Genomic DNA, 68,347 nt, shown 5'->3' with positions numbered 1-68,347 from the left:
CCCACGGTGGCCTGGATTCCTGGATCTCGAAATCTTTAATTAGCCAAACTCAGCGCCTGTTGAGGAGGTGTGCCTGACGAATTCTCACCCTGTGATGTGTGCGTGGGCGGGCATTACCTGTTATGCTATCCCCATGGTTTCTGCACCCCCCCCCCCTTATCTCTCCACAGAGCAAACAGGCCCCAGGGCAGTGGCCTGGACCATCGATTTACTGCCTGAACCGATGCTACACTCATGACAGATGCCATTCTGATGATCTGCCCAAGGTCGCAGTGATCTCCCCACCCAAGAGCCTGACCCCTCTCTGGGAGCCTGTGGTCTGCTCTGGGGGCGAAGTCCTCAGGGAGGCTTCTCACTCTGTCCCCACCTTTGGTCAAACCTCATGGAACCCCCGGAGGACAGGAAGACACTGAGGTCCTGAGTGGGGAATACTTTGTCCATGGTCACATGGTGAGGCAGGGCCAGGTCAGGCCTCAGACCCAGAGTGTCCACTCTGGGCTTTTCCCACAGTGGGTCAGAATCTGCTGGCAGCTTTCCTCAGGCAGGGGCTATCCCCTGAGTCTACTCCGATACCTGATGCAAAGGAGTCTGGCAGGCAGCAGGCCTGAGAGACAGGAACTGTCAAAAATGGGCTGCCAGCCTCATGAAATGCCTGGAGGTCCACATGTCAGGCCAGTACTAATCTCTACCCTGGCCCTCCAGCCCTTAGCCTTGCCCTAACTGAAGTACAGATTCCTTGACCTCGACTTCAAGGCCCTTTCAGGCTTGTCTATAGCCACGGAACCTTCATTCTATTCTCACAGCCTGCCTTATACCATACCTCAGGGCCTTTGCCTATGCTGTGCACTCTGCTTGAGGTACTCTTTCTTGTTTCCACATCCTGGGGGCTCCTGCTGGAATTTCAGAACTGGCTCCCTCACCTCCTCCTCCAGGAAGCCTTCCTTGATGCCCCTCTCTCTCCTTTTTTGAGTCCCAGCGCTACGTGGCTTGGTTAAAAGCCACACTATGTGCTGGGGTTCCCCTGCAGGAGCCATAGGGTGGGGGATGTCTGTGTGGGTTTTGTCCCTTCCAGACTGGAAGCCACTTGAGGAGGGGTATTCCATGTCCTCTCTGGGATCTCAGGCCACCCTGAGACCCAGCAGTGACTGGTCGTGAGTAATAGGCAGGACCTGAAGGTCTAGGCCCAGGTCCTGCTTGAGGGGATGGGGAACCGGGAGCCAGGACCTCAGGCACTTTGGCCATGACCATGCCATGGGCTGTGGTCTCCCTGGAGGCATTGCCTGGCTACTAGGGAAGAATATTAAGGCAGAGAAGAGTGCTTTGTCCAGGCTGCTGACTCAGCACACTCTGAGGGCCTGTCCAAGCCTGCCCCCGGGCGGAAGGCCAGTCAAGGGCAACCCCAGCTGAGAGCCAGGGGGCACTCTGGAGTGACTCTGGAGACCAGGTGCTGGTATCCTTGGAGGGGTGCTGTTGGTGAGGCTCAGGGCAGGGGCATGAAGAAGACAGGCTTACCTTAGGGACTCTGGTCCAGGGGAAGAGGGCGTTAGAAGAGATGCTCAAATTGTCATGGTCCTTTGTGGACAGGCTGGAGGAGAGAAGGGTTCAGATGCCAGCATCAGAGGAAGGAGAGGTAGGTTGAGGGGTCCAAGGGTGCCAGGTATGGGGTACTCAGGACTGAGGTACCTAGGATCTGAACTCTGGCTTGGGGCTGCCTGGGGCCATTGCAGGGAGGCCCACTGGTCGGTTCTGTGTGGCTGCTGCCTCCAGAACACCAGGGCCTGTGGCCTGAGGCCCGAGTCCTGAGCCTAGCCTCCCCTACCCACCCTAGCCCTGAATGCTGAGTTTGAGACCCATGGTGCTCCAGCTTCAGGAGCAGACCTGAGACCATCAGGATCTGGAGTGGGGATGGGGGATTTGGGGCAGGATTCAGGGTTCCCAAGCAGAGCGGGTGCCATGACATCAAGACTAGGCTCTGGCTGACCTGCCTGGCAGGGCTGCCCCCTCCCTGGTCTCCACTCTGGCCTCAGATTTCCTGCTGGTCTATCTGGCCTTCAGGATGTCCTTATAGAGCCTGGGGACACTATGCCCAGGTACCTTCTGGGCATGGGGTAGGTGGCTCCCAGCGCCAGTGATGGGAGAGGGGCTAGCGAGTTGTCTGGGCGGTGGGCAGAGTTGGGCCTGGGGAGGATGGGAGCTGATCCCTTTGGGGTCCAGCAGAGCTAAGCCCTGAGCGCAGGGAAGGGAAGACTGATCCAGTGGTCCAGGCCCGTCTACAGCTGGCCAAGGTTCTGAGTTCCTGACCTGGGGCTCCAGGAAGTGGGGAGTCTCCTCAAAGGGTGGGCACCTAAGGGTGGGGGGTTCCCCAGCAGGGGAGGGGAGGCTTGAAAGAGAACATGGCCCTGAGGCCAGAGCTGTGCAGAGGGTGAGGCCTGTGTGGCCCAAAGAACTGGGCCGCAGGGCACCCATTTCCTGGAAGGCCCCTGAGGGCCCTTTGCAGCCAAGCGGGCAGGGTCCAGGTGTCCAGCCACCCAGCACCGCCTTAGGCCTCCTGGCTCCGGGGGGGTAGCCTCTGCGCCTGCCGTTCCCAGCGCCAGCTCTCAGCCCACAGAGGGACCTTTGTTCTGGCTGCCAGCAAAGCCCGCCGGGTGGCTGGGAACAGGGCCCACAGCCCTCGCCCTCTCCCGAGGCCTCCAGCCGTCGGGCAGTGCCATTCTAGGTTGGCTAGGAGGCCCCTGGCACACAGGGCACAGGAAGCTGTCTCCCAGTATTAATATCAGGGAGGGGCAATCAGTCCAGGGCCCATCCCCAGAGTGGGGTCTGGTGGCCTGGGACTCAGCCTCCTGGGGTCCTGACACCACTGGACTCTGAACTCAGGTCATCCAACTGAGCTTTACTTCACAGATGGTGAAACTGAGGCCCCAAGGGCTTGCCTGGGTCCGTATGTATATGTGGCAGGGGAGTGCTAGGTACTGGCTGAGGTGTCACCTCAGAATGTCCTGGAGAACTCAGGTATCCGAGCTCTGCCCCTCAATGGCAGGTTCCAGGGTGGCAGCAGGCAGAGCTGCATGAACATGTATGTCCTCAGGGAACTTCTGGGAGGTGTGCTACAGTTGCAGACTTCCTGTGGGAGTCTGGGCCGTGAGCCCAAGGAGCGGGGATAACCAGAGGGACTGTCTGCTCTGTAGACTTCTGACTGCGTCAGTGTGAGAGCCAGTGTTCCTGGTGGTGGTCCCTGAGCCATGGAGGCACCTCTGCAGACGGAGATGGTGGAGTTGGTACCCAACGGCAAACACTTGGAGGGGCTACTCCCTGTCGCCACCCTCACGGCTGGCAACCAGAGGTGAGCGAGGGACTCAGTCATGGCTTAGGGCAGGGCAGGGTGCAGGGCAAAGGACTGGAGCTGAGCTGCCTGGCTGGTCTGTGCCTGCAGGGTCGAGGGCCCCGGACGGAGCTGTGTTGAGGGTGAAGGCTTCCTACCAAAAAGTCCCAGCAAGGAGCCACACTTCACCGATGTGAGCAGGGGTGGCCGTCAGGGGCTCGGGGACACCCCTGGGAGCTTGAGGGCAGTAATGAGGTGCTATGGGGCAGCGATGGGAGGCCAAGGGATGGTGCGAGGGAATGCTGATTTACCCTCCACAACTTGCTAACTCACCCCAGCCCTCCCGTCTCACTCTGGTGCCTGCAGTTCGAGGGGAAGACATCGTTCGGGATGTCAGTGTTCAACCTCAGTAACGCCATCATGGGCAGTGGCATCCTGGGGCTCGCCTACGCCATGGCCAATACGGGCATCATCCTTTTCCTGTGAGTGCCCTCAGCAAACCTTCTAAAGATAGGAGCCCTAAACAGGCCACCAATCCTGACCTCCCAGGACCTGCCAGTTTCCTGTCACAAGACCCAGGCTGCAGTGGGTGGGCACTTACACTCAACCCAAACCACAGCTGAAAAAAAACAGCCATGGCCAGACAAATATACCTCATCTCCCAGTAAACCCGCTGAGATGACAACACGGGGCCAGCCTAACAGGACTGAGTCTGTCCTACCACATTTACACGTGATGGATAAACCCCATGGCCAGGCCTTCTGTGGGTACACGTGTCCTTACCTCAGAGCTCTGCCCTGCAGCCTAAATGGAAAACATGTTTCTTCCAAGATCTCAAGGGGAGGTGGTGCTCAGAGGGTCCCTTCTGGGTCATGGCCACCCTGGGTCAACCCAGGTGATGTTCACCACCCCTGGGGCCTGCCGAGCTTGCATCCACACATGTTGGGGGTCCAGACACCTGGGTCACAGACCCCGCACACCCAGGCCTCCTGGAGCTCATTGCCCCCTGCCTGCCAGAGGAGCCCCAGCGACCTCTTTTCATCCACCTTCCCCAGGTTCCTGTTGACGGCCGTCGCCTTGCTCTCCAGCTACTCCATCCACCTGCTACTCAAGTCCTCAGGGATCGTGGGTGAGCCCCAAACCTGGCCTGTAGCAGGGAGGGGTGGGCTGGAGAGAGCACTCCTGACTGTCCTGATTCCCTGTCCCCACAGGCATCCGTGCCTATGAGCAGCTGGGCTACCGTGCCTTTGGGACCCCAGGAAAGCTGGCGGCAGCCCTGGCCATTGCGCTGCAGAACATCGGAGGTGAGGCTGATGGGCAGGTGATGGACGGTGGACAGGCTGAAGGCTGGCTGGTTTGGCTGACCTGCCTCTCTCCCCCCAGCCATGTCCAGCTACCTGTACATCATCAAGTCCGAGCTGCCCCTTGTCATACAGACCTTCCTGAACCTGGAGGAGCGGACCTCGTGAGCCCCAGGGTGGGGCGGGGCTGGGTGAGGGTGGGAGGCCCTAGTCTAACCCTCTATGTCCACCACTAGCAGAGCCCAGGCTGGGCTAGTGGGAGAGACAAGACAGGATGGAGGTGGGGGGCAGAGAGCTGCCGGCAGAGCTACCATTCAGTGCACACTTGTTTATGAAGCGCCTTGGGGAAGACTCCCAGGAGGGCCATGTGGGGCAGGAGGTAGTCTGAGGCTGAGGAAGCCGGCCCCGCCTAGCCGTGGACCCAGCCTGTGAGCACAGAGGACCTGAGAACCTCAGGCTAAGCTCTAAGCTCCTGCTATTCCTGACCGTGGCTTGGGTGTTAGCCTCCCCACCACCTCTCCCCAACCAAGAAATTAAGCCTACAGTGTCCCAGTTGCCTATCATCAATTTAGCCAGTTCTCATGGCATGAGCATGTTTTGTGGGTAGGAGCAGAGAAGATAGCCAGGCCCTGCCCTTGGCAATACAGCCCCGGCAAGCAGAAAGGCTGCATGGCTGAAAGCAGCTCTGGGAGGAAGGAAACAGCCAGGATTCTGCCGCCAGGCCCTGGGAGCCTTTCCCAAGGAGTTGGCCTTTGGGTTTGCCCTTGAAGGAGGGTCTCGTTCCTCATCCCTTTAGCTCCCTGTGTCCACTGTCCACTGAGGGCGTGGGGCAGGATGATGCAGGATGCAGATGCTGGGGGGACCACAAGGAGCTCAGGTGGTTGGCAATTCCCTGAGACCCCCATGGAAAATGCCTCACCCCCCAGACACAGGTCCTTTCATCCCACCCACCCCCTGGGCCCCTTGGGGCCACTCCATGGGGAGGATGGACCCAGACCTGTGTGTCCTAGAAAAAACAACCACAGTGACTGTAATTGTAATGGTTACCAAGCAGGAGCCGAGTGTATTAGTCCTCACCTTGTCCAGGAGAGTGCTGGGAGTGGGCCCATTTTGCAGACGGGGAAAGGGAGGCTCAGAGCTGTGGACAAGTATTCTTCAGAGATCACTCAGTGGCACCACGGGTAACCCCGGCTGGGGGTCAGGCGGCCCCATCCCCCGAGGCTGAGTGGACTCTAATATCGGCTCCCCACTCCCGTCCCTGCAGGGACTGGTACATGAATGGAAACTACCTGGTGATCCTGGTCTCTGTCGTCGTCATTCTGCCTCTGGCACTGATGCGGCAGCTTGGTGAGTGTGGCGGGGCCAGGGCGTTGGAGGGATGCATGGGAGGGGACCTTCGGTCTCACCTCCCCCCTCCCCAACTTTACAGGCTACCTAGGCTACTCCAGTGGCTTCTCTCTCAGCTGCATGGTGTTCTTCCTAATTGCAGTGAGTTACGCTCCACGCTGGTCGAGGGAGCGGGGCAGGGAAGCCTGGGTCAGAAGGCAGCTCCTCCAGTCCTGATCTAGATGTGGCTTCACAGTGACTTCCCAGGCAGCCTAGCCTGGCCCTGATACCCTCATCCTTCCCTGCCCCCACCTAGGTCATCTACAAAAAGTTCCACGTGCCCTGCCCGCTGTCCCCCAGTTTAGCCAACATGACAGGCAACTTCAGCCTCGTGGAGGTCATCAAGGAAGAGGCAGGGCTGCAGGTGGAGACGGAGGCCACAGCCTTCTGCACCCCGAGCTACTTTACCCTCAACACACAGGTTGCAACAGACCAGGGAGGGGGCAGTGGGCCTGGTGAGAGTGTCAGGGGCTGTTCTGACACAGAATCCCTGTTTTGCCAGACGGCGTACACGATCCCCATCATGGCTTTCGCCTTTGTCTGCCACCCTGAGGTGCTGCCCATCTATACAGAGCTCAAGGAGTAGGTATCCGTGGCTGGGAGAGGGGGAGGGAGCTGCCTTGAGTTGGTTTGGGGAGAACGGATGCGGTCCTAAAGGGGGGAAAGAGTGACAGGAGCCAAGTCGTTTTATCCAAGGTCTCCATGGCTGCCACAAGGGGCGACCGGGGGCAAGAAGGAGGCTCCCTCAGCTACCAGATGGTGAGGGTGTGGTGCCAGAGAGAGACCCCAGGACACATGGGGGTTTCCCGATGTGGCCCAGCTTGGCACCAATCCCCTCCCCTGCTGCCCCATAGCCCCTCCAAGAGGAAGATGCAGCACATCTCCAACCTGTCCATCGCCGTCATGTATGTCATGTACTTCCTGGCCGCCCTCTTCGGCTACCTCACCTTCTACGGTATGGCTGGACCGTGGGGGCAGAGGCAGAGGCCAGGCTGGGGGGCAAGGGGCTGGCCAGTGGCCATGGCACCCTGCATACTATAGGCGTTCATTAGGTCTGTGATGCCTAGCTGTGCCCTGCAGCTGTGGAGGTGTGTGTTGCCACTCCTCAGTGTCAGGGTCAACCCAGGCTCAGAGCCCAACCCCCTCCCTGGACCTCCTGCTGACCACCCTCCCTGCCTGCCACAGACAGGGTGGAGTCGGAGCTGCTGCACACTTACAACAAGGTGGACCCGTTTGATGTGCTGATCCTGTGTGTGCGCGTGGCCGTGCTGACGGCAGTCACCCTCACAGTGCCAATTGTTCTGTTTCCGGTGAGCCAATGTGCAAGTAGCCAGGTGGCCAGACCACTGGCGGGGTGGGACTGATGGGGCTGACAGATTGATGACTCTCCCCACCCTGCTTCCCAGGTGCGCCGCGCCCTCCAGCAGATGCTGTTTCAGGACCGCGAGTTCAGCTGGTTGCGGCATGTGCTCATTGCTGTTGGCCTGCTCACTTGTATCAACCTGCTGGTCATCTTTGCCCCCAACATCCTGGGCATCTTCGGGGTCATCGGTAAGGGTCTGGCCCTGCTGTGAATGGAGGCAGGGTACTGCCCCAGAGAACTTCCCTTCTGCAAACGCTGGCAGATTCCTAAGCTCATACCCTACGTTTCAGTGATGGCTGCTGGCCGTGTGCACAGCTTGGCCTCCCATCTGAGATTTGTCCTTAAGGCTCCCCTAATCCATTTTGAGGGCTCAGAGCCACCGAGTCAGTTACCCTTGCTGGGGGTGCTGGAGGATGGAGTGGAGCCCAAGGGTCAAAGGGCCTTCACTAAGGATCTCATTGGCTCTTGTCCCCACCTCACATATGAGGAAGTTTAGAGTGATTAAGGGAGAGCCATATAGCTGTTAAGTGGAGAGCCTCGACTGGGCCCCAGGATCATGGGACTATAGGTTTAGGGTTCTGTCCAACTGTCCCAGTTGGGGCTCTGAGTGGGAAGATCAAACAATTCTGAGACGTCTTTGGGGTGACCCAACTCAGGAGACTGACTCCCCAACCCAGCTCTGCAAGGACCAACACACAGACCTGGGGGCTGAGTATCACTGATATCACTGACAGGACTCTTGGTTCTCTATATCTGAAAGCTGACTCAAAATGAATTATACAGAAAGTAATGTATTGGCTCAATTAATGGAAAAGCCTTCAGGAATAGCTATATCCAGGAGCCCAATATCCTCAAACTTCATCTCTGTCTCTTGGCCGGCCTTTTCTCTTTGCCAGCTTCATTCACTGACAGAGTTTTCTGACACCAAAGGCACTAGCCTTCTATCCTGGTAGACAAAGAACAAGGGGAGGGGCTGATGGGCTCTCCAGAATCAGACAGAGCTCTCGAGTGGAGTCTCAAGACGAGACTCCTTCATCAAGGAATGTTTGATCTCATTAAAGGGTCCACCCTGAGCCTTAGCCAATAGGTGGATGTGAGCCAGTGGTGGCCATGCCTTATTCTTTGCAGGTGCCACATCTGCCCCATGCCTCATCTTCATCTTCCCTGCCATCTTCTACTTTCGCATCATGCCCACAGAGAAGGAACCTGCAAGATCTACCCCCAAAATCCTGGTGCGAAGGGCCTGGGGGTTGGTGTGCTAGTGTGGGGATGAGGGGGCTGCCCTGACCTCAGACCTGACCCTGACTTCTGACCCCACAGGCCCTTTGTTTTGCTGCACTTGGCCTCTTGCTGATGACCATGAGCTTGAGCTTCATCATTATTGACTGGATCTCGGGGACCAGTCGGCATGGAGGAAACCACTAGGATGACCCCCATCCTGTTCTGTCTACTCGTCCTCCTACCCCTGCCCAGACTCTTCAGCCCCTGCTCCCATCCAGTGGCCAGTTGGAGGGGGAAGAGAAAGACGTGGTGAACACTATGGCATTGGGCCCTGCCCCATGTCCTCTCTTTCGAAGTTTTTGTTAGAGCCAGGACCAAGGCCCTTGGGCCACTACCCTGCTGAGCTCTTGGCCTACAGGGGCTTCCTGAGCTGGGAGCAGGGGGCGGCTGTACCCCTGCTCCCTTCCTGCTGCCTCAGGTCCCACCCAAGCCCCTTATTCTCTTTGCACAGGTGCATAGACTGAGGTCCAGCAGCTGCCCCCTAAGGTCACATAGCCTGTAGGGGCACAAAGAGCTGAATTAGGCCTGCAGTCATCCCCCCACCTTGCTCCTGGGCCATGGTCTGCACCCTGGGGCTTCATCTCCCTCAGTCTGCTTGCCTTTCCTCCTTCTGTCACCTAGGCCCCTTCCGTGGGCTCAGGCCCTTGGATAATCTGGTCCTCTTTCCCATCCCCTCCACCAGGAGCAGAACCCCCTCACCCTATGCTTGAGGGTGAGGCTGGTGTGGACACCCCAAGGGACCCCTTCCCTGGTCTTTCACCAGTCCTGGGGAGGCTGGGACTCCCCCCACCCCAAGCCCAGGCCATAGCTCACATTCCACTGCTGGGAGAAGAAAGAAGCTGGGGCCCAGAACATGTCTGCCCCGGGAGCCAGAGACCCAAGGGGCCAGTCTGGGGCAGGGGTGGAGAGGCTGGCAGCCCCCTTTTATAAATATTATACATAAGACCAGCTGTCCTTTATATTCTTGATCTCCATGGTCCCTGGGTTCCTGGAAAGTGGGGTGGGAGCCGGGACATGGATGGTGATGGAAGCCTGCCCCGCCTTTTTCCCTGGGATAAGGGTGGGGACAGGGTGAGTCCCCTACTCCACCCCGCCCCCTGCCTCCCAAACCAACCAGTGGTGTGCTGAGACCCAGCTCTGGGCCTGGGCCAGGCTCAGCACAGACCTGCTTTCTCACGGGGTGAGGTGGGGAGGAATTAATGAGGCCCCAGGAAATGGGACAGAGAGAGGCCTCCGGAAGGAGACAACGTGAGGTGCATCCCCAGCAGCTTCCAGGGAGGGTCTGAGCTGGGGGCGGCTGAGCTCTGCAGAAGCCCTGCAGAAGGGCCCCCTGCCCTCCCTAGCTGCCATGTCAACCCTCTGTCAATGCCTTAAATCTGGGGACAAAAGTCCAGGGGTCCTGTGCCCTGTCAGGCTAATCTTTTATTAATAGTAAAACCTACTACGAATAAAGGTGGGTTCGTGAGTGCCTGTATGTGAGGCCTGAGTTTTGAGTGGGGGAGTCCAAGGCAGGGCAAGAGCCGCAAGGATGCAGGGCAGCCCCAGGTGGCCTGGCCCGGGTGGGACTGGGAAGCTGCCCATTGCCTGAGGCAGGCCTGAATCAGCTGGGACCCAGCAGGATGGAGCTGCCCAGGCCTTGGCATCAAACCCTCATTAGGAGAGACCCTGCACCCGGCTAGGCGGCCAGGGAAAGGGCAGCAGGAAAAATCCAGTTTGAACTGGCAAGGCAGCTGCCGGCTTGAGAAACCCCTGAAGAAAGAACTTCCTCAAGCTGGTGGCTGCTAGGCCCATGGCAGTGCCAGCTGATCAGAGGGGGGCTTCCTGAGTCTGGTTCTCAACAGCCCCAGTCGCCTGACTCCAGCCTGGGGACTCACCCAGGAGCCCCATGGCCCCAGAAAAGAGCTGGACACTGGCCTAGAGGTGGCCGCAGCCCAGAGTGCCCCTGGCATGCAGGGCTGCCCTCTGGGGGTCTCTGGTGTCTACCTCGTCAGGTGAGGCCATGGCCCTGCCTGAGACCCTTGGCTCCTGTGAGTAGGAGGCAATAAAGGGCAGGGTCCATCCTGCTGACAGACCCCAGGGATCTTTTCTCAACCTCCCTCCATCCAAAGAAGGCTGCAGGTCAGAGCAGCAGCAGGACTGCCTGGAATCTCTTAAGACCCCAAGCCTGGCTTCAGGCCTCTCAGACCAGGGGGATGAGCTGACGGTCGCTCCACCCACCCCTCCCCGCTGCCACACACTTACACACTCACCCACATATACACAGCTGGGGTGGAGGAAGGCCCCTGGCCCCTGGAGGCCATCTCCAAGCAAGTTCTCCTCCAGACTGATTGCTGGGCAGCAGGCTCCAGGGGGAAGGGGGCAGGCAATGTGGCCACTACACTATATCGAAAAGTCAAGTATCCACAAGACTGTTTGAAAATGAGTATCTCTGGCTGTCAAGTTGCAGCCATTCAGCCTCCACGAGGATGGGTCTGCAGGCCCTTGGTCATCACTAAGCATTTTTGTATGTTTTGAAGAATTTCCCAGGTCTTTTTTCTTCTGGTTTGCTTTTTAAAATTTGCTCTGAAAAAAATTTTTTAAATCTGAAATGTTAACAAATTAGAGCAGGAATTCCCTGGCGGTCCAGTGATTAGGACTCTGTGCTCTCACTGCTGAGGGCCCGGGTTCAATTCCTGGTCGGGGAACTAAGATCCCACAAGCTGTGTGGTGCAGCCAAAAAAAAAAACAAACCCAAAATTAGAGCAGCACAGAGGTCATCAGTATTTCTTTTCACCACTTTTCTTATGACTGCTTGTAACAGAAAAATAAGATAATACAGACCAGGAAAAAGGGCCAAAGCATAGGCCTTGGTCTCCCTGACCAGCAGCTGCCCCTGCCTGCACCCTTCTCACCTGTGTGCACATGCACACATTCACCTATCAACTGAAAAGGAATTCGTTGTTCATTCATTTGACAAATATTTATTAAGATTTCCTATGCTCCAGGTGCTCTTCTAGCACCTGTATGTACAGCAATGAACAAAGTGAAGAGCCCTGCCTTCCTTGGACTTATAGGTGGGGGGTTGGATTCAGACCAGAAACATGAAACATAATCAGTAAGTTATATCATTTGTTAGCAGTAGCATAGGGAGTAAGAATGGCATGGTAAGGGCAACGAAGAATCAGGGTGAGAGGATGTCCCTGGCGGTCCAGTGGTTAAGACTCTGCGCTCCCAATGCAGGGGACACAAGTTTGATCCCTGGTCAGGGAACTAAGATCCCACATGCCACGTGGCGCACGTGGCATGTGGCATAAAAAAGAACAAGGGTTGGGAGGTGGGTCAGGGTGGGCCTCACTGAGGAAGGGCTGTTTGATCAGAACTTGGAGAGGGAGGAAGACATGTAGATGTCTGCAGGGAACATTCCAGCCAGAGGGATCAGCCAGTGCAAAGCCCTGAGGCAGAACGTGCCGGGCTTGGGAGAGGAGCAGCCAGGAAGCCATCGAGGCTGATGCTGAGAGAGGTGGGAGAGGGTAGAAGGGGCAATTGGGGGCTAATGAGGGGATGTTGTGGGACCATGCCAGCCACTATAGGACTTTGGATTTTTCTGTGGAAAAGGCAAGAGCCAATGCCAGATCCTGAACAGAGGAGGGGGCAGGATCTGACTCAGTAGCAACTCTAGGTTTTAAATGGATTATCCTGGCTGCTGCATTGAGACTAGACTCTGGGGTGGGACATGGGGAGCCAAGGGTGACACTGACACAAGGGCTACTACAGTTGCTCCAGACAGACATATCAGGTGTCTCAGCCCAGGTAGTGGCAGAGTTGGGGTGAGACGTTGGGCATATCCTGAAGGGTTCCCTGATGGCTTGGGTACGTATGAGGGGAAGGGCAGAGACAAGTCCAGAGTGACTCCAACTTGCCACTGTATCTGCTGAGGGAGGCGGGGGGAGGAGTAGGCTTGGGAGGGAGATCAATTTTGCCCATGAAAAGTTTAAAACACTGACTGGACATCAAAGGGAAAATGCCATGTTTGCTGCTAGGTGTGTGACTCAAGTTCAGTAGAGTGACCAGTGCTGGAGCTTTGGATCTGGGAGTTAAAGAGTGTGGATTGGTACTTAAAGCCAGGCTCCTGGATGTGATGGGGGCAGATGGGTTTGGAAGGAGGAGGGCAGCAGTAGGGACTGAGCCCTGGAACATTCCTCTGTTAGGAGGTAGGAGAGATGAGGTGGAACCAGCAGAAAAGCTGGAGGGAGCAGCCAGGAGGTGGGAGGAAACCCAGGAGAATGCGGGCTCCTGGGAAACAGAGGAGCAATAGCTGCTCAAGGAGGTGAGGGTGGAGCACAGACCACTGGGTCCAGCAACGTGTAGGTCACTAAGGACCCTGACCAGGGCTTTTTCTGTGGAGGGAGGGGCAAGCCTGCCTGGAGAGGGTAGAGGAAAGAGAGGTAGAAAAGAAAAGAAAAAGTGTAGACAATTTGTGTGAAGTGAGAGGAGCGGGGCCAACAGAGGCGTTTAAGGAAGACTGGGAAGAAGCAGCTACTGAGGGTAAGAGGTTTGAAGAAGCTGGCAGCGTGGTGAGTTGGAGGCAGGTGAAGGACTTCTGGGCCAGAGCCCTGGAAGTACTGAGCTGGAAGACAGTACACGGAGGTTGGGCAGTCGTATCAGGGAACATGCAGGGTGGCCACAGCCTGGCCTGGCCAAGCCAATTGCTGGTAGCTAGGAACATCATGGGTCCACGATGAAGCCAGGGACATCAAGGAGCATATGCAGGGACCCAGAAGACTCTTTCAGATCTCTGCCTTGACCTCAGTTTAAAGTCATCCAGCAACTAACGTTCAAACAACGTGGAACAGTTAATAATAGACTGCAAGCTACTTAGGAAGAAAAAGTAGCCCTGGGAAGAACCGGAAAGAACAAAACTGCTTTCAAAACCATACAAGGCTGCAAACCTGCCCTGCCACGCACAGCGGGACCTGGACAGGATTAGACTTAACCCGCACACCCCCCTCACCCCCGCCCCCGCCCCAGAAGATACATAGAAGGCGGCCTCTGCTGCCCCCTGGCGGTCAACGGCCAGAGTCTGGGCGGCGCAGTGATCCACCCAACACATTACAGGACCTGGTGGTGGGGATGGTCAGCTATGGCTGTGAAGCAGGGCCCTAAGGCTCCAAGGCTGTCCAGGAAGGCGTCCTGGCTGGCGCATGGGAAGAGGGCAGGCAGGAAGGCTCCGGGCGGGAGGGTGAGGAACTGCTAGCCCCACACTTGGCTGGGTCCTCAGGGAGCCAGGCCTGGGCCCCCCATGAGCTGCCTGACTTTGGAGGGGTTCCTGGTGCGGAGGAAGGGGCCGAGTCCCAGCCCCACCCTTGACCAAGCGTTCTGGGAGCCCCACCAAGCATCGCCCAGCTCCTCTCCTTATGCTGTCCACATCTATTCTGGGGTCAAGCTCAGCAAGGCACCCGGAGCCCCCAAATCGCACCGGCACGCGGCCCCAGGCTCTGCGCAGGCTATGGGCACTGAGCCACCCCAGCTTCAGGAAGCAGGGGTAGTGCCCACCGGGATAGTCAACCAAATCAGCGTTTAATCTCCGCTGTGAATTTGGGGGGTGGAGGCTAGAGAACATCCTGGAACGGAGGCGGTATAGATGCCAGGACCAGAAGAAGCAGGAAGGCATGTGTCATGGCACGTTCTGAGGATGGGCCGAGAGGGCGGCTAAGGCTGGAGGAAGGCCAGGAAGGATGGGGTCAGAGCAGGGCAAGGGCCATGGGGTGCCACGGACGGCTCTGAGCCAGAGGACACGGAACGGCTACTGCCCTATGGAGGGAGGGCCTCTCTGGCCACCGAGTGGTTAGATCGGCGGAGGCGGGGGCCAGGGCTGGAGGCAGAACGAAACGGGAAGGCAGGCCTGGTGGGGGTAATGGTGAGCGGCAGTCGGGAGGAGAGGAGAGGACTGCGGGGAGGTGCGGGCGCTAGGCCCGCCTCGGCTCCGACGTTGCGCCAAAGACCCGCTAGGAGGCGCCGCTGCCCCGCGAAGCCGTGCCCTGCCTCTAGCGCCACCCAAACCCCGCACTCCCGCCTAGAGAAGCCCCGGAAGAGGCGGGGCGGCGCACTCAGATGCCGCTTCCGGTTTCAGCTTGGCCCCGAGGCGGGGGAGGTAAACTTGGGGAGGGAGGTCACGAATAGGGAGCGGGGAGGATGCGAGGGGCCCGAGGGCAGGCAGTGTTAAGGGGTACTAGGGCAGGGGTGGGAACAGGGTGGCAGGAGGCCGAAAGCTGAGGGACAGGCTCTGGTCTTTGAGGCTCACCCCACATCTGAACCTCCGGCATTTTCCCTTGTGAAATACATTCCTGGAGCTCCTGGGAAGCTTGGCGCTGCCGGAGACCTGGGTGCAGGGCAAGGAAGGCTTCCCAGCAATGGAGAAACGGGAAGGGAACTCCAGCAGCGGAGTAGAGAGGTGCACAGAGCTGGGGAAACAGCTATAGGGGCCTGGGGAAACCTTTAAACAGATTTTCTTTAAATGTTTGAGCCATGTCTATTTGGAGAAGAGGCCAGGCCTGTGGAGAAGGCTGAAAGGGGACTAGTCAGCCCAAACCTGCTGGAAGGAAACTAGCTCAGTCCAGTTATATATGCCCTGCCTCCCACATGTCTCCAGCTAGCCTCTCCTAGAGGATGTGGGACAGCCCTGTCCCCATAGGTGTCACTCCATCACCCTCATCTCCTGCACCACATGGTGGTCACCCCGTGCCTCCTTCCCTGCCTTGTCTCTTGTCCACACACTCTCCATAGCAGTCAGAGGGAACTTTAAAATAGTAGATCATGTCATCCGCCCTTAAAAACCCTCCAATTTTTTTTTTTTTTTTTTAGGCTGCACAGCTTGTGGAATCTTAGTTCCCTGACCAGGGATTGAACCTGGGCCCCAGCAGTGAAAGTTCCAAGTCCTAACCACTGGACTGCCAGGGAATTCCCCAAAACCCTCCAATTGTTTCCATCACATTTGGAATAAAATTTAAACTCTTCCCTGCCCTTTGCCCTGATGATCTGGCCCCTCCTGACTTACCCACTGGCGCTGGCCCACAGCTGGGCCTGTGCTGTGACAGACAGTGCTGGCCCAGGGCATCTCAAAAGCTTTTCTCCAGCAGCCTGAAGCCATCCCCAACCAGGCTTATTCCTCTAACTCTGTCTAGTTGGCTTCAGTGGCAGCATTTGCCCCCTGCAGTACTGCAGAGCAATGTCCCATGCTTCCAGGGCTCAGTGACCAGCATCTCTCCCAGAACAGGTCCCCTTTCTCTTCTCCCTCTACTCCTGGTCACCATCTACAGGAAGCTCCTGAGCCCTGGTGGCTGGGCCTTGGAGGCATCTCATGGGCTGCTTGCTGTTGCTTTACCTTCATTAGGGCTGTTTTTGCTCCTTCATTAAATTAAATTCCAGGAAGCAGTGCTAATGAAGGCCCTAATGAACTGCAGAAGCTACCAGCCCCAGCCTTTGGACAGCATGGCAGGGAAGGCTAGGCAACAAGGTGAGCCGAGGAGTGGCTCCCAGGGATAGGGCTGATTATCATTTCCCAGGCCCTATAAGGACACTGGGTTACCCAGGGGAGGGGGCCTTTAGAGGCTGCGTAGGTAACAGACACAGTGGCAAGTTGGACAAGAGCTTTTCAAGGACATGGAGGGGGGCTCAGCTCAGTCTTGGACCAAAGCCTTGAAGGCTCCCTGGGTCTCCTGCTAAGTCACTGGGCAGTTCTCCCGCAGTCGTATCAGCAGCACCCTGAGTGCCAGGATCCGTTGGATTTTCAGGGCCAGACATGGGTCACTGGCTTGGAGATGCTGTTGTCCACTGCAGGCTCATATGAACTCCTACCTCAACATCTCTTGGGCACTTGGGAGCCCCCTGCCTGCCCTATGCCTCACTGATGCCTCATGGCTGTCCTCCCTCACACCGGTCCCTCTTGCTCTGGCTGTTCTGGCCAGGCTGGCCTTTCTGTTCCAGGAACACTCAGGCCCTTCCCGCCCCAAGGTCTTTGCACTTGCTGTCGCCTCTGCCTATCGCTCTCTTCTTTTGGCTTGTCACATGGTTGGTCCCTTCTCATCATTCACAGTTCCCCTCCTTGGACTGTTCCTCCTTTTTTTAAAAAAAAATTTATTTATTTATTTTTGGCTGCGTTGGGTCCTCGTCGCTTCGCGCGGGCCTTCTCTAGTTGCGGTGAGTGGGGGCTACTCTTCGTTGCGGTGTGTGGGCTTCCCACCGCAATGGCTTCTCTTGTTGCGGAGCACGGGCTCTAGGTGCGTGGGCTCAGTAGTTGTGGCTCGCGGACTCTAGAGCACAGGCTCAGTAGTTGTGGTGCACGGGCTTAGTTGCTCCACGGCATGTGGGATCTTCCCGGACCAGGGCTCGAACCCGTGTCCCCTGCATTGGCAGGCGGATTCTTTTTATTTATTTATTTATTTATTTATTTATTTATTTATGGCTGTGTTGGGTCTTCGTTTCTGTGCAAGGGCTTTCTCCAGTTGTGGCAAGTGGGGGCCACTCCTCATCGCGGTGCGTGGGCCTCTCACTATCGCGGCCTCCCCTGTTGCGGAGCACAGGCTCCAGATGCACAGGCTCAGTAACTCACGGGGCCAGCTGCTCCCTGGCATGTGGGATCTTCCCAGACCAGGGCCTGAACCCGTGTGTCCTGCATTGGCAGGCGGATTCTCAACCACTGCGCCACCAGGGAAGCCCCTGGCAGGCGGATTCTTAACCACTGCGCCACCAGGGAAGCCCCTGGACTGTTCCTCCTGCATACACCTCCCAGTGGCTCTCGTGTCACCCTGTTGAGTTACTCCAGAACAGTGGAGTTCATTTCCCTGTTTACGTGTTTGGTGTGCTCCTGAAGGGCAGGGTCCCAGCTCCCTTCCTCACCCTAAGGTTCTCAGCACAATGGCACACAGTAGTTTCACAGCAAACAGTAGTTGAACAGAGGACTCCTCCTTTCAGAGCCTCCTGCCTGTGTCAGGTGGAATCCCCTAGCCCCCAGAAACTTGAGCGTGGAGTGCTGGGCCCTGAGTTCTCCAGGCCAAAGCCAATTGAAGGAGGTGGATGACTGTGAAAGGGGACCCTGGACCCCAAGGCCTGCCAGGCTTGGGACTGTTTCCCTGGGGGTGAGAGAAGCCTGGGAACAGCGGTTTGGAAGGAAGGGGCAGAGAGGGCAAGGTGGCTGACTCCAATCTCAGAAGTGCTGCTGGGCTCAGAAGCAGGAAAGCGGAAGTGCACGGGATGTACTAGGAGGTGGAGCCTGGCTCAGGGTTGCAGGGAGGGAGCCAGCTCTGACCACTGAGATCTACAAACAGAAGTTGCTGAGGCCCTATCTGCAAAGCTGTGATTTAGTGGTACAGGGTCTATCTGGGGTCTCCCTACCATCTGAGAGCCATGGAGGTGGAGTGGCCAGGGTCCTGGACTTGACATCCCTGTGGGGTCCTGCCTGTTCTTGGACTCTGATGGGGGCAGACACACCCAGCCTGAAGCTGCCTTTGGGGAAGTTCTGGCAGCTTCCCCTTCCTGGAGTCTGTGGGCCGGGGTGTCGCCGCCCACTGAGGGGGTCTCCGTTCCTCACCCTGTTCAGCCTGGTGCACGACAGGAGCTCAGCACAAGCTGGACCTGCTCTGTGGCCTGTGGTGAGCCTCAAAGTTATCGTAGCTGTCCAGGTGAGCCAGTAGCTGCCACTTCTCCATTCCAGCTGGGATGCCATCCTTAGTTCTGCTGAATGTCATTTTACTGTCCTTTACGGTCTAGTTCAGGTGCTGCTGGACCAGCATGCACAGACGCAAGTCATGCCTCCTCTGGTGCCCATGAAGCCCTGGCTGGGCAACCATCCTCCGCCCCCAGAACAATGTCTCTTGAAAGGATGAAAGGACTCCTGGGTTCCCAAGTGTAAAGGAAGCAGCATGCCTGTGATGTCCCTCACTGGATGACCGTGGTTGCGTCCTGACCCCTTCTGGGTCTCAGTGGCCTCAGCTTCAAAGCCAGGTGTTTCTCTAGCTCTGACCGTTGATTTTCTCCCCAGCCCGTTCCCGAACCCACCCTCCCAATCCCTGTTCCCACTTCCCTCAGCGATCCTCTCCCTCTAATACTCCCCACACTACCTCCACCAAGAAGGCTCCCTGACCTTCCCAGGCACCATGAGTTTCTCCCCTCTCTGCACAAACAACTATGTTGAGTATTTTTATAGTGATGGCAGGATTAGTGTTTACACCTCTCCCCGCTCCAGGGGGAACCCCTGGAGGGGTGGGTTAAACTTGGATTCATTCGTTTCATTTGGCAAATATTTACCTGCCGCCCTCAAGGATTATGCTGTAAGGGGTCTGGAATCAGAGATCTGGGTGGGTGGGAGAGACTCACCACTGGGATAGTGGGATCTGGCTGGGGAGGGGAAGCCCCAGGACAATGGGAGTCAGAGATGCCCAGCTCACAGCCAGGGAATGAAAGATTGGGAGGAGGGAAGTGGGGGAAGGGAATGGGGGACGTGCAAGAGAATGGGGAGAGCAAGGCAAGTCAGATGGCTGGAGTGCTGGTGTGTTGCAAATGGAGGGAGATGAGGTGGGCCTTGGTCGGGGACAGCCCCTAAGGGGCCTGGCAGAAAGAAATTACTGTTATAACAACTCACCCCTACTGAGGGCGTTTTGTGTACCATGCACATTCTGAACATTTACCTACCTTTCCTCCCTTATCCGTGACCTCAGCCAGTGTAGTGGGTAGCTATTACTGTTAGGTCCATTTTACTGATTAAAAAAACTGAGACATGGGAATTCCCTGGTGGTCCAGTGGTTAAGACTCTGAACTGCCGGGCTTCCCTGGTGGCTCAGTGGTTAAGAATCCGCCTGCCAATGCAGGGGACACGGGTTCGAGCCCTGGTCTGGGAAGATCCCGCATGCCTCGGAGCAACTAAGCCTGTGCGCCACAACTACTGAAGCCCACGCGCCTAGAGCCTGTGCTCTGCAACAAGAGAAGCCATGACAATGAGAAGCCTGCACACCGCAACGAAGAGTAGCCCCAGCTGGCTGCAACTAGAGAAAGCCCCGCGCGCAGCAACAAAGACCCAACACAGCCAACAATAAAACAAACAAATAAATAATAAATTTATTAAAAAAAAGACTCGGAGCTCCCAATGCAGGCGGCCCGGGTTCGATCCCTGGTCAGGGAACTAACTGGATCCTGCGTGCTGCAACTAAGACCCGGTGCAGCCAAATTAAAAAAAAAAAATTAAAAAAACCCAAAACAACAAAAAACTGAGACACAAGGCGTTTCTGGTACTTGTCCAAAGTAATACGCAGCCGGCAGGTTTGTGGAGTGCTCCTCAGAGTCCCTGCTGTCAGTCACCACTGTGCCACCTCTGCCCCTGCACAGTCCAAAGCCGTGTGTGTGGGCTTTGTCCTCAGGGTACTGGGGAGCCACAGAAGGTTTGTGTGCAAGAGAGTGATATGGTTTCTTTCAGCAGGATCCCCTTGACTGCCATGTAGAGGATGGATTGTAGAGAAACAGGAGAGCCAGGGAGGAGGCTGGAGGCCTAGAATAAGGGACAGTGGGGACAGAGAACAGGGATGTATTTGAGGGGGAGTTAAGGAGGGCAAGAAACTGACAGGATGGGGCTTCCCTGGTGGCGCAGTGGTTGAGAGTCCGCCTGCCAATGCAGGGGACACGGGTTCGTGCCCCGGTCTGGGAGGATCCCACATGCCGCGGAGCGGCTGGGCCCGTGAGCCATGGCCGCTGAGCCTGCGCGTCCGGAGCCTGTGCTCCGCAATGGGAGAGGCCACAACAGTGAGAGGCCCGCGTACCGCAAAAAAAAAAAAAAAAAAAAAAAGAAACTGACAGGATGTAGGGGTGGGGAGCAAGAGTCATGGCTCTGGCTGGTGGGAGGTCACAAAGTGGAAAGCCCAGGAACAGGGGTTATTGGGGGTACCCGAAGTGTCTGGGCTTCAGAGCAGCGGTGGACATGGGGCTGGTGATTGGGGGAGAAGTTGGGCCTGTGGGGCTCTGAGCCCCTGGAGTGGGAGGTGTGTGACTGGAGGAGCAAACAGAGACTTCGCAGTAGCCCTGGGGACCCCCATGAAAATGGTGAGGGAGCAGCCAGGAGCACTGGATGCAGGGGTGCCTGGACTCTGTAGGAAGAGCACTTAACTGGAAGCGGGTGGCTAACTGGTGGGAAGAGTGCAAATACCACAGGAACTGGCTTAGGGCTGGGGGAAGCCATGCCTCCCAGTGGCCCTGTCCTGCCTCGCCTCCACTGACTGGGGTCTGTGTCTACCTACCTCTGGTGAGCCTAGCCTCCAAAGGACGGACAGTTTCTCCCTGTTGCCTGGCAAATGCTAGAGCTGTTGCCTGGCAACTGCTAGAGCTGTTGCCTGTTGCTAGGAGCAGGCTGGGGAGGCCCAAGAAGGGAGGATCAGCTCTCAAGCGAGGGGCGGGGCTGACAGGCGAAGAGGCCCACCTTGGAGCTGGGTTTGTAGTCTGTGTGGACAGGCTGTTTTCTTGGCCATGTGCACCCATTTTTACAGTGTGTTCTGTGGATTTGAAGCATTTTGGAGGCTGAGCCTATGTGTGGATGTATAGAGCATATCTCTGAATGTCTGTGTCCCTGGGTGGGCATTGTGTGTTTTCAACAGTTGCGCTGAGTGCTCATGGCAGGGCCTGCCTGAGCTTTGGCTCCAGGCAGGAGGGAGCCCTGCGGGAGCCATTTGAGGACTTACAGGCCAATGCCCCCTCAACAAGGGAGCCATTCAGAGAGGGACACATGGACATTCCAGGGAGAGCAGACTGAGGAATGGGAGTGGAAACAAGATGTGTGTCAAGGTGGTAAGGAGGGAGTCTGTGCTAAACAGGGGACTGTGGGTGGCTAAGCATTGATGACCAAGCATTGGTGGCCAGCTCCTTTCCCGGCTTTGTGGACCTTCCTTGTCTTTGGACTGGGGCCTCCCCAGCTCATGGCACTAGGGCCACACAGGACACCTTCCTGGGTAACCCTTGGCAGACTTTTTAAATGTCCATCGGAGGTTGGGGCTGTGGCCTCCTCCTGGAGAACAGAATCAGAAAGACTGAAATGTCCCCCTAGAAATGCTGCTGCCTCCACCCCACCTTTGTCCAGCCATGCGGTTGCAGCCACTGTCCAGGGGTGACAGGCCATAAGATCATGGCCACTTATGTTCCCAGAAGTCAGGTGGCACCTCTCTCTTTCCCTCTCTCTCTCTCTCTCTCCCTTGGGTCATGGTTGCTGGGTCCCATGATGGAGTCCAGGATAACTACCTGCAGGAGGATACCTCCTAGAAGATCAGAGAAGGATGGGTAAGTCTTGGATGATTAGAGGAGGTATCCCAGCTGAGGGAGACAGCCTGGGCAAAGGTGTTGAGGTGGCAGTAAACCTTTTTTTAAACTGCAACCTAGAGAGAGAAGGGGCCAACCCCGCTTTAAGACTAAGAAAGCCGCAGTCCAGAGAGCCTCCGGGGCTCTGTGGATCCTGAAACAAGTTTATTGGGTTCATTAACTTTAACAAGTGACGAAGACACGCCTCCTCTGCTCTGCTCGCCCAGCTCAGAGAACTGGTTCCTGCTCGGCCCCTGAGGTGCACTGGATCTCTATCCTCAGGCTACGAGATCCGCCCGCCCCCGCCGTCGGGCAGCGAAGGTCCAGCCGCCCCGCACCCAATCGGAGCCCGGCCCCGCCTACAGCCCGCCCTGCGCTCAATCCTTCTGGGCTAGGCTCTACCCCTACCGCTATCCCTTGGCGTGGCTCCGCCTCCAGCCCGAGCCGAGCTTGGGCCGCACCTAACTTCGCCTTCGCTCCGCCCTAGCTTCGCCTTCGCCAATCACCGGCCCCGAATCTCCTATGGCCCCCACCTCCGGCCCCGCCCCGTCCCCGTCCCGGGCCTGACTCGCTCCGGCCCCACCCCCCGCCCGCCCTGCGGTCGGTGCGCGGCGGCCTGGAAGACACCGCCCGCAGACGCTCGGAACTGCCGACCTGGGAGCTACCCTTAGAGGGCCGGCGGCGGGAGCGGAGTGAGTCGAGCGGGGCCGAGCTGGGCCGGGGCCGTGTGGGGGCCGGGCAGCGGCCGGGCCGGCGGACGGCGGGATGGGCTGCACCGTGAGCGCCGAGGACAAGGCGGCGGCCGAGCGCTCCAAGATGATCGACAAGAACCTGCGGGAAGACGGAGAGAAGGCGGCGCGGGAGGTGAAGTTGCTGCTGTTGGGTGAGGCCGCACCCTGCGCTGGGACCCCCGATTCCCCGCCCAAATCCCCGACTTTGACCTGAGGACTAGGGCTTCTAAGTCTCAGACTCGGCCTGGACCCCCACACCTGGACTTGAACCCCCCAAACCCACCTGGCAAGGACATACAAATAATGGATCAAAACTCTGGGTTGGCCTAGACCTCTGATCCATAGCCCAGACTCTCAGATCACATCCTCAACTCATCCCAGACCCCAAACCCCCAAATCCAGCCACCAGTGCCCCAACACCCGCTGCCCAGAACTCTGCACCAGCCACCCTTGCTGACCAACCTCGCAGATCCTCAGAGCCCCTGCCTGTCCTCTCATACTTCCCTAGACTTTACCCAACCCCCCAGAATCCCACTCGGCCCCCACCTTCAGGCACCACCTGTTCCCTCACCTGCTCCCCCTATTCCTATTGGGCATGAGTATCTCCAGGGCCCCTCCCAGGCTCCCAGTCACTCGCTCCTTCCCCCTCTGTGCCCCATCCCTACTCTGGACCCTATATCCTCCACCTGTGCACCTTGACCCCAAGGGACCTCTCAAGTGGGATGACTGCTTATGAGCTCTCTCTCCAGCCAGAACCCCCAAACCTTTAGAGACCCCTGCTCCCTGCATCTGGCCCACCAGCTCCCTCTCTGCACACATCTCTCCTCAAACCCTCTGCTCCCCTGCTCTTAAGTCCTCTCCCACACTCTGGCCTTCTCCAGGTTCCCCCACCCCTCCTACACCAGGTGGGCCGGGCTGAGTAGACTGGCCCCAGACCTCTAAGGGGCTGCACTGAGGCTCCACTGGTCATGTTGGGGGAGGGGACCTGGCCTTAAGCTTCCCAGCGAGTTCTGCTGAGTATCTGTTTCCCAGTTTCTAAACCCTGTCTGGGCCAGTGAGGGGGGCATCTGGGAGTAGGAGGGAGTGTGGAGGAGTTTGGGTTGCGTCGCCTCCAAGGCCAGGGAAGATGGTGGCTGCTTGAGGAGTGGGGGGAAGTGGAAGTGGTGAGACAGCCGACATATTGCTGCCCCCGGCGGGCGGGCCAAGGAGATATGCTGATAGGTGCTAGTCTTCCCGCACCCTTTCTGGGCCCAAAGGCCTGGGACGTGGCCTCCGGGGGTGGGTGGGCCTGTAGGATCTTGAGGCCCTGTGAGTGGTGGACCAGCTGGTTGAGTAGTTGGGGGCCTGCTGGGGGTGGGCATCTGAAGTGGATTTGTGCAAACGCTGCGGGCCTGGTAGTTGTCCCAGTCCAGCCTCCCCCTGGGAGCAGGTGTGGTGCCCAGTGGCGGCCTGATTTGGGGGGTTTCAGGCATGGGGGTGAGGGAGGCCCTCGCGGCTGCATTGGAGGCTGGACCTGTATGTGTGGGGGGTGTGGCCTCTCAGCCCCAGAGCTGCGTGGGGTCCCCAGGCTGTGAAAAGCGGGGCTTTTCATGCTGAGCGTATGGCCGAGGGACAGCGTGTCTTCCATCCTGGGCCCATCTGTTGACTGTCCCTGGGGGCCTGGCCTCAGGGGCACAGCCCCGGAGGTTTCAAAATGGCATCCGCTCCTCTGCCACTGCGGGGAGGAAGAGAAGGGGCGGGAAGGGGCGGCGGCCCAGCCTCCTGGGCTGTTTTGCGTTGGGCGCTTGCCTCTTCCTGTCTCTGCTGCGAGTGAGGCAGCGGCAGCAACGAGTGGGTGGCGACGCGGCGGAATGCCCATCGCTGCTGCCCGCTGGGCCTGGGGAGGGTACTGCTGCCTCCCAGTGCCCGGCCAGGGGGTCTCTAGCCAGCCCCTTCCCAGGCCGATTGCAGTTATGGCAGTGCTCGAGAAGATGTGGGACTGGGCCATGGGGCTCCTGGCCTGTTCTGTGTCCTGACCCCAACCCACCCACCAGTCTTGCTCCTTGGAGCCCGGCTCAGGTTTTAGGCCTGGCCACCCCTCCCATGCTGGGCCGGCAGCAACCAGGGGTGCAGGGCCCCCTAGAAATGCTCAGCATTTTCTAGACTGGGGAGTCCATCTCAGCATTCTGCCCTTCTGGCCTTTGCTTCCTCTGTGAAATGGGCTTCCTGGGTTTGGGCCAGAGGAGTGCTGTGCCCAGGATGGGGGCAACAGGGACCTCGTGGAGGTTCCTGTTGGGAGTGGGGAGTGGGGGCTAAGACCCTGCAGAGGATGCACTGTAAGGGGCTGGGAGACCAAACTTTGCCTGAAATTGAGGACTCAATCTGCCAGGACTGCCTGGAGGAGGATCCTGGCTGGCCATCCCTTTCCTATCCAGGTACAAGGAGGTGATGGGAGCCTAGCTGAGGCAGCTTCAGAGAGCTGGGTGCCTGTCCCATGTAGCGGAAAGACCTGTCCAGGCAACGGAACTCAGGCTGGGCAATTGCCAGCTTTGCCTCCCAGCCAGAACCACTCCTGCTGCCCCACCCGCATACTGGCTCCTTCCCGTCCTGGGTTGCCCTGCCAGCAAGCCGGCATAGTCACTGTCACAGTCACTGGGGCAAAGGCAGATGTGATACACACTAACTGGTGAGAGGGTTTTTTCTGGCAGCTTGGTAGGGGGAGCAGAGTTGCCGATACCAGCCCTACTTCAGCAATACCCCTGCCTCCACCCAGTTCAACTTGACTGACCAGCTATCCCCAGGTAGAATTTGGGGCCTCAGGCTGGGCATTTAGGGGAAAGTAAACCAGAGTGTGTGTGTTTAGAGAGTGACTTTGATTTATTTGGGCTCGTGTGGGCAGTCTACAGAGAAAGGAGAGACGGTGCCCATCGCTGGCCCCAGGAAGGCTTCAGGGTATAAATACAGCAGTTCTCTCTTGCCCCTGGGACTTTGTATCTGTTCCCTTCACTTGATGTACTTTTCCGCCGTTTCACTCCTACTTGATCTTTCTTCAAGACTCTGCTCAGGTATCGCCCCCCCAGGATCCTTCTTTGACAGACCCCCTTCTCCAAGGCTCCTCTGCCCCCCGCCCCCCCCACCCCCAGCACTACCCCCATCAGAGCGTGGTATTTGTCCGTGTCACAGCTGCCCTCCCTTGCGACAGGGGCAGGGCTGCATCCTGTTCATTTCTGAGCCTTCTGTGCCAGCATGGAGCATGATACCTATTGGGTGCTTCTTGTCTGTTTGTTGAATGAAAGAAGTGCTACTGGTGTGAACTTGGTCTTGGGGATGGGTAGATGGAGAAGCAAGATGGCGGTCACCGAGCCATCGCCTGCCATATCATGGGCAGGTGGCAAGGGCTCAGTGTAGGGCCAATGACCAGGACTGGGGAGTGGGGAGACTGAGGGAAAAGTTCTTCAGGCTGTTTCCTCCTGGTCTCATCAGGCTATGCTGGCACCTCAGAGACAGCCCTTATCCCACTCCATGCAGATCTCTTGCTGACGAGTGTGCAGCCTGTCACAGGGCACAGCACACCGTAGGGACTCCAACTGTTCATATGGGAGACTGGCTTTACATTCTTCCTTTCAGCTCAGGCTGTTTGGGGACTGTTGCAGGCCCGCTGTCTCTGCCACTTCAGTAGAGGCTGTCTAGCTCTTAGGGCTGGAGCTGCCCCGTAGTCATGTGGCTCAGACCAGAGTAATGCTGCAGAAGTTCTTGGCCTGGCCAGTGCAGAGACTGCACATACATGGGCTCAATTAAGTTCATCAAATGAAAAGGAAGGCAGTTTTGTGACCTTTGTCCCGTCTGTGTCTCTCACAAGGGGCCTGGCACACTGTAGGTGCCTATTCAGTGTGTATGGAAAGAGTGAAACTATTGCGGACATCCGTGAACAGGGATAAATAATTCTGGGGCTGCTGCTTGGGGCTTGGTGTAGCTGGAGTTAGTGGGAAGGGCTAGCCCAGGATCCTGGCTGGCTGGGTAATGGGTAGAGTCTAATGATGCCTATGAATGCAAGGGGGTTGCTTCCTGGAGAAGGGGTCCTCTGGATGGCCTTGAAAAATTAGCAACATTTGCCAGGGTCAGGCATTGGGGGCAGAGGGACCAACTCGGTTCCCAAGCCTTTGGGTGGGTGCTTCCTGGCCTGTGGGGAGGAGGGCTCACCCTCCTTAGACTGGCTCTTGGGGTCACACAGACCTAGGTTCAAATCCCAGCTCCACCTAGTGTACTGGCTGAGAAACCCAGTGACAGGTGAAATCCTAGTAGGTGACCCGCTCTCCATCCATAACCTGGGACACGGTGCCTGCCTACAGCCACAGGTGTTGTGGGGACAGTACACCAAAGTCTGGGGGTGTGAAAACAGGTGGGGGACCCTCTGCTGACTCCTGCAGAGCTGAGAGTTTGGTGGGGAGGGATCTCCCCAGCCTGGAGGCTGCCTGGCCACAGTATGGAGACCCTGGGAACCCCCTTCCTTTCCCTTAGGCAGCTGCTCACAGCAAGCGGGAGACTGAGGCTTGCAGACATTGAGTGCCATCTGGAGTGACACACTGTCCTGGGGACCTTAGGCCCAACCTCTGGGGACTGAGCCCCTTCCTGGGGGGTCTAGGGTTGGGGGTGTTGCAGGGCCCTGGGTACCACGTGGGCTGGTACCCAGGCCAGCCTCCAGCCTCCAGCCTCCCTATTCTCCCCATAGCCTTCACCATCCCACCATCCCGCTATCCTGCTATCCTGCCTTTGGGCTGGAGCTCATTAGCACTTGAATGGGGGGCGGGACAGCTTGGGCCTCTGAGTCTCTTCTTCCCACCCCTCCCCCAGGCTAAGCCAGGCTTTGTCTTCCTGAGTTGGTAGTGCAGTGCTGGGGCTACCAAGTTAGGGAGTGAGTAGGGGTCTAAGCCATTTCTGACCTCCTCTGCCTAGGTCCTGCTCAGGCCCCCTGGGCTCAGCCCCTGCCCATGACTCCACTGTTGGTGCAGCCAACATGAAAAGTTGTACCTCTAGGATAAGAGTGAAACTGGGTCCTTCAAGTGATACCCCTGAGCTGGGAGACTGGGTGAATAAGGGCGGTTTTGCAAAGGAAGTGACACTGGAGCTCAGCTGAGGGTATCCCAGGAGGGTTGGGGGTTGGAGAACCCCAGACAGAGGTCAGAGCGGGTGGTAAGGACAGAGGGAATGCTTGCCATTGTGGCTGGAAGCCAGTCGGGGAGCTCAGGCTTCCATGCCAGTTGGTGAGCTCAGGCTTCCATGCCAGGCCCTGAGGCAGCGTTAGGCCACCCACTGTGCTTGACTTGGAGCCTAGGCTGCCAGATGGGGACTGGCATGGTCAAGGACCTCTTTGGGTTGGCCCAGGGTTGGCCCTGGGCTGGCCTGAGCTGCAGGGTCACTGGGTAACATCATTGATATCCAGGCTTGCAAACATTGCCCAGTTGCCCAGCAAGTGACAGCAGGTAGCGCTGGGGGTGGGGCCTGATGGGATCCCAGTGAGGTCCCTAGGCTCCAGCAGAGCAGGGGCTGGCACTTGGGACAGCTTGGGCCAGAGGCAGGCACACTGGTCCTGTACAACCTGCCCTCGATCTAAGTCCCTAGATGTGTCTCTCTCGGTCTCTATCACTAGAAGCCACCCATTCTTTTGGCAGGAACAGGATGGAGGAAGCTTTGTCCACATAAGCCCTTAGCCTCTGAGGGACCAGGGGCTTGCCTCACCACATCCCCAGCAGAGGACGAGACAGTCCGACCCAGAGCCTAAGTGCTGTCTCCCCAGCAGGATGGGGGCAGGGGGCAGGCCAGCTTCTATCTCACCTTCCCAGTATCTCAGGGCAGGAGTCCTAACCTAAAAGTTCAGTGGGGGAAAGGAGTTAACAGGTTCTGGCCAGGCCACAGCTGATGGGCCTGCCTAAGAATGCCCTGGGGAGGGCAAGGACTAGGCCCTTTGATGGTGGCCCTACTACCTGCTGCTCTCAGGCAGCCCCTCCCTCAGCCACAGGTGCAGGGTGGGGCCCCCTCTGCCCAGCCCCACCCAGCCTCTCTAGCCTGTAGCTCTTGTTCTTACTAAACCCCAAACACTCCACCCTCACCCCATGCTGCTTTTGGGGCTATGGCCATCTTGGTGGTTGGAGGAATAATCTCCCTGGAATAACCACACATTCCCTAAACTGGGCTGGACCTTCAGTGTTGGCCTTCTGGGTACACTTCCAAGGCTTGGCAGTAAATGCCAGGCCAGTTTGAGCCAAAGCCTAGAGGTGGGATCACCTCTAGGTGAGAAGGTGTCCTTATGGCTCGGAGCATTCCGGGGTGCCAAGGCTGCTACAGCCTCAGAATATCCAGAGGGGGTGTTGATGGCAGCACCTACTGTGCCCCGGGCTGGAGGAGGGGCAGTGAAGTCTGCATGGCAGGGCTGGGCCTCTCAGGGAAGTGGTGTCCACACCAGAGGAAAAGGAGGAAGCAGCTGGAGGAGGAGGAGCCCAAAAGGGGAAGAGGCTAGAGAGCCGCTCACACTCTGCACTGGGGTTGGGAGTGTGAGCCAGGTCAACTGGGGGATTTAGAAGGTGAGCCCCACCTGTGCAGGCTCATCTGCATATCCCTGTGGGCGACCCTACTGGTAGTCACTGGGCTGGAGTCAATCTAGACAGCTCTGTCCCTTGTCCTGTCCCAGCAACCACTGGGCCCAAGATCTCAGAGAAGGTGGCGCCTCTGAGAAGGATTCCAGGCCCCTCCTTTGACCACAGGAAGTGGTGGCTGGGAGAGGGACGCCGGCAGGGGGGCTAGCAGGAAAGCAGAGGGCTGCTTCTGTGTTCCCGAGCAGCCATTGCCCTTCAAAGCCGGAAGGCCGGCTGCAGGCCCAGATGAATACCCGGAAACGGAGCAGCAGCCCCGGGATTAGCTCACTCTGGGTTTCCCCTGCCTGGGGGTAGACAGAGGGGCCCTTGATCCAGCCTAAGGAGTCCCCCCACCCCATTAGTCACTGGGCCTGGGGGTGCCTTCGCTGGGCCTCAGTTTCCCCTCTGGTGATAACAGCAGCTGCCTCTGATTGATGACTATCGTGTAGGGCTGGGTCTCATCGTATTTAACCCTGCGAGGCTGGGACTGACATTACATCCATTTCACTGATGCAGAAACGGAGGGTCCGGGACATCATGTGACTTATCCAATAAGTGGAGACACCAAAATGCGACCCAGGTAGTGACCCTGAGCACCTGCCCCCAACTATTGTCACCCCTCAGGAGCCTGTGCCCAGTTGGCAAGAACTGCTCAGTCAGGATGACAGGCAGATGCTCTGGGTGCTCGTGTGTTCTGCATATGCCTGGGGGGCCTCAATTCTTCTTTTAGGAGATTGAAAGGGGACCATCTGCCCAGGAGGATGGGACCCAAGACTCTGTGCGTGAATCTTTTTCCTGCTTAAAGCCAGAAATCTGCTGTGTGGCCATGGGGTGACCTCGTCCTAATATATCTGGCCCGTGTCCCCTCACCGGAATACTTAGGTCACAGTCAGGCAGCTTAGCACTTCACTCTTCCCCTAGCATTACACTTGTGCTTCCCACAACCCCCAGGCTTGGACTGAGAGCAGGCCTGAGGAAAGCTCAGAGGCTGTCAGAGTCCAGCATGGGGGCCCCTGAGCCTGGTCTGAAGACTGGGAGTTGTCCAGATGAGGAGCAGGGAAGAGTGTTTCAGCAGAGGGTCCCCACTAAGAGCAAAGCCCGTGCACGGTACTGTGTGGACACTGATATGTCTGTGGTGTGGGCTGGCTACAGCATGAGACGTAGTGAGGCCGGTCCTCATGCGACTTGGCCTCCAAAATCCAAGTTTTCTTGCCTTGCCTTCCCCCACGGAGGTTCCCAGGGTTTTGCTCTGGGTTGTCAGGCCAGGCCCTAGGGAACTGAGGAGCCTAAAAGCCTTAGGAGAGCTAGAGCAGAAGCAGCAAAAGCATCAAGGCGTCGGTGGGCCATGAGGCCACACACAAAGCTGAGAACATGCATCTTCACGGCCTGTCAAGACTTCGGGGCCCAGAGCGCCCACTCCCCCGTCTTCCTCACTGTGTGACCTCAGGCTGTCCTCTCCTCTCTCTGTGCCCAGTGCTGGGAGCTGTGATCTCTTGATTCTCAGCACGGTCCATGGCTTGTGAGCACATAGGCAAACTGCCCGCTTGGGCTGGACAGTTTGGGGTGGGTGTGAGGACCCAAGGGAGGCTGCTCAGGGCAGGCGTTGGGCTTGGCACACTCCCCTGAGGGGTACATTTCATAGATGGGGACACTGAGGCCCAGGCATGGGCATCTCACCCAGGGTCTACCACAGTGAATCAGGAAGAAAGGTGGGGGTTATTCAGATTCTTTGAAAACAGCAAAGCGATTCCTTAAATGAAGAAGCCTCAAGAAGAGGGGTGTGCCAATGGCCTGGCTCCTTGTATGACCTGGGCCCTGTCCAACACCGCCTGGCTCCTGTGGAGGGTGAGACCTGTAGCCTGAGTGGCCAACAGTGCACAGGTCTCAGGGCCTCCTCTCCTCCAGGGTGGCCTTCCTTACGCGGTGCCTCAGTTTCCCTCTGTACAGTGGGCAGGGCCCCACTGAGGGAGACACAGCCCTGTCCTGGAAAGCCCTCTCCATGTCTGGCAGAACCCGAGGCCTATTTCCCTTGCACAGAGAGCTCTGACTTGGCAGTAGCAGGCCAAGCCCTGTGTTGGTGCTTCCCTGATGGGCATCGTGAAGCTGTGGAAGCCGCTGGAGGCTTCCCAAGTGGCAGACCGGAGGGAGGGAGGTTCCGGGTTTGTTGGGGCACCTGGAGGAAGCCAAGGCCACGCACGTGGGTGGGGGGTGTCACAGGGTCCATCCAAGACCCACTGCCCGGCCCCTCACAGTGCCAGACCCCAGCTGAGCCTCCTTGGAGGGAGTGAGGGGGCCAAAGAGCAGCACCTGGAGGAAGGAAGAGACGCCAGGGGCGGGGCTTGGAGGGCCTTTGTCTGGCCGGGCCGTCTGCCCCTCCCTGCCGTCTCCATTGTTCCCTGGCGTGCCGCGTCTCTGCGGCCGAGGGCTTCCCAGGCTCGGGAGGGGCCCGTGGCTGCGGCACCTCCCCCAGCTGCCCCTAGCCGCGGCTGCTTTCCAGAAACCAATGCTCCTCTGCGCCGCCCAACCCCCACCTCCTCCACCGGGCCTCTGGCTGACGGGCTCCCCCTGGTGGTGGCGGGGCGGGACCCTAAGGCTGCAGGGGAGAGGCGGGAGCTATGGGGCCCCAGAACCGCAGGCTGCGCTGGAGACGTGGCACCTTCCTGGGATGACCGTGGGAGGTGGTGCCAGGGCTGCCTTCGGGGTGGGCTTCCCAGGGCTCACCCCTACCTTCCCCCAGTGCCCCCCCCAGGGTAGGCCGGGGGAGGGGGTTGGGAGGGGGGCGGTGGGGGCTAGGGGGCGGGCCCATGCTGTGGGTTTGAGCTGGGCTGCTGCCCGTCTACCCTGTGGTCCCAGCCACTGCCGCTTCTGAGAATCTCTGCCCTCAGGCCTGCCACGTCAGTTGGCTGCTCTCCCAAGCCCCACATGTTCCAGGGGAGCCCACCAGCCTTCTGGATGAGGAGAGCCAGTGAGCAGTGTCTGCGGTGAGGCTGCTGGGCGGGAAGGAGTACCCCGCTGTGGAGAAGTGCCGGGTTGTGAAGGGAAGTGACAACTAAGAGCAAAAAGCCAGCAAAGGAGTGAGTGGCTCTGACTCTGGTCCCAGGTTACACAAGTCCCGCCAGGGAACCACCACTGCTGAGTCAGCCTCTTAGCCACTGGTCATTGCCCTGTGCTGTGCTTTGTCTGAAAGCCTCAGAAACTCACCTTCAAAATGAGATGGTCACAGCAGGCCCCTCTGCAGGCTGCGGTTGCAGTGACCTATGCAGCGTGGTCACTGTGGGTTGCAGGAAATGAGAGGTTTGGGGAAATCTGTCATCTTCCAAAGGGTAAAAGAAATAGCGATAATTACTTTGATCTGAATGCTCACCGTGTGCCGGGCACTCACCCATCTCCTCGGACGAGATAATGGTGGTATCCTGTTTCACAGATGAGGTGCCAGAGGAAGGGCAGGATAGGGCTGCAGCTCTTGGAGATCTCAGGGAGAATCGGGGTGGACACCAGGGCTCTGGCAGGTCTGGACCTCCCTCTGGGAGAGGATCTGAAAGTGAGAGATGGGCCTGCTGGTTACTCGAGGCTTCACAGCTTCTGCAGAAGAGAAAGTGGGGCCAGAGAGGAAAGCGGCATGTCAGGGAATCCCTGCAGGACAAAGCCTTGTCTGGGAGGAAGAGGGTTCAAGATAGACGACAGCAGAGACCTGATGTTGGGGCTTGGGATCAGCATCAAGCCATTGGACCAGTGGCCCTGTCTCTGCTGCAGAGGCCCTGCTGGCCTTGTTCAGGCGGGTGGAGCCGTTGTTTCTCCCTTCCCCCATCTGTTCCCTCCTCCATTGGGGCCCAGCGCTCCCAGAGTGGAAGCAGATGTTCTAATGCAGAGCAGCCGCTGTCGCCCAGCACATCTCGGCAATTACTGCCTGCCCGCTGGGAGCCCAGCAGCTGCGCCCCAGGGCAAGGGCTGCAGAGGTTTCTTCCTTGGTGGGAAGAGGTATGGCCCTGTGGGAACACTGAGGGCACCCCAGGGATCCTCTGTGAGTCCCTCTGGTCTCAGCTGGAGAAGGAACGCCTGGTGGGCCTGTTGTGGGTAGGAGACTCCTGGCACCTTCTACTGGCTGAGTTCCCCCCACCCAGCACCTTTGCAGCAATCCGGATCCAGCTAGTGAAGCCCCCTTCTCTGAAGGGAAGGTGCAGGGCTGGGTGGGGAGAACTGGGTGCCCAGGATTAGCAAGGTACAAGCAAACTCCGCTCCAGGTACCAGCCTATCTAACAGGGGAACATCATCAGGCCCCGATGGAAAAGGAGTTTCTGGGGCATCTAGCTTGTGGGCTGCCCGAGAACCAGGGTGTCCACCTGGATATCATGCTTTGGCCCCACCCACCTCTGTCCCTTGATCTGTAGCTGCTCCTGGGCCATGCCTCTGATTCTGTCCTGGTGTTCTCCCCTGCTTTCTGCTTGGCTGCCAGCATCACACCCTTGTCCTGCCACTTAACTCCTTCCCTCTTGAGTCACAGCTGCTGGAAGAACAACGGGACTGCTTTGAGTCCAGAGATGGGGGCTCCATGACCTTGGTTTGTCCACCTGTCAAATGGGAGTTGTTCTGCAATGACCCCTGCTGGGGGCAGAGAATGTCTTCCTAACTCTTTAAAGGGAGAGGAAGGGAGAATGAGGCTTGAAGGGGACAGGGAAGGGAACCTCAGTGTCTGCCAGGCCTGCCGCGGCTAGGCAAATCAGATGCAAAGCAAGTTTGTGCTGTCATCCCCATCTCTGGGCAGGGTCATGGAGTGGCCCACACCCTTTACCAAGAGAGTAATCAAAGGGCCAGACAAGGAGACTGATGCCTCAGGTGGATGGTGGTCCCAAAGTCACCCTCACCTGTGGTCCCCTACGCCCTGGAGATCTACCTGCTCTGAATCTCAGTTCGCCTGGCTGGGGATGGCATGACCGATCTGACCCATCACTTTGTATCCTTGGCCTCCACTCTTGCACTGGCTGAGATTTGTGGCTCCTGGGTCTTCCTTTGCTCCAGGATGCTCCCTCCCTCCTGCTCTGTGGGAGCAAGTGACTAGGTGGGAAGGACAGCCAGGCGGTCACCTGGCCCTCGTGGTTAGCCAGTCCAGTGCTGTCCTCCCTGCCCCATGGATATTCTGGGCCCTAGGGAAAGGGCCTCAGTGATTAGGCATCACCATCAGGCCTTCCCAGGCCCTCTCCCCATGTCCCCACTCTGCAGGTGGGAAGTGTTAGTGTGAGGGGTCCTAGCTGTTCCCCTGCCATGCACAGCCCAAGGGAAAGGGAGGGATGCTGCCATTGACCAGAGCCCACACCCAGGGGAATGCACTGGGACTGGGGCCTCTAGTGCCCAGGGGCCGACCGATAGAGGGGCTCGTGCCCCAGCCTGCCCAGAGCCTGCCCATCTGTGCCACCCCCAGTGCTCCCCTATCCTGGGAGGCAGGCCTGGGACAGTCAAGCCCAGTGATTCCAGGCAACTGGTGGCGTTTGTGAGGCCTTCTCAGGGAGGTCCCTGGGTTGTGGACATGCCCAGGCTCACAGCTGTGAAGCCCGCAGCTGCACCTCGGTTTCCTCCTGGTCAGTGTGGATCTGGGGTGGGAGGTAGGGGGAATGCAGGCAGGGGCCTCAGCAGGGTCTGCTGCTTTCTCGGAGGGCACTGCAGAGACTCAGACCTGTGTCTGCCTGGGAAGTAAACCCAGTGGCAGGGACTGTGTGGCCCAGCCACAGTACCAGGCATGCAACGCTGCAGGGTGGGCCACCTGCAGAGGGGCTATAACCATGTGACAGCAGCCTCTCTCAGTTTCCTTTTTATAAAAAAAATTTTTAAATTTAAAAATTTTATTTTTTGGGGGCTTCCCTGGTGGCGCAGTGGTTGAGAGTCCGCCTGCCGATGCAGGGGACACGGGTTCGTGCCCTGGTCCGGGAAGATCCCACATGCTGTGGAGCGGCTGGGCCCGTGAGCCATGGCCGCTGAGCCTGCGCGTCCGGAGCCTGTGCTCTGCAACGGGAGAGGCCACAACAGTGAGAGGCCCGCGTACCACAAAAAAAAAAAAAAAAAAAAAAATTATTTTTTGGCCACACCCTGCAGCTTGCGGGATCTTAGTTCTCCGACCAGGGATCGAACCCGTGCCCCCTGCATTGGAAGCACAGAGTCTTAACCACTGGCCTGTCAGGGAAGTCCCTCAGTTTCCTCATTTGCGAGGTAGGGGTGCGAGTAGAGCTACCCCCGGGGCTTGTTGTGAGGTTACTTAGTGGGCGTGATAGGCGTAGAACAGCATCTGACACACAGGGAGCACTATTCACAGCTCGGCCGTGATCATCATTGCTGATGTTATTGCTGCTTGTGGTAGTTTGTGTGTTAGCCCCTTCATCCTCTGAGGTTGTCTTAACCAACGCTGAGGGATATGGGAGCCAGAGTCCTCAAGTGTGACTTCCCCACAGACCCCACCACACACCCTGCTGAGCTGCTCAGAGGGACAGACCCGCCACAGTGATCAGGAGGGTTGGGACACACGTAGGTGGGGCATGGGGCAGCTGTGCCCAGCAAAGAGAACTGCATGGGCAAAGGCCTGGAGTTGGCAAGAGGAGATGCCTGGCGGTGACGGGGCAGAGCAAACAGTCTGGGCAAAGGCTGGGAGGGAAAGCCAGGCCAAGCTGAGGTGCGCTCTACTTGGAGCTCAGGACAGGGAGCGAGCCACAAAGGGAAGAGGTGAGACCCTGCCTCCACCCCATCCATCCCCCAGCCAGGAGTTGAGTGGTCTCACACTTCCCTGCAGACTCCCTGGGGAATGCAGATTTCTGGGCTGCACCCCTCGAGATCTGGCTGTGTGTCTGGGATGGGGCCTGGGAATCTGCTTTTAAAAAGATAAAAACAAACAAAAAAAAACACCCTTCCAAGGCATCGTCCTGCAGCATCTGAGCCACATTTTGAGAAGGGCTGGGCAGGCCAGGCGTCATCGTCGTACATGTCTCCCTGCCTTTCTGAATCCTGGCTACGTGATCTTGGGCCAAGACTTTAATTTTCTGAGCCTCAGTGTCCTTGTCTGTAAAATGGGAGAAACAGTACCTATCTCTGGGGCTGCTATGACAGTCACAAGAGACAGTGCCAGCAAATCCCTCAGCAATGGCCAAAGAAATACAGGATGGGGCTCTACTCAGAGCAGACATGGGCCCAGTGAGCAGGGCGCTGGGCCTTGGGCCATGTCTGGGAGTCAAGGGTATGACGCCATGCCCGGATCCAGGCCCCTTGGCAGCTGCAGCTCAGAGTGGAGGGAGAGAGGGCTGCTGCCCCGTTGGAGTGAGCAGGGCTCCTCTGCTAGCTGTGCCTAGGCGCCATGTTGGGGAGCACTAGCCGCAGAGTGGCAAACCTGCATGTGTGAGGTTGACAAGGTGACTCCTGAGCCTCAAGTCTCCAGCCGAAGCCCCTGAACTCAACCAGGGCAGTGGGGAGCCATGGTGGGCAATGGACCTTGTGGGAAGCGAAGGCCTGGAGTGAGTCCACCATGGGATCCAGGTGGCCGAGGTTGCCTTCACCCCTGTGGCCCTGCCAGCTGCACCCCTGGTAGCTCTGCTGCCCACCAGGCCCGACTGCCTCCATCTCACTGTGCAGTTGATGGGGAGGGTGAGTTCTGCCTCCAGGCCACGTGACTGACTTACCTCTGTAACCCCACTGGGCCTGCTCCCTGACCAACTGTGCCCTTTGTTCCAGGTGCTGGGGAGTCAGGGAAGAGCACCATTGTCAAGCAGATGAAGTAAGTGCTGTGTGCGGGAGGCAGCCTCCAAACCTTGATTTCCCCTCTTCTTCCTCTAGGCCTGTACTGGGTCCAGTATACCCAGCCCAAGTATAGGCCCAGCCATGTTAGCCAGGTCCAGGACCTTCCCAGAGGCAGCATCCATCCTCAGGTCCCAGTGGTTTACAGGCAGTTTCCCCCTTTCTATTTTTTTTTAATTTTATTATATTATATTTATTATATATATAAAATATTATATTTTATTTTTGGCTGCATTGGGTCTCCGTTGCTGCGCACGGGCTTTCTCTAGTTGCAGCGAGTGGGGGCCACTCTTCATTGCGGTGCACGGGCTACTCATTGCAGTGGCTTCTCTTGTTGCTGAGCACAGGCTCTAGGCGACGCGGGCTTCAGTAGTTGCGGCACGCGGGCTTCAGTAGTTGTGGTGCACGGGCTTAGTTGCTCCGCGGCATGTGGGATCTTCCCGGACCAGGGCTCGAACTCGTGTCCCCTGCATTGGCAGGTGGATTCTTAACTGCTGCGCCACCAGGGAAGTCCAGTTTCCTCCTTTCTGAAGTAGGTCTCTCCAGGCCCCAGCAGCCCCAGGCAGCCATGTGAGGTCCCTGTGCCCTGTACACCCTAACCCCTGACTCCTGGCTGCCAGGATCATCCATGAGGATGGCTACTCAGAGGAGGAATGCCGGCAGTACCGGGCAGTCGTCTATAGCAACACCATCCAGTCCATCATGGCCATTGTTAAAGCCATGGGCAATCTGCAGATTGACTTTGCCGACCCCTCCCGTGCGGTACGTGGACTCCCCAACCCTGCCTCCCTCCCATAAGGCTTCAGGGCAAGTCTTGTCCTGGGGAAGCTGAGAACACCCCAATCTGGGCCTCATTCCGGAGGCCTCCCTGCCTCTGACAGGTGGGGTGGGGGTGTGCTCCTGCGACTAGCTGACCACTCACTGCTGTGCCCAGGACGACGCCAGGCAGCTGTTTGCACTGTCGTGCACGGCTGAGGAGCAGGGCGTGCTCCCTGAGGATCTGTCCGGTGTCATCCGGAGGCTCTGGGCTGACCATGGTGTGCAGGCCTGCTTTGGCCGCTCGCGGGAGTACCAGCTCAACGACTCTGCCGCCTAGTGAGTACTCCAAGGGGCTGGGCTGGGGGTGCAGTGTGGGGAGACCTGGACTATAGCCTGAACCAGAGGGCCTGAGCACCCTTAAAAAGATACTACCAGCCTCTGTTCATGAAGCTGCTGACTGTCAGCCAAGGTCTTGGTGATCTTGGGTTTGGCCTGGTGCAGGGCTGTGGAGGGACATCCAAACAGATGGTGCCACCCAGATAGGCTGCTGGCCCTGTACTCTCATCTCTCCTCTCCTACCTCTGCTTAAGCCAGTCCCTCTGTCTGAACAGCTTTCCCAGTCCCACTGCCCATCCCATCCTGAGCCCACCCAGAGAGGGGCTGGACCTCTGTGAAGGTGGGTGGGAGGCCGGTCTTGCCTGGCCATGGCGCCCGAGCCCTGCCCCAGTCACATGGACAGCCGTCCCACTCTCCCTGCAGGGGCCTGAATGCACTTGTGAGTGCACGCCCCCCACAGGAGCTGCAGGGTCACAGCCAAACACTGCAGGGGGACTCCCCAGAGGTCACAGGCTCAGTGCCAGCAGAGCTTTTGGGTCCTGGAGGCAAGGAGGGGTGGGTCCTATCAACCACTGCCATCTCAGTGCCCAGGATACTCAAGGAGGGCAGGGTAGGGCCACCTTCCGGCTACTTCCCACTCCTCCATCCTTATCCCTGTTCTTCACTCCCCAACATTAAGTTCCCACCTTGTGCCCAGCACTGTTCTGGGTGTGGGGATTCAGCAGTGAACATGGGCCCTGCCCTCCCAGGCAGGTTTATGCCATGACAAGATCACCCAGAGGTGGGCAGCAGATTGGAAAACTCCAGGGACCAGGCATACTGCAGCCCCTCCTCACAGCAATCCTCCAAGGCTGCTGTGGGGCAGTGGGTCCCTGGGGTGAGCCCACCTGTTGGGGACAAGGGAAAAACTAACGGGGAACCCACCATGAGACCTCTGGGCTGGAAGCTCTCAGTAGCGGGCAGGGTGCAGTTTGCAGGTCACAGCACATGCGTCATGGTCCCCCATAGCCCTTCCTGTTTTTCTGTTCTGTCTCTGCGTCTCTGAGGTCATTTCCCTCTGGCCTAGCTGCTGGTGGGAGCCAAGGGCTCGCCCCAGCAGCCCTGCCCCAAGAGCAAGACACTGGTACTGGGCAGTGGCTGGGGGGCCTGGACCCAACCCCCAGGACACAGCAAGGATATTGAGGCAGGCAGCAGAGCTGGTCTCAGGGCTTGGCCGGGGCAGCTTGGATACTAATTAGGAGAGCTGGTAATGAGGAGCCCCTGGGACCCCCGCCAAGCGAGTGTTCATGCCTTCCCCCTGAGGATCCCAAATTTTACTGGGCAAAGAGCCCACTGGGCCTGGCAGGCCCCAACCTGCATCGAAGGACATGCCAGGCTGCTCTGTGGCGGGTGCCGTAATTACGCCGATTAGCGTCCTGGATCTCTCACTGAAGGACTAGTTTGCCCCCTCCCACCGCCCTCACCTGTAGTTCCACCACCCTGGATCTTGTCTGACGCAGGCCTGCCTCAGACCTGGGTGCTGGGTCTTGGCTGGCTAGCCACAGAACTGCCCCTCCTCCCCGGCGCATTCCACAGGCAGGAAGCAGGGGTGCTAGTGCAGGTTTCCTCATCTGAGCAGTGAATGCAGTGCAGGCAAGGGTTAAAGAGGCAAGGGCTATGCCTGGGAAATGAGGGGATGGGAGGGAACGGGGCCCGGTGGCCCCCACTGATCCCCCACCCCCCATCCCAGCTACCTGAATGACCTGGAGCGCATTGCACAGAGTGACTACATCCCCACGCAGCAGGATGTGCTGCGGACTCGCGTGAAGACCACGGGCATCGTGGAGACGCACTTCACCTTCAAAGACCTACACTTCAAGTGAGCGAGCATGTGGGCAGGGTAATGGGGCAGGAGCTGCCAGCCTTGCGGGTGACAGGGAAGAGATCCTCACTCCAGGGCCTGCCGATGGCTGTTGGGAAAGAGGGCTGGTCCAGGATCCGCAGCCCCACTCTGAAGTTTCTTAAGGCTTTGTGGTTGCCAGCAGCTCACACCCTCTGCTGACCCTGCCCCATGTGGAGGCAGCCTACCCTGCTGACCAGCCTGACCCTTCTGGGCCAGACGTGCCCTGGCCTAGAACCCCAGGGGTAAGGTGGGCCAGCGTGGATGATTCCATGGAGGCAGCCGCCATACTCTGAGCAGGCCTCTGTCCTCAGTCGGTCAACCTGTGAAATGGGGCAGGGACCTTCTCCCAGAACTCCCTTCTCTGGAGCTAAGGTACTGTGTCTGCAGGATGTTTGATGTGGGTGGTCAGCGGTCTGAGCGGAAGAAGTGGATCCACTGCTTTGAGGGCGTCACAGCCATCATCTTCTGCGTAGCTTTAAGCGCCTATGACCTGGTGCTAGCCGAGGACGAGGAGATGGTGAGAGGCCCGGAGGCCACTGGGGGAGGGTGGGGGCAGTGGTGGGGGTGGGGGCTGGTGCTGAAGGCGCTGTCCTGCTCCCAGAACCGCATGCACGAGAGCATGAAGCTGTTTGACAGTATCTGCAACAACAAGTGGTTCACGGACACGTCCATCATCCTCTTCCTCAACAAGAAGGACCTGTTCGAGGAGAAGATCACACACAGCCCCCTGACCATCTGCTTCCCTGAGTATACAGGTGTGGGGTCTGGGCCTCTGGGGAGGAGCTGGTGGTGACCAGGTGGCCCACGGGCGCCCCCCGCTGGACAGAAGGGTAACTGTGGGACACGCGCAAGGGCTGGTGCCTCACAGGCTTATATATCGATACTTGTGTCTGTACACCCCAGGGCCCTTCTTAACACACTCAGGCATGTACTCTGTACGTCACTGAGCATCCTCCTTCACACAATCAGGTGCCCCTCTTTGCACACTCAGACGTGCCTGTGCCCTCTCACAATTGTCACACGTTATATGCTTGTCAGTTCACACGCATAGAATCTCGCTCTACCTGTGGGACAGGCCTGCCTGCTGCACGTGCAGCACGAGTCCTCACCATTTTGTCTCCCACAGGGGCCAACAAGTACGATGAGGCAGCCAGCTACATCCAGAGCAAGTTCGAGGACCTGAACAAGCGCAAGGACACCAAGGAGATCTACACGCACTTCACGTGCGCCACTGACACCAAGAACGTGCAGTTCGTGTTTGATGCTGTCACCGATGTCATCATCAAGAACAACCTGAAGGACTGCGGCCTCTTCTGAGGGGCAGCGGGGCCTGGCAGGATGGTGAGCCAGAGGGGGCCGGGCAGGGAGGAACAAAGTGGGGCCACTGAGCCCAGAGAAGGGACACGGTTGGGGCTGGGGAAGGTCCAGGTGGGGGTGGTGAACTTGGACACCCTCTAGGAGATCCTAGGGCAGGGGAGGGAGGCACAAGGTGCTGAATCAGGAAGGCGACCGAGTGCAGGGCACTGAGGAGGTGGCACAGGTAAGCCTAGGCTCCGTTCTGCCCATTGGTCCAGACAGCAGAAATCCCTGGTTGTGTCCTGGGACAGAACTAGAGGGCTGTCCCGATTTTCCTTGGAGAAAACTCACTTTCTCACCCACCAGGCCACTGGCCTAGCCTGAAGGATCTAGATGACAGAGGGGGCCCAGCTGCCCCAGCTGCCCGCCACTCAGTATGACCAGCTCTGCACTCATCCCTGCTTTCTTCCCTTCGGACCTATCTGAGGGCCCTGGTCTGAGGCTGGCCCCACCAGCCCTGGGAGAGGTGGGGAGGATTCTGCCAGTGCTACAGTCTCCCCTCCCCCACGTAACCCAGCAACACACACTGGCTTCTGGGCGGCCACTGTGTCCCTGGTAACGAGTGGGTGGGGAAAAAGGAGAAGGGTCATTGTCTAGGGAGGCGGGAGGAGAGACACACACTGGCTACCTCCCTCCCTCCCGACCCATGCCCTGACTGTCCCCCACCTCCAGGGCCACCGCCGACTCTGCTCCCCCCCAGCCCCTGAGGAAGATGGGGGCAAGAGGACCACGCTCCCCGCCTGTCCCCCTGGCCGCTTTTCCCCTTCTCTCCTCTCTCTGTTCTTGGCTTCCCCTCTCCCCTCCCTCAGCTCCAGAGACTTGGGGGAAGGGTTGCCACAGGCCTCCCTGTTTGAAGCCTGCCCTTATCCCAGGTGTAGGGAATGGCCACCGTACCCTCTCCTGGCATCTGTTCTGGTTTTAACTGTTGTCTTGTTCTGTGATGGGGGAGGGGAGCACATGCTGAGTCTCCCAAGGCCTGTGTTTGGAGGGGCACCCACTTCTCCAGCCTGGGACCCCTGGCTTCGCCCAGCACCAGCCCCTGACCCAACCCAAGTCCAAATGTTTACAGGGAGCCTCCTGCCCCCACCAACCCCCTCCCCTAAGCCACTCGGAGGCCCCAAAGGAAAAAGCACAAGAAGCGTGAGACGCCACCATTCCTGGAGACCACAGTCCACCGGCTCATTCTCGTAGCTTTTTTTTTTTTTTAAAAAAAAAGAAAGGCAAAGGGAAAAAAAAAAAAAGAGAGAGAAGACTGCAAACCTAGAAAACTTTTTAGAAAAAAAACTATTTAAAACTGTCAGGTCCTGACCAGCACCCACCCAACCCCCTTCCCATGATTCCGTGCCTTGAGTGTGTCTGCGTGTTTACACCCATCCCTCTGCTGGTTGCCCCCTGTGCGGGCGGTGCCCCTGCCCTGCCCTCTACAGAACTGAGTTTCAAGGGCTGTTCCAGACAACTGCCAATGTCACTGAGGGCCCCGCCCCAGCGGCCCTGGGCCCTGGCTCCATTAACCTAAATGTAGCTCCTTAGCGCTAACCTAGGAACCGCCGCTGCCTGCTGAGGGGCCATGCCCCTCATGCCCTCACCCCAGGCCCGGGTCCTTCAGTGTTGAACACTTCCTTGCTTTTTTCACATGTTTTATGGAATTGTTCACCTGGTTTGAAATAATAAAATGTAGAAAGAAAAAATACCAAGAACTGCTCGGCATTCTTCTCTCCAGGGGGCAGAGACCCAGGCTAAGATGTGCCAAGGTGATGGTAGTCTGGACCTGGATCCTCACTTGTGGCAGGGCCCTGGGCACTCAGCTCGCAGGTCATACTCAGGCCCAGTACTCATCACTTTCGTTTTCCCCCTTGGACTAGTCATCTTACGAGTTGGGGCCTCTATGTCTCCCCCTCTTCCCTCAGCACCTCTGCAGTCTTGGGTCTGGGGCAGCCTTCTGGAACAGTGGGGCAGATTTCTTAAGGAGCTCTTCTCCTAGGGGATTCTTCCACATTGGGAGCAGGAGGAGTGTCCAATGAGTCTAGTGCGGAAGGAAATGTGACTTCTGACCTCCCAGGCCCAGGGCCCAGGGACAGTGTGCGTTGCTGAGGCCACACAGCCAGGTGGGCTGCAGCCCCCTGCGCACCCTCCCTTCTTCCTCTCTGAGACATTGCCCAGAGCCCTGCCCAGAACTGAGGCCCCCTGGGCTTGACTAAACAGAAAGTTCAGGACAGCAGGGGCCTTGAGACATGTTCAGAAAGGTCTCTGACCCAGAGGTCCCCCTCCAAACCTGAGGAGGGTAGGGACAGGCAGGTGGCTACACTTCAGTGTGACTGTAGCCACTGGCAGGGCAGCTGGATAGCTGCAGGGCTATGGCTACGTTGGGACCAGGGCTCTCAGAGTGCAGAGCCTTCCATGAGGCTATGGGAAGTGCTCGTGCATTGCTGGAGGAGGGAGCAGCAGATGACAGGGCCGGGGTGCCTGTGGGGTGAGCCCCTAGCTCCAGGCAAGGCACTTGGACCTAGGGGTCTGCAGCCCTCTGAGCCTGTGGGAAGGGCTCGGTAAAAGGCCCTCCTCTGCTGGGCGGGGCTCCCAGGAGAGCTCTTCCGCCTTCGGCCGCCAGAGGGCGCAGCAGCCCGTGCTGGGCCCCGCCAGGCCGGTCGCGGAGGCTGACGTCATCGGGTCCTGCGGAGGCCGCCGGGCACAAAGGCAGCTTTGTGGGGCGGCGGCGGCTCCGCGCCCTCGGCGGGACAAAGCGGCCTGGGCCGGGGTCGGCGCCGCGGAGGCGGTGAGGGCGGGGCGGGGTGGGGTGGGGCGGGGCGGGTGGGAGGGTAGGGCAGGGGACCTGGGACCCCGCCTCTGCACACCTGCCAGTCTCCCCTCGGCCTCGGGGCCCCGAGTCCTGGCGAGAGATGAGAGGCTGTGGCCGCCCCCTCGGAAGGAGTTCAACGGTCCCCACCCCCTGTCCCCGCCCCAGCCCCTCGGGCCTTTCCTGCTACCCCTGCCACTGAGGGCTGAGGATCGCCGACTGACGAGGAGAACAGAATCCCACGCCCAAGCCAGGATCCCTTCCTGCCCTCAGCGGTCAGCGCTGGATCCCGCTGAACCCCAGATGGGCGTGCGGGGTGGGGGGCTCCGGTGCCCTGATATCCGCCCAGCAGGAAGTGGGAGACAGAGATGATTCCTTCCTTCCGTCCTGAGGGAGAACCCTGCACAGAGGGACCATTGAGGAGCTGGCATTGTCTGCCTGATGAACCCAGCGTCTCCCTCCCTGAGTGGGCCACGCAGGATTCTGGCCAGGATCCCCTTGTACCCGGCTTGGCAGTGGGTCTGGGTGGGTTCCTGGCAAGCAGTACTTCCCTGGGTGCAGACAGCTAGGCCCCCACCTGCCCTTGGCCTTCCTACCCCTGCTCTGATTTTGAGAGCATAAGGCTACATTGTCCCAGCACTGGCGGGGGCGGCCTCTCAATTCATCTTTTGTCTGTCTTGGTTGGGAAATTCCCAGCCGTGGGGGCCGGTAGGCAGGGGAGTGCATCCCAGGTGTCCTGCACCCCAACAGGAGGGACTCCATGAAGTTGACACCTGGGGATCCCCCCATTGCCTAGAACTGTTCAGGGCTGTACCTCAGCCATCCTGCATCCCTGGGTGAGGAAAGCCAGAGATTCAGTGCTCCTTGGCTGTGTGTCCCCCAGCATTCTCCCAGCCTAAGAAGGCCCATCTTCCTGACCCCACCCATGGGTAGCTGCATCTATGAGGCTCAGGACCCTTAGGCAGAGCCAGGCAAAGGACCCAGGCTCCTGCTCCCAGACCAAGCTGTGGATCCCAGTTTGAGGTAGGCTGTCTCCAGCCAGTGGGGACCACCACAAGGCTGATCCATCTCCCAGAGGGACCACCCCACTCCAAATAGTTGCTCAGGCTACTGATGTGGTAGCAGCCTCACTATTTTTAACCCATTTGGGAGGGTGGGGTGGGTGGGGAAACGGCTGGGAAGAGAGAAAAAGACAAGCTCTGAGAGAGAGTTCTGAAGAGGGAAGGATGTAGGGAGACCCCGTGGGAGAAGCCAGTCCTGGCCTGCAGCCACTTTCCAGCTCCCCTGGGCCAGACCTCCCACCCCCAGCAGGTGGGTGGAGGCCCCGATGCCAGGTGCAGAAAGGGGAGGGGGCCCCATTAGGACTGGAGCCTCTGAGGCTGCAGGAGATTCCAAGACCTAGAATAACCCCTTACCATGTTTCAGGGCAGCCCCATAGCTCCTCCTGAGGTCAGGAAATCCTCCCACTTCCCTCAGAGCCCCTCAGAATCATCCCCCCCCCACCCCAGAGTGCCAAGCCAGCCATGAAGGCTGGTGAATACAAGTCCTGACTCCAGCCACCTGGCCTGTGGCATGGCCAGCCAGGTCCTACTTGCCTTGGGAGTCAGGGATGGGACTGCAGCTTCTCTTGGCTGAGGTCTGGGTCCAGGCCCACTCCCAAACCACTGACCCCAATCCTTGGGTCTGTTGCCCTCTAGGGGACCTCATCCGTGCCATGAGGCTGTGCATTCCCCCAAGTCTGTCCCCCGCCGCCTTTTAAAAAAATTAATTAATTTTATTTATTTATTTTTGGCTGCATTGGGTCTTAGTTGCTGTGTGTGGGCTTCTCATTGCGGTGGCTTCTCTTGTTGCGGAGCATGGGTTCTAGGCACGCGGGCTTCCGTAGTTGTGGTGCGCGGGCTCTAGAGCGCAGGCTCCGTAGCTGTGGCACACAGGCTTAGTTGTTCTATGGCATGTGGGATCTTCCCGGACCAGGGCTCAAACCTGTGTCCGCTGCATTTGCAGGCGGATTCTTAACCACTGCACCACCAGGGAAGCGCCCCCGCCAAGTCCCCCTTGAACCCCCAAAGTGGAAGCCAGCTCCCAGCACACCCCCAAGGAGAGCCTCAAGCCAGCTGAGGTATGCGTGCAGCTGTGTGACCCCAAGTATGTCCATGCCTGCCAGCCAATCAGCTCCTCAGTTAACCACAGAGCCACGGGCACTGGTATCCAAGGGGTCAGGGGTCAAGGCCATGGATCTCTTTCTTTTCCCTGCTTTGGTTTCCCCCTTACAGGAGACTTGACCTCACAGGTGATCTTATTTAGGAGAAAAATAGGTTTGACATTCTTTGGCATTTACTCTGTTTTCTGACCTCATTGTGGGTGGAGGGAGTCAAGGCCTGAGTGACTGAATCCTGAAGGGGCCTGAAGTCTCTCTTCTCCATCAACCCCCCATCCTCACCCAGGTTCAGCAGGCCCAGGAAGGTGGCAGGGCTTCCTGCGGGCACTGTATTCTCGCTTCCCTGTGCCTGGGGCCCCCAAGGGATGGTGGCTGCTGGGGAACCCAGAGCCCTGAAGAGAGGCTTGGACCTGGTGTTATAAGCACCTGGGGCTTCACAGAGAAAAGTGGGTAGTGGGTGATGAGGAAAAGTCCAGCAGGTGGCAAAAGGGCAGAGGGCACAGCCCAAGCTAAGTCCTAGCAAAGGAACAGCTGCCACCTCCCGGAGATGGGGTAGCTGGAGCGCTGGCAGGGTTAGCCAGGGCCGAGCCAGGGAGGGGTGTGTGAATGCCTGGCTAAGAGCCTGGGATGTCCCCGGGATTCAGCAAGTTCTCTGAGTGAGGAGCTGGGGAGGCAGGGTACTGCAGAGGGGAGGCACTGGGAGGAGGACTGGCAGAAGGACCACGGGGACCCTCAGGCTGGGTACCTGGGGAAGGGGTCAGGCTTCAAGCTGCAGGGAAAGGAGCTGGGGCCTTGTTCTATCTTAAAGGAGACAGAAGTCCTCCCTGAGTTGGGGGCTCTCTGGAGGGAGGAGGGTGTGGGCTTGGGCACTGCTGGGGGTGGATTGGAGATCTGTGGAGTAAGAAGACTGAGGAATCCCCAGTGGCTGGGGAGAGAAGGAGGTTCAGGTGGAGGGTCAGGGTGTTGTGCTGGGGGCTGGGCTTGTGGCGGGGTGGGGAGGGGGAGGGAAGGGGGCAGGAGGGGAGTCGAGCCTGGGAAAGGACCCCATGAAGCTGGGCTGGAAGAGGCAGCAGTGACTCCCTCGAGGCCTCCAGGCCTGCATGCCACAGGATGCCCAGCGCTGAGATGGCAACTGGAGTGCACACCTGTGTACCCCACAGTGTGCCAGACCTGCCCGGCCCACCATTTACAATGGCAGGGCAAGGGAGGAGAGTGATCTGAGAGGTTCAGTCTCCCCCTAGGGACACACAGCTGGTGAGCAGCAGTCAGGATTCAACCCCACCCCCTCTGGCTACTCGGGGGTGGATTCTTGGGGCGGGCTCTGGTCTGCCCTCCCAGAGCATCCCGAGCCCCCAGCCAGTACTCCTGGGAGTCTCTCCCCCTGACTAGTAAGGGAATGTAGCATTTATGTTAATGTATGTTAATGAGTACAGGGTGCCTCCGGAGTCTACTTTGCCACATTCCTGGCAACTCCTCCCCCCCTCCCCCAGGCAATGGAGAAGGAGGGGAGAGGGAGGCCCCACCCCCAGGCCCCTCTTCCCCCACCACCGTTGGGCAACGAAGAAAACAGAAGTGAGTGAAGAGCTGTGATGTGGCTGGTGGGGGGGGCTCCCCCATCGCGGAGGGGCTGACCTCAGCCAGGGAGGAATGTGCAGGAGGCGGAGGGCTGGGGCGGAGCGGGTGGGGGTAGGGCCCCAGCTAGAGGCCCAGGGTTCCGGGCGGCCCCTCCCTCAGCCCCTCCACCTCAGCTCTGACTTGGCCCTCAGAAGGGAGCAGGCAAGGAAGGAGGGGAGGAGCTCATCTTTCCAAAAAGGTGGGCTGGGGGTCCTCGGGGAGCCTGAAAACCAGGTGGGGGGTGGATGAGGGAAATGCCAGAAAGACCCTTCCCGGGAGATCCCCTGGAGTGGGTAGCAGATTGTGAGGGAAGTTAGGCCTCAGCTGGGCTTTCCAGGGCCCACTTTCCACCGCTTCCTTCCCCCCATGCCTAAGTCCTCAGGGTAGCACGTCCTAGTACCCACGTGACCGGAAGAGGGAAAGGTCGAGACTTTGGAGCCACCGGCCCTGATGGCTAAAGCAGGTGTGAGTGGGGAGCCAAGGCCCAACCCAGACCAGGCTGGGCACTGGGAGTGTTGGCTGTAGCCTTCCTCAAATGGATGTCTCACCCCAGCCCAGTCGCACCACCCAGAGTCCAGGCAGGGTGCAAGGGGCAGGCCCAGCTGGCGATGAGGGCTGGGGAGCCAGGTGCTGGGACTTGGCACAATCCACTTATTTCCAGAAGGAAAAACCAAGGCCTTGGCAGGCTGTGCCACTGATAGGCAGCACCAGAGACCCAAGCTGCCTCCCCTGGTTTGTTCCGTTCTGTCGAGACCCAGGCCCAGGCTGCATGATTCCAGAATCCTTGGGGACTTCCAGAGCCCAGTGTGACCCACAGCCAGTGACCCTGCCCCTAGAGGGCTGCCTCCATAAGTTTCCTACCCAGGGTCTGCATACACTGGGACCTGGGGCTGATGAGCAGAAAGGAGACCTTGTGGGGATGGGGACAACTTGAGATCCCACTCCTGGGGATCTCCCTTCCTGCTCCAGAGAGGGGGACACATCTGGAAGTGGGAAGGCAATGCCAAGGGCTCAGGTGGGCCAGGAACAGCCCATTCCCTTCGGCTGGGGGTTGAGTCCCAGGGTGTTGGACAGATGGTGGGGGGTCCTGGTCCCATTTTCCAGTATGGACACTGGGTTGGGGGTGGGGAGGAAACAGAGGCTGGGACCTGGGCCTGAAGAAATAAACGCAGTGGGGGCAAGTAGGGGGTACCGTGCAGTTGGATAGGGACCTCAAAGGCATTTGCTGATCTTGGCTGCTTGGGTGGAAAATTGTAAACAGCCAAAGAATTTTGTTTGCTTGCATGAGGCCAGGGGACGCTGCCCAGGTCCAAGGCAAAAGAGCCTGGGAGGAGGGAGAGGCCACATCCTGGAAGCCCAGGAGCTCAGGCAGGGGTATGCCACCCCCACTCCCCCTCCTGAAGGCCCCTGGTCCTCCCACTAACCCCCACCCTTCACCTGCCCACCAGCCAGCCAGGCTGGGCCAGAAACACCAGGCCTGAGGTTCAGGAAAGAGGGGCATGGCCCCACCCTGGATGGGCACAGACACTTCTACTCCAGGGACTTGGCAGGAGATGGGCAGCAGAACCATGCACACTTGAAGTGCCCACATGGCCTCCCTCACAGACCCCTGAGGAGCTGCTGATAGCCTTGGGGAGGATGTAGGAGGATGCATTTTGGGGGGATTGAGGGGTAGAAGCCCACCCTCAAGGCCTGGTATGTTCACCCAGGTGGACCTGAGGGCCCCTCTTGACCATTGTCAACATTCAACCCCTCCAAGGAAGTAGCCCTGGCAGTACAAACAGGGTGTGTCCACCAGACTCACCTTTAGGCCAAGACCCCAGACCCTTCCCAACTGAGGCACTGAGGTGTAGGAGCCCCATCCTATCCTTGAAGCCCCCTTGGGTACCTCACTCTGTGTTTGGTGGGGCAGTTCCTCCCACCTTCAACCTTGGAAGAAAGACTGGAGTTCATGGAGATGGCATAGAATGCCCCTCACCTCCCAGCAGAGACATGGGACCAAAGGTCATGACGGGTCTCTGGATGGTCCCATACCCTGCAGTGCAGAAGTGAGACTTGCCGCCTGCCTCCCTGCCCTGCCTGCCCCTCTGGCCCTCTTCTCCCGCCCCAGACTGGCTGTCATCAAAGCCACTGCCAGCCAGGTGGCAGAAGTACTAAGTGGCCCAAGCCCTAAGGAAGGACTGGGGCAGGGTCTTGGGGGCCCATCAAACCTCCACTTGAGAACGCCCTCTCCGACCTCTGACCCTGACCGGCCCTTCCCAGCTGGCTCCTGGGGACTGAGGTGGCAGCTGAGCCCCTCATTACCCACCTCCAGCTCCCCAGCTATGGAGGGACAAGTGAAGAAACGAGTCCCTGGGGGTGCCCCGTCTGACCAATCCCTCTGCCAGAGCTGCCTGGGGCTAGGGGGGTCTCAATTGCTTCTTCCTTATTTGCCTTGACTGCCGGCCCCACTTCCAGGACCGCTGCGTGGGGCATCCTGTTGCTCTGAAGCCCTACGGGGGAGGGGTCGGCCCTTACCCGCCCCTCCCTTGTGCCCGCTCCGCTCTGGCCACCAACTCCAGCCGGTCCGGCTGCCTGCCCAGTCACCCGATCCGCCCCGTAAACTTGACGGCGGGGCGCGGCTGGCTTGGTGGGGGCGGGGGCTTCTCCTTAAAGGGGCCGTCAGAGGGTGCCCTGGGGCCCCTCGGCTTCTCCCCTTCTGCAGGGTGAGAAGGGGCCAGGGTGAGGAGCCGCTGATGCCGGAGCTCTCGGTGGAGTGTGGGAAGGCAACCTGGTGTTTTGTGACGTCGCAGACCTCACGGGCCTAGAAGAGGCAGCGGCAAGTGTCAGTGGAAGGAAGGAGGGAGGTGGGAGTCCTAGGGTGGGAGGGGTCTGGAAGCGGCAGAGCTAGGCGGGGGTTTGGGGAGAGCAGTCTGGAACGTGCCCCGGCGGCTGTGCCCCTTGCTTCAATGCGCCCCAGGACCTAGCCCCACGCCAGGGCTACTGTGCCCAGCACCTGCCCAGCCAACTTCTGGGAAGGAGGGTGGGCATTGCAGCCAGAGCCTGGCCCCATCTGAGAGGTCCAGGGAAGGGCTCTGGCTCAGAGAAGTGGAGGGTCTCAAAGACGGGGAAACCCTGAGGGCGAAGACGGGATGGAGAAGCTCAGGGAGTCTCTGGAGGCTGGAGAGGGAAGGGCAGCTCACCCGAGCTGGGGGGTGAGAATCTGCTTCAGGCCCTTGGCTCTCCCCACTTGATTCCTCTTGGGTCTGAAGTCTGAGCTCACAGAATTTCTGTGTGTGACCAGCCCCTCCCACCCTCTGGGGTGGGGAGAGAGAGGTCAAGCAAAAAGCTGGGGCTGCTGGATCCAAGTGGGAGCAGCTCCCAAATCAGAAACTGAGGTGTCTGCCCAGCCCTGGGTCTCCCGGCTGCACTTCTCCCTGAGAAGTGGGTTTCCGGAGTGTCTCAGAGTTGAAGGCAGTGATTGACGCTGCAGTTATAATTTGCTCACCTGCATGTCCAGAGAGACTCATACACTTGTGCACAAACACATACACACATGTGCAACACAAACACATATGTACTTACAAAGTGTACACACCCCCAGACATGTACACACTGTGTAGACATGCATACAATGCCGTGTGTGCACACATGCATGCCACACCTACGTGTGTAATACAACACACATGCCACATGGTTTCACATAGATATGTACACATAAGCCTGCATACACACTACACACACACATACACACTGCAAAATACAGATACACAAAGGGATCCATAGAAGCACATTCACACTCACAGACGCCCACACCATTGGCTCCAGCTCCAAATGTGCTTCTGTTCCTCTGTGGGCCCGTGGGTGCACAGCTACCTCCAGAGGCCTGACCCCCCTCCTGTTACCGTCACGCCCATGACTGTCTTGTTTTGCTCATTGCACTTGGCACCACCGCAATGACTGCACCAACCTGAGTCCTCGTTGGTACTCTGCCCCCTCCTGCAGGAGGACCTTGTCTGTGTGCCCCACTGCCCCCAGCCCCAGTCCCAGGCTGGCATGGCGTAGGCATGCAGAGTTTGTGAATTAATGCCTGTGAGTGTGTGTACAGGAGGGCGGGTTACTGGGGAGGGTGACGTGGTGGGGCAGGCGCCTGCCAGTATGGGGTTGACCCCGATGGTGTGCCCAGCGTGGGTGTGTCTGTGATTGTGGCCAGGCAGGGCACCCTCCAAGGGAGAGGAGGGCTTGCAAGTGGAATGCGACCCCCCAGCCTCTTTCCCCTAGGGGCTGTAATCTGATCCCTGGGGACTCCCCCCAGCCTCCCTCCCTCGCTCTCGCTGCAGCTCCTTCTCTTCCAGATCCCGGGGCAGAGTCCAGGGTGGCTCAAGGCTCCTCCACACACGCCCGCTGAACCCTGAGCTCCCTGAGCTGCAGGGATGGGGCGGGCTGAGGCCGCCGCCATGATCCCAGGCCTGGCTCTGCTCTGGGTGGCAGTGCTGGGGGGTGCTGCCCCCAGCACGCCACGCCTTCGCCTCTCCTTCCAAGGTAGGTGCACCTGGCAGGCGGGAGGGCCCACCTCAGGGTGGGCAGGAAAGGGGCCCAGTGTGGGTAGGGGGCATTGTGTTTGCTGTTGCACTGTGTGTGTGCCACCGGCTGGGTTGGACTGGGGGCACGCTCAGGTCATCTCCAATTAACCCTTTCCTGGCCTCAGTCCCCAAGCTCTCTGCCCACATTCTCCTCATGCTTTCCCAGGAAGCATGGCAACAGATCCTGCCTCTGTTCCATCCCCTGCTCCCAGGGAAGTTGAGGTGTGGGGACCATTAGAGCCCCCTTCCCACACCCGCTACACAGGGTGGTTACTAGGCAGTGGCATCATACTGAACCTAGGCTGGTGGCAGAGAACCCTCAGCCTGACTTTGGGGTTGGGGTTCTGGCTGTCCCAACATGCAGGCCTACCCCAGAGCCCTTGCCTCCCTGTGTGCTCGCCTGGAGACACTACTTGTCTGAGGTTGCCCTAGAAGCTCCATCTGCTTCCCCCATGGGGGCAGGGTTGGGCTGCACTGCCCACCCTGGAAGCTCTGCCCCTGGGTGGGCCTGTCCCCCTGAGTGTAAACTCACACGCGTGTAAATTCACATGTGTGTGGGCCAGGTCACATGTACAACCTTGGCCTGGGAGAAGCTTCTAGCATGACTGGTGAATCCTCAGTGGTGTCCCCACCCCACAGAGCTCCAGGCCCAGCACGGTCTCCGGACCTTCAGGCTGGAGAGGACCTGCTGCTACGAAGCTTTGCTGCTGGATGAGGAGCGTGGGCGCCTGTTTGTGGGCGCCGAGAACCATGTGGCCTCCCTCAGCCTGGACAACATTAGCAAGCGGGCCAAGAAGGTGCCAGGGACCCCCAGCCTCAGCACTGCCCCGGGAAAGAGCCCCGGGACCCCACTCCAGGCTTCCTGGAGGATGGGCCCCCTGAGTGGACGACACCCTCAGCATTGAGAACATCCTGGATTCCCTGACCTGTGTTCTCCCTCCCCCACCCTCCCCATAGCTGGCCTGGCCGGCCCCTGTGGAATGGCGAGAGGAGTGCAACTGGGCAGGGAAGGACATTGGCGTGAGTGTTGGCTGCCTGGCTGGGAGTGGGGAGGGTCAGCCCCTCACTCTAGAGATGGGCAGTGCTAAAACAGAGGCCTGCCTGTTCTGGCTATGATGGGGGCAGGAGGGTTGAGGTGGCTGAAGTCCAGAGGTAGTGAGTCAGGGTGGGGGCTATGTGATTCTTCTTGGAGGCCTCTGCGTCATGGGGGGCAATGCAGACATGCTTCCCAATGAACCCATTCTGGTGAGAGGTGAGCCGGGCTGGTCACCAAGGGCACCTGAGTCCCTAGAGCCCATGTTAGTACTTGCCTGGGCTAATGCAGAAAAGAAGGGGTGGGAGTGCCACTGGTGAGCTGGGAGCCCTTAAGGCCACCTCCCTGGGGGAGGCCTCATTGTTCCTGCCCCTGCCCGCGTGCACGCTAGACTGAGTGCATGAACTTCGTGAAGTTGCTGCATGCCTACAACCGCACCCACTTGCTGGCCTGTGGCACAGGGGCCTTCCACCCAACCTGTGCATTTGTGGAGGTGGGCCAGCGGCTGGAGGTAAGGCCAGGTCTGGTCAGGGAGGGAGGTTGGGAGGGTAAGGAAGGGCCTACAGTAACAACTCCCCCCTGCCTCCCAGGAGCCCATGCTCCGGCTGGACCTTCGAAGGCTAGAGGATGGCAAGGGCAAGAGTCCTTATGACCCCAGGCATCGGGCTGCCTCCGTGCTGGTGGGTGAGTCCAAAGGCTGGGGCCCCAAGAGAGCTCCTGGAGCCCCTCAGAGACTCTAGCATCTCACAAAGTCCCAAGACCCTCCCTAGAGCCCCAGGGATCCCCCATAGCCTCACTGACTCCCCAAGAGCCCCCAGAGCTCCATAGTGCCCCCAACCCACCACAAGAGCCTTTGGTTTCACTAAGCAGCCTTGCCATGTCTACAGGGGAAGAGTTGTACTCGGGAGTAGCCGCAGACCTCATGGGCCGGGACTTTACCATCTTCCGCAGCTTGGGTCAGCGTCCAAGTCTCCGAACGGAACCACACGATTCCCGCTGGCTCAACGGTGAAAGACTGGTGGGACTGTTGGGAGGGGGCCCTCATCTCCAACAGAGCAGGTGCTGAGTAAGGCCCATAAAGGGAGTGAGCAGTGAGTGCTCACCAGGTAGCTACCCTGGGTCAAGCCCTGCACTAGGCACTGGGTCGCAGGGTGGACAAGATAGGTGTGGCCCATGCCCTCTTTGAGTTCACAGACCTCAGAACGAATACACAATAAGATCAGTTCCAATGGCCAGGAGATATAATGAGAGAATGGAGAGGAAGGGAAAAGGAGACTAAGCAGCAGTGGTGGTGGTGGGAGGGTTGGGGAAAGGAAGCCACCCTGCTGAGAAAAGGTATGCGCTAATGCCCAAAACACAGCAGGATTGCGGGAAGAGCATAAGAGCATTCCAAGCAGAGGGAATAATTAGTGCAAATACGCTGGGGGCAGGAACAAGCCAAGGAACCGACTCATGGAGGGAGCAATGATAAGGGGTCTGGACTGTCAGCACAGGGCAGGGCCAGGGTAGATTATTCCCAGAGTGATGAGACCCAGCAGAGTATTTGAAGCAGGAGTGGGGGCATCTACTTCCTGCTAGAGAGGAAGATTCATAAGTGAAGGTAAAACCAGATATCCCATATCCCTCCTTTTTTGGCCCACTGGCATAGAGAACTGCCAGGGGAGAGGCGAGAGGCCCACCACTGGCCAGGGTCCGCCTGCCTGTGGGCCCAGGTAGCCATGGTCTCTGCTGCCCTCTCGTGGTTTCTTCTTGACTCGCAGGCCGTCTTCCTTTCGATTGTGTCCTCCGGGAGCACCATCTGAACTTGGTCCCAGAGGCTGGGTGGTCAGCTGCTGCCCTGAGGGCTTCTGCCAGCACGAAAGAAAGGGGAGGCAGTGCCTGGGCCTCCTAGCAGGGGGCAGGGCCAGGACCTTGCTGACCCCACGCCTCCTGCTGTGGTCAGAGCCCAAGTTCGTCAAGGTCTTTTGGATCCCTGAGAGTGAGAACCCAGACGACGACAAGATCTACTTCTTCTTCCGTGAGTCGGCAGTGGAGGCCACCCCGGCCCTGGGACGCCTGTCTGTGTCCCGCGTTGGCCAGATCTGCAGGGTGAGGAGTCCCTGGGCCACATTCGGTGATCCTGCCACCGCCCCTTTGCCTGTCTGTCGGGGCCTCGCCCTCATCCCCTCCTACTGACCCCGCAGAACGACGTGGGTGGCCAGCGCAGCCTGGTCAACAAGTGGACTACGTTCCTGAAGGCGCGGCTGGTGTGCTCAGTGCCCGGTGCTGAGGGCGATACGAACTTTGACCAGCTCCGTAAGTGCCAGGAGTGGAGGATGGGGTGTGGGGAGGGGACGCAGGGTCGCAGACCCTGAGCCTGGCTGTGCACCCTCCCCCAAGTTGGTCCCTTCCCTGCAGAGGACGTGTTCCTGCTGTCCTCGCGGGATCGCTGGACCCCGCTGCTCTATGCTGTCTTCTCCACGACCAGGTGAGGTGTGGGAGGTAGTGGGGCAAGGCTGCCTAGGCCCCACTTGAGCCCCTTACTACACTTACATCTTCACCTGCAGCAGCATCTTCCAGGGCTCCGCAGTGTGCGTGTACAGCATGAATGATGTGCGCCGGGCCTTCCTGGGACCCTTTGCACACAAGGAGGGGCCCGTGCACCAGTGGGTGTCCTACCAGGGCCGTGTCCCCTACCCCCGACCTGGCATGGTGCGTAGCCCAGGGACTCCCACCACAACCCACTTAAAGCTTCAGGGGTGGAGAACTTGGCCTGGGGTTTTCTTGGTGAATGTTGTGTCTTCTTTTTTTTTTATGGGTGGGAAAACATCATCTTCATTAGACAGGGCTCCTCAGGGGAAGGCCATGTTTCCCCCTCAGACCCCCAAAGGCAAGGCTGGAGTTCCTCTCTCAGATTCCCAGGGCAGGGCTCTGTCCAACACCCGCCCCCTGTGCGTGCGCGCACACACACACACTCACACACGCTCCAGGTTCCGGGAGGTGTCCTGTGGAGGGCTGCCCACCAGGCCTTCATATCTACATCCTTGTCATGCCTCCTTCCCACCCCCCAGTGCCCCAGCAAGACCTTTGGCACCTTCAGTTCCACCAAGGACTTTCCTGATGATGTCATCCAGTTTGCCCGGAACCACCCCCTCATGTACAATTCGGTCCTGCCCATGGGCGGGCGCCCCCTCTTCCAACAAGTGGGTGCCGGGTACACCTTCACCCAGATCACTGCGGACCGTGTAGCAGCTATTGACGGATACTACGACGTCCTCTTCATTGGCACAGGTCAGGGTCCTGCCATGACCACCCACAAGACCCAGCCCAGGCTCTTTGGCCTGTTAGTGGAAGCTCCCCCTGTTCAGTCCCATCTCCATATTTTTCCGGGGGCTATGCCCCCATCTCCTCCTGCATGCTGCTCTGATTGCTCCAACCCACATTCGACACCATCCCAACCATGCAGAGGGTGGAGGCCTCAGAGGTGAGGAGACCCCTGGCCCTGGCTGTCAGGGAACACAAGGAGTCACTCACCCTTCTCATCCCTGCAGATGCTGGCACCGTGCTGAAGGTGATCTCCGTCCCCAAGGGTGGCCGGCCTAATGCTGAGGGGCTGCTCCTGGAGGAGCTGCACATGTTTGAGGTGAGGCCTAGCTCCCATTGCCTGGGGTACCCCCACCCCGCGGAGCCCTGATCCCAGCACCCCTCCTCCCTCTCAGGACTCAGCTGCTGTCACCAGCATGCAAATCTCCTCCAAGAGGGTAAGTGACCAGAAGGCTTGCGGGTGGAATGGACCCAGCCTGTTCCCAGGTGCCCCCACCCCCATTCTTCTCTTGGTACTTACAAGCCCCGGTTTCGAGTACAGGCTCTGCCCTCACTAGACTGTGGGACCTGAGACCTCAGTGTTCCCTTTTGTCAAATGGGGGAAGGGATCCCTGACCTATGGGAGGCGGGCACGGGGCCAGCCTCCGTCAGCTTGGAGCCCCTTGTACCCCTAGCACCAACTGTACGTAGCCTCTCGGAGCGGGGTGGCCCAGATCCCGTTGCACCGCTGCGCTGCCCACGGCCGCGCCTGTGCTGAATGCTGTCTGGCACGTGACCCTTACTGCGCCTGGGATGGGGCCGCGTGCACGCGCTTCCAGCCCAGTGCCAAGAGGTGGGTAGGATAAGGGGCGGGCTGCCTGGAGGGAGTCTTTATCCGCCCCTGCCTAAAAGAAGGGCTCACGGAGTCTCTAATGTCCCCTCTCCCCAGGAGGTTCCGACGGCAGGATGTAAGGAACGGCGACCCCAGCACACTGTGCACCGGGGGTGAGTGTCCCAGCTGCTCCCACCCGCCAGCCCTTAAAGACTGCCCCACCCTGCCCTGCCTTGTCTGAATCAGACATTCCCTTTGCCCCCAGACTCATCCCATCCTGCGCTGCTGGAGCGGAAGGTGTTCGGTGTGGAGGGAGGTAGCGCCTTCCTGGAGTGTGAGCCCCGCTCGCTGCAGGCGCGCGTGGAGTGGACCTTCCAGCGCGCGGGGGAGACGGCCTACATTCAGGTGAGCCTCCCCCCACTCCCCTCCCAACCAGGCCCTTGTTCCGACTCCTACGTCTAGGAAGTGCCCGCCCTGATTAATGAGACCCTTGGCCTGCTCCGCACATCTAGATGCTATCCAGCTCCGCCCAGTGAGTCTCCGCCCAACCAGACCCCTAACGCCCAGTTTGGCCCCTTGCCTGCACTGCGCATCCTGGTGAGGCCCCATTCCTCTAACTAGGCTCCTGACGCCCGCGCCACAGCCCAGTTCGAAGGAAGCCCCGCCCTTGCCCCGCCCGCCGGGGGCGGGTCTCTGACTCGCCCCCACGTTCAGGCGAGCCCCGCCCTGTTCCCTAAAGTCCCGCCTCACGCTGATCCGGCCTACAGGTGCCCGCAGAGGAGCGAGCCGAACGCACGATGCGGGGCCTGCTGCTTCGCTGGTTGCGGCGTGGGGACTCAGGCGTGTACCTGTGCGCAGCCGTGGAGCAGGGCTTTTCGCAGCCAATGCGTCGCCTGGCCCTGCACGTGCTGAGTGCTGCGCAGGCTGAAAGGCTGGCCCGGACCGAGGAGGCTGCGCCCGTCGCGCCGCCGGGCCCCAAGCTCTGGTACCGGGACTTCCTGCAGCTGGTGGAGCCGGGCGGCGGTGGTACGAACTCCCTGCGAATGTGTCGTCCGCAGCCCGCGCCGCGCCCACCGCCTCCCGAGTCGCGGAGGAAGGGCCGCAACCGGAGGACACACGCCCCAGAACCGCGTGCTGAGCGGGGGCCGCGCAGCGCAGCGCACTGGTGACTCGGCCGTCCCCACGCTGGGGACTGGGGAGGTGGCAGCAGCAGGGAGAGGGGGCGGTCAGACCCTGGGAAGCAGCTAGGGCCCCGGCACACAGCGGTTCCTGGTGGAGGGAAGACACCGACCCGACAGGCCCTGGCCAACAGGCAGCCATGCCGGCTTATTTATTAACAGAGAATAATCGTTGAATGCACCCCCGATAGGGGCGGCCCAGGCTGCGCACAGGGTCCAGCTGGTCAGGAGGAGACAGAGAAGCAGGGTCCCCGAGCAACGACCTGGGTGGGGGAGGTGCCCAGAATGCCCACCCTGGGGGAAGGGCCACCTCTTTGGGCAGTGAGCAGGAAGCTGTGAACAGGCTGGGGGGGGGGGTGGGGGTGGGGCAGGCCGACTGTACTAATGCAATAAACATGTTATCAGCTGAAGCTGGAACGGCCCCATCAGACAGCCGCTGGTCTTAGTGTTACTGACCCAGGTTCTTGGACTGTTTAATCAATAGAAGTTGGTAAGAGACCAGATGAGAAATTCGGGCAAGGCTTTATTGGGGCTCATGCTGCAGAACAAGGGAGTGAAAATAAGAAACAGGTGCCCAACAAGCAACAGGTGCCCTTGCTTGCTTGCTGGGGGAACAAGGGTTTGGGGGAGGGTGGCTCCGAGCTGGTTCCTTAAATGGAGTGAGAGTAAGGGCACATCCAAGGGTCAGGCCAGAGGGATGGCTTAGGTGGTCTGCCCACCCTCTTGGTGGTGTCGTGGGCAGGAATCCTGAGTAGTCCCCTGCTTTTGCTCCCAACACCTCAGAAGTGGCAGTTGGGTTTTTGGTTTTTTTGCGTCTTGCTCATAATTTGCCCCAGTTGCAGGTGTGTGTGGTTATTTTTAGTCCCTTATAGTTTCTTGTATTCTGTTGCTCCAGGAGATGTTTGTCCACGTGTAAGCACTGCAGCAAAGGGTCCCAGGTCCCAGCCTGTCTCATTCCCCCCTGAGGGGTTCTACACCCTTTATTTTTAAGGATTAAGGGACTGAAGTTCTCTTCTTCTGAAATGTCTTCCTGCTGGACAGGGGCTGCAGATCCTAACCTACCCTATAGGTATAGAAGTCCCTTGCTGACTGTTTTAGGGACCTGGGTTACCCTTGGCTGGAATGGGTTGAAATCCTTGAGCCATCATGAGCCTTCCTTGAAACTGTTGAAGCCTAGAAAACACAAGCTTAACCAAAAGCTTAAACAGACAAGGGCCAAAAAGGAGAAGAACAATAATAGCCACAAGAGAGCCTAGAAAGGGAAGGAATCAGATTGACTTTGGGAGGGCTTCCCTAACTGCTGACCAGACAACGGAGGCGATATCACCCCTTCCAAAATTGTGAAGCCAGTCTGCTTGGGTGTATATTTCTTTAATATTAACTTCTATCTGTCCTGTGACACTGATTTAGGTGCAGCAGGAAGTAATAGTTATCCCACAGATTCTGCCTTGTTCTGTCAGAAGGTAATCAAGAGCTAGATGATTATCAAGAGCTACATTAACCAAAGTAACGAGAGGTCTTAAGTCCTCTTAAGGCTTGCCATGCCTGTTTTATCACATAACCAAGCTGTCTGGTGAGATTTCTCAGTGTTGCTTCATGATAAGGGAAGCCTCCCCATGGGGCTGCCAGCCCCACCCCTGCTAAGATCATTCCTAGTGCTCTCCGGGTTTGGTGGTGAGCCAGAGTGGTCCTGTTATAGATCACAATCCCTCTTAGCCCTATAGTCCCTAGAGTGCACTCTCCTATGAAGTGGACATTATCAGTGCAGTTATAGGCCATAGCTTGGTTGGAAAAGGACAGGGTCTGGCCATAATTTTCTAACATATGATGGTTTGGATGTCCACAGAGGAAAACAAACCCTTCAGGGGTGCAGGCCTGAATGTCTGTCTCACAGTGGTTAAGATTTGATAGTCCTTGAAGGGCATAGCTATCGCTACTACCTGTTCAACTAAGGGAGGACGGCAAACTGTTGTTGGTAATTTAGATCATATGATGTTATAAGAATCTCTCTCTCTCTTTTATTGTTTTTTGTCTGTGTGGGATCTCAGTTCCCCGACCATATATTGAACCCGGGCCACAGCAGTGAAAACCTGGAATCCTAACCACTAGGCCACCAGAGAACTCCTGCAAAGCTCTTGTTAATGCAGTTAGCTCAGCGTTGTGGGCCGATGTCTGTGGTGGCAGGGCCTTGGTTTCTGTGACTTCATCTAGACCAACTATGGCATACCCTGCCTTCCGAGTTCCCATCTCTATAACACTGCTCCCGTCAGTAAACCATCTGACCCCAGGGCTGTCAAGAGGTTCATCTAGAAGATCAGACCTGCTGGAGTAAGTTTGTTCTATGATCTCTATACAGTGATGCAGTAAATCTCTACTCTTGACAACTGGAAGGAGGGTCGCCGGGTTCAGGGTTTGGCACACCTTTATGTCAAGGGTGTCCATGAGGAGAGCCTGATATCTTGTCAGTCTTCCTCCGGTCAACCAATGATGTCCTTTGACGTCCAGCACAGATTATACTTGATGAGGGGTTAATACATCTATAAGTGTTGTCCCAGGTTGAGCTTGGAAGCCTCATTAACTAAAGAGGCCTGTGGCTGGTATTGCCCGCAGGTAGCTGGGCCATCCCAGGGTTATTGAGTCCAGTTGTTTTGAAAAGTAAGCCACTAGTCTCTGATCTGGTCCCACATCTGATGCCAGCTTTTGGGTCAGGACTCCTAGCGCTATCCCTGACTTCTCATGAGCATATACGGTAAAGGGCTTGTCCAAATTTGGAAGTCCCAGTGCTAGTGTTCTGTTTAACTCAGCCTTTAGAGTCTCAAAGTCCCATTGATGGTCCCTATTCTGGTGAAGGAGTTCCCTTTCTTTTCCCTTTAGAGCCTTATAGGGACTTCCCTGGTGGTCCAGTGGTTAAGACTCTGTGCTTCCACTGCAGGGGGTACGGGTTCTATCCCTGGTTAGGGAACTAAGATCCCACATGCCCAGTGGTGAGGCCAAGAAACACACACACACACAAAACACAAAAACAATTACCTAGAGCCTTATATAGGGGTTTGGCTATAACACCATAATTTGGAATTCAGATATGACAGAACCCAGCCATCCTGAGAAAGCCTTGGAGTTGCCTCTTTGTGGTTGGAGATGGTAATGCACTAATTGCTGTTCTTCAGTCTATGCCCAGGGTTCGTGACTCTGGGGTTAAAACAAATCCTAAACACTGAACCTGTTGCTGTGAGATGTGAGCCTAGTTTGGGGAGACTTTATATCCCCTTTTTACCAGAAGATTTGGGACCTTAACAGTATTTTGATCTGAATCTTGTTTTGTCTCACTACTTATTAATAAATCATCAATCTATTGTGACAGAGTTCCCTTTTCAAGGCTTAGTTCTCAGTTCCCATGCCAACCCATTTCCAAAAAGAGGGGTGCTATCCCAAAAACCCTGTGGAAGCACTGTCCAAGTATATTGGGTAGCCTCCAGGGTGTCAGGGTCCCTCCATTTAAAGGCGAAAAAGGTATTGAGAGTCTGGATGTAGGCGAATATAGAAAAATGCATCTTTGAGGTCCACAACAGAAACATCGAGTGCTCCCTGGCACTTGAGTGAGGAGGGTGAATGGGTTTGGCACCACTGGGTGAATAGGGATGATTGCCTCGTTTACTGCTCGTAAGTCTTATATAAACCAATATTCCCCATTAGGCTTCTGAACAGGGAGAACTGGGGTGTGGCAAGGGGATTGGTAGGGCCTAATGAGTCCATGTTTTAGGAATTTGGTGAGCAGTGGTTGGATCCCCCTCAGGGCTTTAGACTGTAAAGAATATTGTCTCTTCCAGGGGTATTTCCCCCCAGGCCTTAATCTTTTTTTTTTTTTTTTTTGCGGTACGCAGGCCTCTCACTGCTGTGGCCTCTCCCGTCGCGGAGCACAGGCTCTGGACGCGCAGGCCCAGCGGCCACAGCTCACGGCCCCAGCCGCTCCGCGGCACGTGGGATCCTCCCAGACCGGGGCACGAACCCGTGTCCCCTGCATCGGTAGGCGGACTCTCAACCACTGCACCACCAGGGAAGCCCCTTAATCTTATTTTTATCAGGGGAACATGTTTTGTCTTTCCTAACACTGAGGCATCCCACACTACAGGATTTACCTGTTGTCTAATTTTGGGGGGAGTGTTTTGAGGAATATTTTGATGAGTAGCAGATGGGTCATCTGGAGCTACTAATAGATGCATTTTCTGTTTGAATTTTTTACCTTCTTTGACTTCACCCTGTTCTAAGAATGTACTAGCTCCTCCTCTTCTGAGGAGGAGGACAGGGCATTCTGGCATATACAAAAAGCATTGAGTAATAATAATGGACCTGATTCCATAGGCAAAGGGAGATGTAAATTGCCTTACCTTTGGCTGTCCATCAACTCCCGTCGCATTACAGTCAGGGTTGGAGAGGGGACCAGCCAGCCAAGTCAGAACAGAGTAGGTGGCTCCAGCGTCTACAGGAAATTCAGTTTTTCCTACTGGCCACGTCGGGGGTGACCCAAGGCTCCTCTGGAGTAATGAGAATGGATCTAGTGAGATCTGGAGCCAGGCAGGTACTTGGGTCAGTCGGTATGTGGGAATCTCTTATCCAAGAGATTTGCAAGGAACTGGGGTGGGTCGGGGGTGTTTTTTTGATGTCCCACAGGAGGCCCCTAGGACATCCCCCCTTCCAGTGCTCCTCCTTCAGACAAAAGGCACACTGGTTTTAGTCCAGGTGGCTTCTCGGCTGTTTGTCTGGCCTTCTCAGCCGTCTAGGGTCCCCTCAAGGTGGCAGGTAAATCAGAGTAGCCAAAAGCTGCGTTTTCTTGATTAGCTTCCCATCCTGATTGGCCTCCCATATTAAGTCTTGGTTATTATAGACCTTGAAGGCCTCCTCTACCAAGGTTGACAACGGGGTTTGGGACCCAGCCTCAAGCTTTTGGAATTTTCTCTTGCTATCAGGAGCGGACTGGGTGGTCAAATGCATGGCCAGTAGTGATGTCCCTTCTACAGACTTAGGGTCTGTATTGATGTACTTCCTGAATGCCTCTGAAACCCAGCTCAGGAAGACTGCTTTTATCTTTTTTTTTTTTTTTTTTTGCGGTACGCGGGCCTCTCACTGTTGTGGCCTCTCCCCTTGCGGAGCACAGTCTCCGGACGCGCAGGCTCAGCGGCCATGGCTCACGGGCCCAGCCGCTCCGCGGCATGTGGGATCTTCCCAGACCGGGGCACGAACCCGTGTCCCCTGCATCGGCAGGCGGACTCTCAACCACTGCGCCACCAGGGAAGCCCTGCTTTTATCTTTTTTCTGTGTAACTTTTTTTTTTTAATTACAATGTTGTGTTAGTTTCAGGTGTACAGAGAAGTGATTCGGTAATACATAAACATATATTCATTCTTTTGCAGATTCTTTTGTCATATAGGTTATTATCGAATATTGAGTAGAGTTCCCTGTGCTATACAGTAGTAGGTCCTTGTTGATATCTATTTTATATATAGTAGTATGTTCATGGTTTTTCTGTTGTTGTTTTTTTTTCACACCGTGGGTACCTTAGTTCCCCAGCCAGGGATGGAAACCGTGCGCCCCGCAATGGGAGCGTGGAGTCTTAACCACTGGACTGCCAGGGAAGTCCCAGTAGTGTGTGTATGTTAATCCCAACTCCTAATTTATCCCTCCCCTCCACATTTACCCCCCACCCCAGGGAACTGCAAGTCTGCATTCGGACTGTGAGTCTGTTTCTGTTTTGCAAATAAGTTTATTTGTATCATTTAAAAAAATTAGATTCCACGTATGAGTGATGTCATATGATGTTTGTCTTTCTCTGTCTGACTTATTTCACTTAGAATGATAATCTCTACGTCCATCCATGTTGGTGCAAATGGCATTATTTATTTCATTCTTTTTTATGCCTGAATAATATTCCATTGTATATATGCACCAATCTTTTTTTTTAATTTTTTCTTTGCCCACTAGGCTTGTGGGATCTTAGTTCCTGACCAGGGATTGAACCTGTGCCCTTGGTAGTGAGACTGCGGAGTCCTAACCACTGGAGAGCCAGGGACTAACCACGTACCACACCTTCTTTATGCATTCGTCTGTCGATGGATCTGTGTAACTTCTTGGACTTTATAATTTACAGGTTTAACTATATATCTTTTTATTCCTTCTGATACACAAGTAATATAATGATTCATCTTAGCCTGGCCTACATGATCCTCATAGTCCCACTGTGGGTATGATCTGGGATTGTGTTACCACTCACTTGATAAATTTGGTGGTGTAGATTGGTGGCCAGTAGGCCATCTGTGTGTTTTTTGGCCATTTTCAGTATATGCTCCTTTTCATCCGGGGGCAACAGTGAGCCAGAATAACTATGATGTCCTGCCAGGTCAGGGAGAATGTTAATCCCAGCCTGGTAAATTTGTCCCTAAGCTTTTCAGGGTTCTCTGAGAACCTGCCAAATCGCTCCTTACAGAATTCTAGGTCCCCCAATGAGAAGAGAACATGCACTCTAGTAATTCCTCTGTTTTCCTGGAGCAGGTTAAAAGCCTGGATGGGCAAAAGCGAGGGCTAACTTTGAACCTGATCACAGTCTCAGTGGGGAAAGCCCTGGGGGTACTGATTTTGAGGTTTATGATTTGACAGGGTAAGGTGTGGGGCTGGGGGCTGAAGGAAATGGTGAAGGGGTCGAAATGAGGGACTGAAAATGAGGCTCGGTGTGCTGATGGCTACTTGGCGGTTGAAAGAGGGGATCCGTGAGAAGGTCTGGCTTCACACGTTTTGGCGGAAGCCTGGAAATACAGACTAAACACACAAGACAAGAATCCCTCAGACCTTAATCTTGATAAAGTTTTATAAAGGCCTGTACATATGTGACTTCTCCTCATTTTGGGGACCGTTTACAAAGCAGGTCCATTAGTAAAATGGTGTTAAAGATAAGGGATTCATTCTCTGACCACTTCTGATGGTCATCCAAAGCATTTTGGGCCCGAGTATGCTGCAAGAAAAAATCAGCTTATTCCTTTTATTTTTCCTTAATTAAAAAAAATTTTATACTGGAGTATAGTTGATTTATAATGTTGTGTTAATATCAGTTGTACAGCTAAGTGATTCAATTATATATATATGAGTATCCATTCTTTTTCAGATTCTTTTGCCATATAACTGATTAATTACAGAATATTGAGTAGAGTTCCTTGTGCTATATATTAGTAGGTCCCTGTAGATTATTTTTTAAAAGATGGAAGACAGTTTATTTTAATTACTATTATTATTATTTTTTTTTTTGCGGTACGCGGGCCTCTCACTGTTGTGGCCTCTCCCGTTGCAGAGCACAGGCTCCGGAAGCGCAGGCTCAGCGGCCATGGCTCACGGGCCAAGCCACTCCGCGGCATGTGAGATCTTCCCGAAACGGGCATGAACCTTTGTCCCCTGCGGCGGCAAGTGGACTCTCAACCACTGTGCCACCAGGGACGCCCACTTTATTATTTTTTTACAATCATCTCTCAACATTTCAACTCTGGGTAGAAATGAAACGCATAGATTATCTATTTCATAAGGACTAGTGTGTATACTTAAATCCCAAAGTCCTAATTTATCCCTCACCTGCATGTTTCTTGCTGACCCATCCCCTGCAAGCACAAGTTGGCTTCGTTTTTTTTTTTTTTTTTTAAATTATTTATTTATTTTCTGGCTGCATTGGGTCTCAGTTGCGGCTCGGGGGCTTAGTGGCTCCTCGGATGTGGGATCTTAGATCCCCGTCCAGGGATCAAAACGACGTCCCCTGCATTGGAAGGCAGATTCTTAACTACTGGATCACCAGGGAAATCCCACAAGCTGGCTTTCTCATCTGTGATTCTGTTTGTGTTCTCCAAGTAAGTTCATTTGTATCGTGTTTTTTTTTCTTAATCCACACCTGTGATATCCTATGATATTCGTCGATCTCTGTGAGTCTGTCACTGTTTTGTGAATCCGTTCATTTGTATGTAGTTTTAGATTCCACATATAAGTCATATCCCAAGATATTTGTCAACCTCCTTCTGACTTTACTTAGTTAGATCGTCTTGAGGTCCTTCCATGTTGCTGCAAATGGCAGTATTTCCTTCTTTTGTATGGCTGAGTAGCATTCCATCGTAGATATGTACCACATCTTCTTTATCCAGTCATCTGTCGGTGGACATTTTGCTTGCTTTGGTGTCTTGGTTGTCGTATATAGTGCTGTCATGCACGTTGGGGTGCGTGTAGGTTTTCGAACTATGGTTTTCTCTGGGTGTTTGCCCAGAAGTGGGATTGGGGGATCAGATGGTAGCTCTATTTTCTGTTATTGAAGGAACCTCCCAACTGTACTCGCCAGTGGCTGTACCAGTTACGTTCCCCCCAGCAGAGGAGGAGGGTTTGCTTTCTCCATGCCCTCTCCGGAATTTATTGTTTGGAGACACTTTCATGATGACCATTCTGACTGGTGTCAGATGATACCTCGTTGCTGTTTTGATTTGCAGTTGTCAAGTAATTGGTGATCTTCAGCATCTTTTCCCGTTTTGTTTTGTTTCTTTTCTTCTTTCCCAACAGTGTGAGTGAAATGTACCTCTTGAGATTGTCTTCTGACAAATCCGGCCTGTTTTGAAATCTTTTCAGTTACCTATCCTAGGACATTTCTTGAGCGCAGGTGTTATTTTTTTAAAGCCCTGCAGGCCTTGTGAATCCTAGTGCCCAGAGGCGCCGGTTTCCAAGTTGTTGTTACAGGAATCGTCCACAAGGTGGCAGGCTTCTTCGTGCCCATCTCCGGTCCCTCTGGCAGTTGCCAGAGCCTTAGCGAGAGAAAAGTGGTGTTGTGTTCCTGGGTTGTAACTTGGAGGGGCACGTGCCAGAAGCAACACCCAAGGTCTTGTGTCTCCTTCCTTTCGGCCTGTTCCCCTTCACCCCCAGACAAGCCGCAACCCTTCCCAAAGTGCTACACTGAGGGAGGATGCCGAGGGTACTCTAGTGGTAGGACATGAAGCTAGGCTGCAGGTGGGAACCCCAGCACCAGGAGATGTGGAGACCACGTGACGTTTCAAAGCACTTGCAGCCCAGAGGATCCACCCTCCTTTCGGTGCGCTAGGCTTGGTTGAGCTATCGGAGGGCCTGCCTGGATCTGGAGACTGTGGTCCCATTTCGAGTGGACCAGACAATGCAGGTCCCAGGGGGGCTCACTTGCTGGCAAATCCTCCCCAGTCCCCTCAGCCCCACGACAGCCAGCCTTGAAACCCAGCGTGCTGAGCCTCCAGGGATGTGACCCTAGCCCAGGTCCTCGAGCCTGGGGAAAATCGAGTGCACGTCTTTTATTTTCTCTCTTTCTTTTTCTTTAACTGCATTTTTCTTTCATTTCCAAGCAACTTGATGGACCATGTTGTGCCCCTTGCAGGTGTACAGCATTGTGATTTCGTCGTACATATGCATATGTCTGTTCTTTTTAGGATGCTTTTCTTATATAGGTTGTGACAAAGTGTTGAACAGGGTCC

At 57.3% G+C, this 68,347-nt stretch overlaps 3 protein-coding genes across 5 annotated transcripts; all 3 read left to right on the top strand.

The window, feature by feature from the left end:
* Positions 1 to 3,194: 3,194 nt before the first annotated feature.
* SLC38A3 (solute carrier family 38 member 3) lies at positions 3,195 to 8,794 on the top strand (the record flags this gene model as incomplete). Its single annotated transcript, XM_079713858.1, has 15 exons — positions 3,195 to 3,340; positions 3,431 to 3,512; positions 3,686 to 3,801; positions 4,375 to 4,448; positions 4,531 to 4,623; positions 4,703 to 4,784; positions 5,885 to 5,967; positions 6,050 to 6,108; positions 6,263 to 6,427; positions 6,509 to 6,588; positions 6,861 to 6,961; positions 7,192 to 7,316; positions 7,413 to 7,557; positions 8,498 to 8,601; positions 8,690 to 8,794. The coding sequence occupies exons 1-15, from the start codon at positions 3,240 to 3,242 to the stop codon at positions 8,792 to 8,794; spliced, it is 1,515 nt and encodes a 504-aa protein (XP_079569984.1). The 5' UTR covers positions 3,195 to 3,239.
* A 13,919-nt stretch (positions 8,795 to 22,713) lies between these two features.
* Positions 22,714 to 43,069, top strand: GNAI2 (G protein subunit alpha i2). Its single transcript, XM_079712903.1, has 9 exons — positions 22,714 to 22,838; positions 36,999 to 37,041; positions 37,682 to 37,823; positions 37,996 to 38,156; positions 39,886 to 40,014; positions 40,426 to 40,555; positions 40,640 to 40,793; positions 41,165 to 41,379; positions 42,067 to 43,069. The coding sequence occupies exons 1-8, from the start codon at positions 22,721 to 22,723 to the stop codon at positions 41,353 to 41,355; spliced, it is 1,068 nt and encodes a 355-aa protein (XP_079569029.1). The 5' UTR covers positions 22,714 to 22,720; the 3' UTR covers positions 41,356 to 41,379; positions 42,067 to 43,069.
* A 9,285-nt stretch (positions 43,070 to 52,354) lies between these two features.
* On the top strand, positions 52,355 to 58,835 carry SEMA3B (semaphorin 3B; the record flags this gene model as incomplete). 3 transcript variants are annotated; one of them, XM_079712833.1, is made up of 17 exons in its annotated part: positions 52,355 to 52,478; positions 53,159 to 53,316; positions 53,477 to 53,539; positions 53,944 to 54,063; positions 54,143 to 54,236; positions 54,440 to 54,559; positions 55,495 to 55,640; positions 55,736 to 55,847; positions 55,950 to 56,019; positions 56,099 to 56,243; positions 56,603 to 56,822; positions 57,083 to 57,174; positions 57,251 to 57,292; positions 57,530 to 57,687; positions 57,784 to 57,839; positions 57,932 to 58,071; positions 58,434 to 58,835. In XM_079712833.1, the coding sequence occupies 17 exons, from the start codon at positions 52,370 to 52,372 to the stop codon at positions 58,833 to 58,835; spliced, it is 2,247 nt and encodes a 748-aa protein (XP_079568959.1). The 3 variants fall into 3 exon arrangements, with proteins under 3 accessions (XP_079568959.1, XP_079568961.1, XP_079568960.1); XM_079712835.1 differs by having other exon boundaries at positions 52,370 to 52,478; positions 56,102 to 56,243; XM_079712834.1 differs by having other exon boundaries at positions 52,370 to 52,478; positions 55,932 to 56,019.
* Between the last annotated feature and the right edge of the window lie 9,512 nt (positions 58,836 to 68,347).

Source organism: Hyperoodon ampullatus (genome assembly GCF_949752795.1).
Source record: "Hyperoodon ampullatus genome assembly, chromosome: 10".
In the NCBI taxonomy this organism is placed as follows: domain Eukaryota; kingdom Metazoa; phylum Chordata; class Mammalia; order Artiodactyla; family Ziphiidae; genus Hyperoodon; species Hyperoodon ampullatus.
Note: the sequence above shows the minus strand (reverse complement) of the source record. Positions and strands in the feature narration are given on the sequence as shown.

Coding starts and splice junctions, on each gene's coding strand:
- GNAI2 (XM_079712903.1), top strand. CDS start 22,721: ATGGGCTGCACCGTGAGCGCCGAGGACAAGGCGGCGGCCGAGCGCTCC. Junction 37,042..37,681: donor ACCATTGTCAAGCAGATGAA/GTAAGTGCTGTG, acceptor CCTGGCTGCCAG/GATCATCCATGAGGATGGCT. Junction 40,556..40,639: donor TAGCCGAGGACGAGGAGATG/GTGAGAGGCCCG, acceptor TCCTGCTCCCAG/AACCGCATGCACGAGAGCAT.